Source organism: Gavia stellata, chromosome 16 (assembly GCF_030936135.1).
Source record: "Gavia stellata isolate bGavSte3 chromosome 16, bGavSte3.hap2, whole genome shotgun sequence".
NCBI classification, from domain to species: domain Eukaryota; kingdom Metazoa; phylum Chordata; class Aves; order Gaviiformes; family Gaviidae; genus Gavia; species Gavia stellata.
Window position 1 is genome coordinate 6,064,094 of NC_082609.1, and position 60,948 is coordinate 6,125,041.

The 60,948-nt window shown below is 41.4% G+C and overlaps 1 protein-coding gene across 1 annotated transcript; it reads left to right on the top strand.

Annotated features, from left to right (window-relative positions):
* The first annotated feature begins 21,339 nt into the window (after positions 1 to 21,339).
* CNOT6 (CCR4-NOT transcription complex subunit 6) lies at positions 21,340 to 54,679 on the top strand. Its single transcript, XM_059825296.1, has 12 exons — positions 21,340 to 21,372; positions 34,762 to 34,875; positions 37,462 to 37,648; positions 42,469 to 42,554; positions 43,547 to 43,651; positions 43,743 to 43,811; positions 45,262 to 45,419; positions 45,931 to 46,085; positions 47,019 to 47,173; positions 48,162 to 48,392; positions 49,717 to 49,919; positions 50,598 to 54,679. The coding sequence occupies exons 2-12, from the start codon at positions 34,764 to 34,766 to the stop codon at positions 50,808 to 50,810; spliced, it is 1,674 nt and encodes a 557-aa protein (XP_059681279.1). The 5' UTR covers positions 21,340 to 21,372; positions 34,762 to 34,763; the 3' UTR covers positions 50,811 to 54,679.
* The last annotated feature ends 6,269 nt before the right edge of the window (positions 54,680 to 60,948 follow it).

Consider the following 60,948-nt stretch of genomic DNA (forward strand, 5'->3'; position numbering starts at 1 on the left):
TGGACGTGTCCTGCACTGAGAACGTCAGCAGGGCAGCTTGCCTTCAGACCTCCCTTGCTGCCGCAACCTTTCTCTGAGTAACGACGGGATTTGCACGGGCAGCCTGGCTGCAGAAGCAACGCTCATCCCGGCAGGACGCATTTCTCCACCTGAATTTCAGCTATCAACTGTTTGCGGTGAATACACCAGAGCGACCCACCAGACCGTGACTCTTCTTGGACAACCTGTCTGGGAGACAACTAATACGTTTTAAGGAAGATGACGATTGTGATTGCTCTCCAAGCAGAAAGCTGCTGATGGAACAAAATACATGGGTGATATGAGCCAGTCTCTAGGCTCTACCCTGCATTAAATCTTTCAAGCCTGTCACCGACTGATTATTTTAGCAATAATGTCATTTTAAATACAAGAGGCCCTGAGATTTTAGCCCTGATGTGCAGTCAATGAGCAACCCCAGCACAGACCTGCCCCTGCGCTGCTGTCCTGTGGTTTCCCTTTCCTTTTCCATCTACCATCCAGCAACCTCTCTCTGCATTTTCACTCTGCCTTGCTGGCAGGAATATTAGTTCCTGACACCTGTGTGTGCTTCCAACATGAATAAGCCTGGAAACCCTGCAGACAGGCATGCTCTGCCTTCTCCCCTGAACTTCTACTCATAGGAGCAAGAGAGGTGAAAGAAAGAAAACTGAGACACCATCAGCAAGCGACAGATAAACCCTCAGATCATAAACTATTGGCTTTGTCCTTTTGGGAACGTATCTCCTTCAAAATCCATGGAAAATTGGCTAGAGATTGCAAGCTCCTTTGAAGAAACGTCATTGTTCTGGTTTCCTTTTGTACCCCACTGTCTTGAGTTATGCCTTCCTGCTTGTATTATCCAAATAAGCGGATATCCCATTTTTATTTAAAAGCTACAAAACCAAGCATCGCTTAGTATGCCATTGCGGTACGAGACTGCATTGTCTGAGGTACCACACAGCAGCGTCTCAGGGAACACCGACATACTGCTTTGAAGTGACTTTGCAAGCTTTAGTGGGGGATGTATCGCTGCTGGGTCCCCCGATCTATTTGGATAATTAGAACTCAGCTGTAGTGGGAATAAATTCAACGCCTCCGGCTCTTGCAACATTACAAGGACAATTGCCAGGCACGAGGTTTTGCTTTATAAAACATAGCTTTAGTCTCATAATCCCAGTCTGATATTTCACCCTCCAGCTATTTCCCACATTTTATGATTAAAGTAGGCTTTCAATTAACTTGTCTTACGGATCAGATGCCACCTGCAGATACAAATACAAACATAAAAAATGCAAGGTTGCTCAGAGGCTAGAGAAAAATCCCACACTTTATCGCTCGTTTAAATCCAGCCAGCTTGATAGAGAGTGGAGGCTGTCGCTGATGGCTCTGGAGGAGGTGATGTTTAATTTTCTGTGCATCCACCATTTAGCACATCTTCCATAAGCAGTGGCACTGCTGAATTCTATAGTACCATGGGACACAAAATGGGTCATCCTATAGACGAGTGACTTGTTTAATGGAAGAGGACTAAAGGCATGTATTTTAATAAATAACTTCAAATTTCTTTTAGGTTTCTCTTCTGCAGGATCTTAGCAAGCATTGACCTTGTGCTGTGCTCCCTTCCTGTACATGTTGGTGAGTGAGAGGGAGCCCTGCTCTCCTACACCTTCACACCATTGGGAAAGCAACCGTTAAAATCTAAAATGACTGGCTAATATTATCAGAATAAAATCACAAATTGCAGGAATTCCAGCTGATATGAAATGAAGCTGACTTATCTTGCTGCAGTTCCCACTGGGGGGACAGTGGGGTTTGCACAGCATGAGCTCTTCCTCTGGCAGATGCGGCCGAGGGCATTGCCAGCTGAGCTCCTTGGGGCCCTCAGTGGCCATGCAGAAGAATTGCATAAGTCTATGAGATAACTTGTCTATTCTTCTGGGATGGAGAGCAGGAAGGTTTGACAGGACTTCCAACATGCAGTGTAGTATTTTCTAGTGGAGTTCAATCAGTGGCTCACAATTTTTTAACGTTCTATAGACTATTAAGTGGTCTGGAAGACATAGTTGTAAATGTCCGTATTCTCTTTTGCAATCTACATAGGCAAAATTTATATCATTTGTATTTCCACTAGAAAAATTTTAGGGAATCACTAAGTTAAAAAGAGTTGAAACCCATCTGTCTGTGACTTAACAGCAGGTTGCCACCACAATGTAAAGGAGCACATGGATTTTAGCCCCTGTCTGCAGCTATGCCAAGGGTGTTCAAGGAACGTGTGGACGTGGCATTGTGGGACATGGTGTAATGGGCATGGTGGGGTTGGTTGATGGTTGAGATTGATGATCTTACAGGTTTTTTCCAACCGTAGTGATTCTGTGAAGTAACCTGCCATGAAAAGATGACTGCAGTCAAATGAGGGATCTGTGCGTGAGGGAGCATTAAGGTGAATCCCAATGGGATTCTTAGAGAAATACCCTATTTACCCCAGAACTACGTTCACATGCAAGGTTGCAAGCTATTTATAATATGGTTGAGCCTTTTTTCTTGTAACATTCTGGCAGAGACTGCAGGAGAGCATCAAGTAATTTGCCTTTAAGACAAAGGTGTGGACAATTTTCATGCTTTGGCTTTGCTTTCCAAGATTCCCAAGAAGCAGCAGAAAGAAACCGGGCGCTCAGGGGTGGCATGAAGGAGCAGCTCAGCCTTGCCGAGCCCCTCACCGCTCCGACCGGGCTGCTGGTGGTGCAGGAGCCAGCCGCCCTGGGATGTCTCCAGGGCTGCCGAGGGCCCTTCACCCACTGTGTCCGCAGGGACCTGGGTGAGGCTTTGCCTCATGCAGAAGTGGGTTTGCAGGTGACAGGGGCAGCCTGGCAGCCTCTGGTGGCACTGCTGGGTCCCTGCAGAGCTTTGCTTGGCTTAGTCCCGACTATAACCCAGCAGAATTTGGCCTTCTCAGCTCTCAAGGGTTTGTACAGAAGCAGGTTTGGTGCCTGCGCGTGCCTGCCCTCCCTTTGCGGGTAAGTCAGGGTCTCGCACGGCGCGGGGCAGGGAGGTGACGGCTGCCAGGTAATTTGGTTACTCGTCTTAGGCTCCCTTACGCTCGCCGCTGAGTGCACGTGTATGGTTTGCTTATAAACAGCGTACTCAGGCCCAGCAGTCACAATTAGGAACAAATCAGGATCCTGCTGTGCTAAGGAGTGTGTTCTTCTGGAGAGCTGTAAATTTATAAATTATGAGAGCCGGGAGGATGGATAACATACAACATAATGTTCTTAAAACGTCTAGCACTTGTGAGGTGTGTTTTTCCCAAATTAACACTAACTCTCCTTCTTTGGCTTTTTGCTAGACAACCACTAGCTAGTCAGTTAAGTGACACCGCAGCAAAAATAAAAATCAAAATGGGATCTGAGGGTAGGGAGTCCTGGTCTTCTGAGTGAAGCCAGGGCAGGGGATCAAGATACAAGAGTCGTCAGGAGAGAGGCAGGGGAAGGAGCTGCCACGTCGACGGGAAAGGGCTGTATAGCTTTCGGAGCAGGCACGGTGCAGGGCAGGAGGAGGTACAAGAGAAGGGTGACAGAAGAGGGAGGTGGTGGTTTACAAAAGCTCTGGCAGATGCGTAGGCATGTGCATGAATCAAAACACCTCCAAAGATTTATTAAGAACCAAAGGAAAGACTGTTGGCTGAAAAGTGGGCATTTATCCCCAAATGATCTTACCTTCAAATGAGACAGAAACAAAAGAACAAGTTAGGGATTACTATTAGGAAGTACAAATGCTTGTAATAGGGTCATAAAATCCACCCAGTTTCCCTACAAAGGCAGCTGTGATAACAGAGTTGCTTTTCCTTTCCATTTCTTACAAGCGAGTGAACGACTGTAGAAAATCAAGTGCTCTGTGTAATGCTCCGCTTCGTGGTTGGCAGAGCCGAGCTGAACTTTTTAAGGAGCGTAATGTCCTCTGCGGGGAAGCTCTGCAGTGCCTTGCTGCGAGTAGAGCCAAACCGCAGGGCAGGCCAGCCGCCTTCCTGCTGCTGCCGGTTATTGGAAATGAGAGTCCAATATCCTCAGGACGCTGCATGAAATATCACGCCAGGCATCTATCCTGTGCCGCTTCGCAAAAGTCATGGGCAACCTGATTTCTAAACGGCAAACAGTACAAATAGTTTTATACCATTTCTTTTTCAATTGCTTGTTCTCTGATTCAGTTTATCCGCTGTCTTCCAGAGATGAGCATCTGGGATACTTTCTCGTAGATGCTTGGAAGTGAGGAGTAGTCCCTTGGAGTTACTATAGCTATCTCAGGGAATGGTGCCAAAGAGAGACAGCACATTACAGTGCCCTTTCTAATATTGTTAAGTGCTCAAGGACCACCAGTAACAGAGTTATCACCATTCCAAGCAATTGAAATGATGCTCTAAGGGCAGCTATTGATTAGAGCGAAGAAACAGGTTTAAATGAGCAAAGGCAAAACCAGTGATGACTTTGAGCAGGCATTCAGCGTGGGTCTTTGTTCAAACTGGACCACTACCACGCCTGGGAGCACCCAACCCTCCTCCTATTTTTTGGGTGCAGTTACACCTACTGAAGCTCAGATATTTTTACCCCACAGCTGGTAGCTGGACTAGAGCATCTGGGCTGATGCAGAAACCTCCTGATGAATTTTGTGGTTTGGGTCACAAAGCAGGCAAAAATGACAATTTCTTAGTTCCCTGTAACATTTTCAAATCTACTTTCTATATATTACTAAGCTACATATGAGGCAACCGATCCGTTCTGACCGGGAAAGGCTGGGATTTGTGTGTTCAGCTGTTACTTGTGATGTAGGAAGGAAAACATCTGCATCAATTCAGTCACCGCCGTGAGCAACAGCGTAGATCAGACACTACGGAGCGGGCAGAACTTGTCTTAAAAATCTGAGGATTAGGTCATATCTTATACGACCTTTTTTATCTTTCAGTGCATTTAAAAATACGTCACAATCCTTTTAATCATTAGTCTTTCAGAAAAAGCAAATAAACAAAAGCAAGTCTTTTACATCTGCCTACACTGGTAATCAGTTAAAGGTAAAACCAGAAATGCCTTTTCTTTTTTTACAACTTGGTTATGTGGAACATCACTTTTCCCGTGCATAGCAGTACAGCAGTTGAAAAACAAAGGTATTTTATGGACAAGCTACAGGCCCTTCAAAATACTGTCAAACATTTCTCCTGCCAAATGAGAACAATTTTACACCACATAATACAGTGTAATACGCCCAACACACCCTATGACGCATCAAGTAGAACTGCGTCACTAACAAAGTTACTGGAACCGATGCTTAAAGAAGTAATTTATTTTAAAAATATGCTCTTTTACCCTGCATTATCTGCTTTTTTAATCTAACCTGAAGAGGTGGTCTGATAAGTCTCATTTGAATTCAGCCTGTCCAGCAGTAAGGAGGAGTTTCTTTTTTAGAAGCACTTGAATGTTTCCATTAAATCGCTTTTTTCTTTCCAAGATGCCTTTATAGCACTCCAACACCTAATTTTAAATACACCAGCAGTTTCAGTGAGATCAATGAAATTATTCACATTCATTGCATAAGCACTGAAATGCTTTGTAGGGCCAAGACGAGCAGCTACAAAGTAAGTATGAACCAGATGCTTTGATCTGAACCTACACATCCTCACACTTTGAGAAAGAAGGATTGAGGCTGCAGTCTGGTTTTCAGCGATAACTGACAGAATTCCTGAAACCTCCCATCAAAAAAGGGTATTTTTGCAGCTTGACTTTATTACTGCGGGGGTCTGGAGCAGATCTCCCCCCCGCATTCCTGCATGTTAATCGCCTCCGCTCCCCCTTGACGCCTGCAGCCTGGGCTGCTCCTCCTTCGCTTCCAACTCCTTCACGGTGCTGAGCCAGGAGGTTACTTCACCTGCTGCATTGTATTATGTTTTTCTTCATTCAGTTCTGCAGCGGTGAGATACAGTTTGCAGCAGGGCCAGTTGCGTTCCTTAGCAGCTGTACAAGCCTCCAGGGATGTACACTAGAAAAATGCACCAAATAAAATCCCCTGAATCATCCCTCCACAAGCATCACCTAAGCACCACAAACACTTAAATGAAAGCTATTTAATATGAGAAAAACACAGACATGGCCTGAACCTCTCTCTGGCTGAGAAGCTTTTTTCTAACAAAACAAGGCTTACAAGATCTGGCCTCTGTAGGGTAACTGGCAACAGAATCCTCTTGTAGAAAGGAAAACCTTTTCCTTCTGGCTGGACCGTACTAACCCCACAAATCTATAGTAAAAGCTCTAAATATATTTTCAGCTTGCCCTCATTCAGATCCACTTGGGAACACATAAGATTTACCATTCCCTTAGGTTAAACGTTTTTCAGCTGAAACCTGTGGACATCAAAGGTCAGTTGATGGATTGTTATCAGGTTTACTGGAGTTTTCCATGGGAATCTCCCAGCAGTGTACTGTATCTCTGCCGTATAGGGTGGAGTTGCTCTGATTACTAATGTTCTCCTTAGCCCCCATCTATATCTAATAGCAGGACACTGTATGTGAGATACCGGCTGCCTTGGCCGACAACCAGAGAACCAAACCCGTGACATCCCCAGCAAAAAGCCGGAGCCACGGGAGCCAGAGCTGATGTTCAGCTTTGCTAAGCTTGCAAAGCAGACAGCCTTTAACCTACTCACCCATCAGTAATGATATGAGCACCATGTTCTTTGCCAAAATGAAGTGAAGCATCCCTTTAGTCTCTAGGCAGGCACTGTTTCTCAGTTTGGCTAGAAAACAATGTCAAATGGCAGTCAAGGGACAGGGTGAAGTATTGCACCACATGAACCATCACCAAGGGGGTTCGAACGGCAGAGCTTCCCAAATCTGAGAAAAACATGTATGAGCTCAGTTGGGCTTTCAGACTGAAGTGCTTCTGTTCCTGAATGAGGCTCTGTGACTTGTCTCTGAGCAATTCTATTCTTTTTTTTTTAAAAGACACAGCTCTGAAAGAAAGTTAAAAATAATTTACACCACTACGCAAAACCAGAAAAATTGTCCCAGTCCCACCTTCATGCTAGTGCTTATTCACAACTCAGGTCCTTCTTTTGCAAGCCATAAAAGACACCTTACAAGGGAAGGAATTTATTTAGTAGACCTTGGTCCAGCCCCCAATGCCGTCAGCCCCAAGTACGAGAAGATGGAGGGGAGATTCAGGTTTTAGGTCCTTTTTACAGAGCTGGGCACCATCCTGCACATCCACGTTCCATCTACAATTAATAGCATGTTCCCTGTTGTACTGAAATTAAATAAGAAAGAGCTGACCAGCCTGTCGGGGACATGTCTAATAGCGTGAGCCATCTGCACTCCTACAACGGGTGGTTCCTCCCACGTCACCGCAGTGAAGGTTACTGGCAGGACACCCAGTCTACGTTAGGACTCGTTCCCAGACCTTCCTATCATGCTGTCCTGAAGGGAATTTTACTTACAAGCACTGATATTTCTGCAAGCACCACCCTTCGGAAGCAGCATGTTGCAATTACACGTCAGAATCTGGCTAAGTTTGACCGGTAACTTCATATCAGTCGCTACTTCTACATTCACTTACTTAAGAAGAAATAAGTCATCACTAGCAACCCCGCTTCTCCTCCACTTAAAATGCGTCTTTCACAGGGTAGTTTACTAGCTAGTCATTTTTTCTCTGTAAACTTTATAAAAAGTAACCTAGAAACATGCAACCTCATTGAGGAACCATTCCTGATGTTAACATTTACCCTGTGATTTGCCAGCTGAGTGGGACACAAAATGAATATCCACTCTTTTGGAAAAGTTGGGGTTTGGCTCAACTACTACTCTGGTAAACAGAAGGACTGCAGTGATAATTCATCTTCTAGATTACCCAGATGAGAATTAATGAGGTTTTACTGGTAAAAGTTTAATGAAAGAAAAGGTAATATTGCCACATGTTGTAATAAGCACCTGCCTGAGACAGGTTTGCACTGAAAAACATGACACAGTGACTTCAGTCTATTGAGAACCAATTTAAACTACACAGGACAAACCCCTGGAAGATTTGGAGGTCTGGCCAGTTCCTTGGAGAATTGTTACTTTTTCTACACTTAAGTTGTTTTACCTTTTCTACATTGAAGTTGGGAACAGGATCCCAGCCTGCTGCTGAAGAAGAAAAGTTCTGGCTTGTCAGAAGCAAGACATAAAACCTCAAACACAATTTAATTACAGTAGGCTTATAGTTCAATCCTGAAAAAAACCTAAACAGTTCAGAATAAGCAGAGCCAAGTTGGATCACGTATTCTTGTGACAGCATCCATTTCCTGTAGCATAAAATGCTGGCATTACTGCTCTTACAACTATATATAGATATACACAAATATAGTAGATTAGATGTATAATATTTTTTACATGACCAGCCACACCTGAAAATACATGCCATGTAGGAGGGTTAAGCCTCCCGGTACACGTCAGCTGTGTGCTCTGGTCCGGGTCTGATGAGGAAAGAACTCGGTCGTTATCCCAGTGGCCAAACTGCAGATGTTGTTGTCCAGATGTGGGCGCTTTTAAGGGCAGGCCGAAAGCAATTATAAACCCAGTCAAATGAGAAACCTGAGGTTTGATCGCTTTAATTTCATTTAAGAACATTTCATTGAAGCTCTGCTTTTCAGGCCACAGCAGACTGTCATAACACGTAAGTTAATTATGAAAGTCCAGTTATTAAATGAAAAAAACAAGTTTGCACCTTTATTGGAGCTGAAATATTTCTGAAGTGAGCAGTAAACAAAGGGTACTAAATAAATCATGGGATGAAGGTATTATTGACATACAAATGAACTGGGCTGAATGCTTCAAACCCACATCTGCATCTTTGTCCAGACCCATGCAGACGTTCTTACCAGGCCAATACAAAGCACCACCTTATCACGAAACTTACAGGAATATTTGTCAAAAATAGCTTACATTGCTCCTGCTGATGTACAGCTCGTAGGGAAGAAGGCTCTGTACATTTTATCTGCCAGCTGGAGGGCAGACTCAACCAAGCAGCCAGACCCTGTCTGTTTGAAGCGCTGCCCTGGCTATCGGCACACCTCTCGGGAGAATTTTGGGCTGGAAGAGACTGTTCCCTTCCAGCAGCACTGCTAGCTGATGCAACCAGTTTAATTCGACTTTCCCTTGCAGGTACACACAGTCTGTCTGAGCGCGTCGCTTTTCCCAGCCCTGGTGCTCTGCTTGCTCAGCGCTACCTGTATGCTTCCGCAGCAAAATTATCCCGCAGGGCATTATGGAGTCAAGCCAAGACAAGCTAACACGGCGAAGGAGCTCACGGAGGAAAAGTGTCTCTAGAAATGGCAGAGTAGAAGGGAGGGGCTTTAGCTTTCGTGGAAAAACTGAACAACTCGGAAGCAAGCCAGGTGCTCATCCTCTCTGGAAGCAATCTTCCTGCCCCTACCCCTTTTAATAAAATAAGATGAAGCTTTGCAAAGCCTAATTCTTTTTTTTTTTTTTTTAAAAAGTAATGAAATGAACATGTGCTACCACCTGCTGTCCGTTATTTGCAAGAGCAGCCTCCTCAGCACTGTCTGGCACCGGACAGTCTATCCACAGCTCGGGCAGCGTCGAGGCCTGATGTCCCTCCTGCCCCAGCACAGCAGCAGCAGCTTCAGCCTGTGCAGGGACAGGCTCAGGGGCCGGGAAACAGCCCCGCTAAAGAGAAAGAGTTTGAGATGTTGTTGACTTATGTTCAATAAAGAGCAGCACTGAGGACGGAATTGGGAGACGAGGTTAAAGGGAAGGTCTGGTGCCCAGGCTGGAGCAGTTTTATGCGAATGTCAGATCCATGGATGCACATGGAGGTACTGAGGTGGAGAAAGCAGCATGGGCAGCTCCACACACCCACCTCCTGGGCGCTCTCCTGGGGCCCGTCATCACTGACGGGCTGCTGCTGTTCTAAACAGCCGTTACGGCAAATAACAGCAAAAGTTTCACCAAATAAATACGGGTTTAAATAAAGAAATTTCTGTACAGGTCACTTCATCCACACATCCCCACCAGGTCATCGACTCTGAACCAGCAACGCAGATGTGAAGCAATAAATCACCTCAGGCTGGCAAGAATAATGACCCAGAGCTCGCAAATACAAAGAATGGATTTAATCTTTTTCTGCTTCTGTGGTGAGTAAAGAGAGTGTGCCCAGCACATTAGGCAGTAAAGGTGTGGGCTCTTCTTGTGTTAATGTATTACCCATAATTATTTGTAAAATAAAATGGAGATCAGTGGAGTCATCCTAGGTACTTACATTCCCTGCAGCCAAAGGGCTCCCAGGAATCATTATCCTCCCTAAGTCTTGATGAATAGGTAATTAAAGGAGAAAAAAGACCTGGTTCCAATTGCTGCAACCAGAACCACATATGTCCTGAACTTATAGTTACACATATAGTTCCTCTCTCTTACAGGAGAGAAAGAATGGAAAAAACTTCTGGACACATCGAAAATCCACCTTTATCCTTCTCAGCCTGTGCAGAGGCTTTTGTGTTTGCAAGGGCCCTGGGCATAAAAGTTACACATCTCAAGGTCTTTACATCTGCTTCTTTTGCAACATGTCACTGGTGCCACTGGTCCACAGCACCTCTTGTCCAACACCCTCAAAACATCTCTACAACTAATTCACCAAGCACCCTGTTTTACAGAGGTGAAATGAACTAATCCCTCACATACAATGCTACATAGCTGAGCAGCAAACTTCAAACACCATCTCAGCGCAGAACACGTTAGGGATTTGTCTTGAACAGTCGACGCGCTCACCTGTGCTGGCAGAGATCACACGCTGAACATTTATGAACAAGAAATTGGGAAGGATGTTGTTTTTCCAAGCACATGTACGAAAATAAAGTATGGCTAAATTTAATTAATAAATTAATCAGATATAATATTTTGATCAACTGCCACAGAAGGTTTGATTGCAGCGGAGATTCATCACTAACTTCCTTGGCCTTCCCAAGCCTGGTGCAGTTTGCTCTGAAAGCAAACCTCTGCAAGGTTAGTTTGGAAGTGATCATTTCTATAAGCACGTTTACCCCAGTTTTATCTGAAACCGTTTCTGTTCCGCCAACGTGCTGGAGCTGTAACTACCGAGGAACAAAAAGGCCAATCCAGCATCGGTGTAAAGTAGAAAGGCAAAAGGCATTCAGAGAAAAAGCAAAAAGGGGAATAAGTTAATGGCAATCCAGGCTTTACAAATATGTTTCAAGGGCTCTTCTCTTACTTTCCTTTTCTTCCATGAAAAGAAGAAAAAAACAATCTGTGGTGAAATAAAAATGAGCAAAGGAAGAAAATAACATGTGTGCTAAACCCATTTTTTTCGAAACCTCGATGGCATTTCTCTCCCGCAGCACTCCACATCTATTCGCAGGCCTGAGCCAGCGAGCGGATGCTGGGTTACTTCACTCTCATAGCATGAACTCGTACTCCTTGCTATTCTCAATCTGTCACATTCAACAATCACATGCGAAAATGACTCAGGCTGCCAGTTGTCTCCGTGTTGTGCTCGTTGAGCATTTGCCAGTTCCTCAGGAGTAGGCTTTACATTGAAAGCCACACTTTTGGAAACGTGATTTAGCCTGAGGCTGCTGCATTAGGCTCAAACATTTTGATTTTTATCCTACAACTTTTTGTCCTTTTTTTAATCTTGCAGCCCAGCATTTCTGGACAGAGAGGAAACAACGGCAGGTCAGATTGGTGGCTCGTTCAACCTGGCATGTCACCCCCACTGAAGGCATTTATTCCAAGTGCCTAATATTTTGGAAGGAGTGGAAAAACCCTTAATGCACTGCACCAGTCACCAGCTGTACACGTTGGACAAATTTTCTTCCCATCACCTGCAGTGATCACCTGAGAAGCAGGCAATGATTTTCATCTTTTTCTGAGCAAATGCCCTTTCGTGATGCAGCCTTTTAGCCAGCATGGCTATCGACACTGAGTCAACCCCCTCCCCTTTGCAGCAGCGAATACCCTGTGTTTGTTCAGCTCACCGAGGTCTCCCAGCGCTTGGAAACAAACCTCTTCCAGTTTCATATTCTCAGCTCCAATGCCTGCCTTCAAAGCCTTCAAAAAGAAATTACATCCCCAAGGATGTGTACTGTAGCCTCCACTGACTGTAGGGCCAGCCTATGGTGAGCAGCTCACAGATATGTACAATATATGTCCACGCTTATTTAGGTGAATCCTACCCCAGGGTGTCCCAGAGCAACGGACCTAGCTCTGCAGCAGGGAAGCGATCTAACGTATAGCTCCATGAGAAGCTACAGAGTTTTGGTATTTAATTATTTTGGCTGTGTTGGTGTTTCGCCCAATACCATGTTGTCCCGCTCTCTGCAAACCTGGTAACCTACGGAAAGTATTTTGTCAATTCAGATAGTATAGAAATATCCACACTTAACTACTAGCTAAATTTATTCAGTAATTTCGTATTTTTTTGTAACTACCAGTGGGAAAAAAAAAAGAATATTAGCGCCTATAACAGCCTCATGATTAAAGTGTACTTTGTAAATTCAGTGGAGGTTTTTCTCCCTGCTAGAGACTGTCCTTAACCAAAACTCTTCAGATAAATAATGATCTCCTATACGAAACATACAGCAATGAGGACATTTAACATCTTGGAAATGTGTAACAGGTAGCAAAAGGAAGACTATGTATAACTGTAATGGGAAATTGTATGAGGTAATTTACTGTTATATAAGTACAATTTGTGCCTAAGGTTTGATGCAAGACATAAGAAAATTATAGAGATTCATTCCAAAAGCTTCATGCAACCATTTTATCGTTATTCAGAGTAATTAAACTGAGTTACTCATCCACAAAAAGCAAACAATGAATCACTCATTCTGTGTCACAAATATCAAAAGTAAGGTCCTGGGAATGATAAATGAAGTTTGCAACATCTTCTAACAATGTCGCAAAGGGACTTGATATTCAAGAAGCCTCCATAACTTCCCCCAATTACATAGATAGCTGTCTGAAAGCATACGGTTTGTGTAAAGACTGCATATACCATATGCACGTATCACTTCACTTGCCACTGAAACAGTTGTGTCATGGGTGGAATGTGGCAACTCTACCCACACAGAGTAATGTGATACAACAGATGAAGATAGTGGAAAGCCGTGAAACTGCATGGAGAAATTTAAATAGATTGAGTCCATCACTACTTCAATGGGAATTAGATCAGGCCCCAAATGAGAATTTATGCATGACAGCTGGATTAACATATATATTTCCTCAAAGATAGTACCTTGATAAGCTGAAGAGTTCTACAGTGTCACACTGGAGCATTAGTTCGTTTTTTATTAAGAGAGAAACCATCATTTTGTAATTCATGGTGATCTCCTCCAGGACATAGGTCTCCTTAGTTATCTCTTTTAAGTCCTGATCTTACTTAATTTGCAAGGTATGAGACTGCAGCAGGGACAGCTTAGTGTACATTTGAGTTATAGTCCCCATATATTCTGGTTCATGAGTAGGAAACCGTGCAAGCGTAAGAGACCCAATTAAGTTAAAAGTTCAGCAGTCTTCCATTTCAGTGAACTATCAGACGTCAAATTATTATAGTATTATTGCATTTTCTTACATGAGAAAAACTGCACACCCTCTTCTTTTTAAAACCATGCCCAAGCAGCAGTACCCTGCCTGTCTGATCCGCGGTGTGAAATCCTGGCACTCCTGAAGGCTGGAGCTTCCTAGCAGTCGTATGAAACTAAATCAGACATGCAGTGCCACGGCAGGGGGAAGCTTTACAGTGCAGGAGCACAGATGGGATCAGCTTGCGAGTAAATATGTTTCTGTTGCTAGAGAAAAGCGTAGAAAGCAACAATGAATAGCGATGAAAAATAAGATGCTGACAAAAGGAGGGGAAAAAACCGCCAAAATGGGTACAAAGAGAAGAGGATGTGGTAGAAAGGACCAGAAAGCTGGACGGGTAGTTTGAGCAGCTGACTTTCCACTAATGAGAGTCCTTCCATCTTACACTGATAATGCCATTATTTGGCATTTAACCTCTCAGTTGTGACTCCATAACTGGGCATTCAAGTATTTCATAGCAATTTTCACTATTCACTTACACACATAAAAGCTCTTGCCATGAAAGGCAAACCCTTGCTCTCCTTTTGCAGTGCTTGAATGCAACCAGGAGCTCTGCCTGTGTAATGAATGCGTGCAGGTCATACCTTTTACTTTCTCTTTCATATCATTAACTTAGTTTTAATACGAAAAGATGGTAACCGAGAGTTGGAGAGGTGATTCTAGAAACAAAAATCTGTAAGAATCAGCCTGTACCTAAAAAATGACAATGAGGAAAACAACATCATGGTTCATAATTCCAGCTTCTTAACAGTGTTCAGATTTTAATATTTGATTAGGACAAGTAAGAATTATGGTATTCTTAGATCTGTTACTTCACTGCTACAGTATAGCACAAATGTGCACTCTGGAAAATATTAATGACTAAATGCTTCATAGACCCGTAAGCTTGAGGTAGAGAACAAGATTCAATACACATCTTAAACTGTTACAATGCTGATGACAAATCAAATATCTAAATAATTAAAACAGTCATCTAAACATGGTGTACAAGCATCTCAGGTGGTGGCAAAACTGTAACTGGCAAAAAGGAATTAGAAATTCTTCTCTCACTGTGGAAGTCTTCACACTAAATGCAGATATTTCTAGAAAGCAAGCTTTTGATGGTATTTAACTTCTTTTTAAGTACTTAGACCATTTTTGTGTAACAATGCCTATTAAAGTAATGCTAAGGCTGCAAAGGCCCTTACCTACAAATTGTGCCATCCCAGGATTAAAATTCCTTAATTCAACTCTGTTGTGGATATGCATAAGGGGAGTTTTCAATTATCTTTTTATATACAAGTCTTCTGGAAACCACTGAACTCCATTCCATGCAGAGGAAAGCAGGAATATTAATTGCCTCAGTGCTTTTTGTGTGGGGCTTTCACTATAGTTTTAATGCTCAATAAACATCAAAGATTTATCTTTTCTATCCAACTGTGACAAAAGATGCTCTTACATTCACTCAGTAGATGGAGAACAGGCCATAAAACTGAAGGCTGAAATCGTTAAGCATGCAGTGGTTTTAGATGTACAATATGAGTGCTCCAAGTCCTCATTTTTCAGAGTACCTGTCATTTTAGGAATGTCCCGTGTTCAGAGCAGTGATCCCACTGATCTCAATAGCCATGGATGCTTTCCTGCAGTTCAGATCCCTGTCTCTCTACCTGAATATATTGAAAATGTAGACCATAATTAAGCTCCGCCCTCCTATTTGGGATCCCTCTCCTCCTCGCAGTTTCTCCCTTCTTTCCTCCTCATTACCTCTCCTGCTTTGCCATAACTCTGGTCTCCTCCCCTGCTTAATTTCCTGCCTCCAGTTACATTGGTTTTTTCACATTTCCTGGGCACAGAAAGTGGGGGAGCGGAGAGCACTGAGCCTTGCCTTGTTCACCTCTTCTGTAACCCGACACAAGAGCTTTCACAAGCCACGACAGCTCCGTACCTGCTCTCTCTCAGGATGGGGTGATGTCTCTTCAGCTCACCCACCATGTATGAGCCATGCAGGATGAAGGATATATCACAGAATCATAGAATGGTTTGGGTTGGAAGGGACCTTAAAGATCATCTAGTTCCAACCCCCCTGCCATAGGCAGGGACACCTTCCACTAGACCAAATTGCTCAGAGCCCCGTCCAACCTGGCCTTGAACACTTCCAGGGTTAGGGCATCCACAACTTCTCTGGGCAACCTGTTCCAGTGCCTCACCACCCTCATGGTGAAGAATTTCTTCCTTATATCTAATCTAAATCTACCCTATTTTACTACAAAGAATTTAGAAGTCAAACAAGCCTCTACTGTACAACCATATATAGATATTTCAAAAGGGCATAGGTTCACCAAATTTGGCCATTTAAACAAAGCAAAAAGTACCATAGCTCAGCCACAAAGACAACTCTACCACAAGTTTCACATCCCTCTGTCAGTGCATGGAGGCAACAGGACCTCAGAACAGCTGTAAGTGTTGGTCAGATGGACCAAGTAGCACTCCCCGAGTCCTCCCAAGCACACTCCCCAGCGCCTGCCTTGGATGCGTGCGTGAAGAGGGGAGATGACAGGGGTGCTATGAGTTTTTAAACTACTCACAGCAAATATTTCTGGCTTTGGGTACAAGGTCAGAATGGTTGTAGGACATTCACCTATGTTTTGTGGGACACGTGGTTGTCTGTCACAAGCAAGGTTTGGCCCAGCTGAAGCCTTATTCCACAGCACCAAAAAGGTATTTTTGTTTTAGGGCTAATGAATGAAAACTTAAGCTCACAGTATGATAAATTTAACATTGTGTTTAAAAAAAGGGACTAATTTCTGCTCTAATCTGATTGTCGCTAACAGCAGTACTGTCCCGAACTCAGGACAACGGCACTCCATGTGACATGGCAGCTCCCAAGACGCATGGAAACTCTCATGGGCAGGCAAAAGATTAATGGGAAGGGTTCTCTTTTGATTGATGAATCTGTGACCTTGAGCAACAAGAGCACTTGCACGAAGTATATCTGACATGCGAGACAGACAAAATGAAAGAGGTTCATATTACACTCTCAGATCTCATTAAGCACCCAGACCAGAAACACCGATACTGGCACTGGCCATCTGCTCCAGTGTTTGCCTGGTTACAGGTCTGATAACACTTACAGAGAGCAAAAGTTAATCATATGTACAGATGAGCAACAGCACTTCTGCACAGGAAATTCAGTGGAGCATAACAGTTTCTAAAAAAAACCCCACATACCTGTTTTTACTTCATTCTGTTGTTTCAAACCACACAGGCAAGCTGGCGGTTCAAAGAAAATTGTTGTCATAAAAGGCCGTAACTTTAGACTCTTCAAGTATTGTTGGGTTTTTATAAATAACCTGTAAAGTTATCAGAAAGTTAATTAACTTGAGATCTGCCAAATTGCTGGGATCTCCTGTTAGTTTATATAATGGGTAATAATACAGAATTATTTTTTAATTGTTTTTAAATTCTTTCCTCTAATGCTCTTATCTCAGTTATTTGAGAATTAGGGGTATTTTCTGCCATTTGCTCTCCATTTGCAGCAGTGAAGGTCCTCGCCAGTAGACCTTTCCAAGTCTACTGTAATATTACCCCAGCATCCATCCCCGAGGAATGAAGTTTCCCTGCAAGCGTTTTTCGAGAGGCTTATGATCAGCTGAATTTTCTTTGCTGAGCAGCAATTCCTGGAAAATCCTGCAACACATTCAAAGAGTTTCCTACTGCTTTTGGAGAATTAGCTCCGGGCAAAATGATACAGTCTATTGAGGCCATATCTGACCTAGAAAGTATTAACTGAAGAATGTGCGGGACAGCTGGTTATCGGAAAGAAAAGACACGCAGCACAGGAGAATGACATGTAGAGCTACTCGAGTTAGTTCTGAATGACTGTCAGCTCTCCAGAGCCAGCCAAGCCTGGGAAGCAGATACGGCGCTTCTGCCAGAGCCCGTGCCGCATCCCATAACGGAGCTAGCTCAGCTATCTCTAGCACAGGGCTGCACCATGCGGCGAGGAGATAGTTTATCATCTGAGAGCATTTCAGATGCGTGATATGATAAGGCTGAACAGAAATCTGAAGTATAGCAGGATTATTTCCAACAAAGTGCCAAAGGGCTCAGCCTTTCAACGGAGGACGTTCTGCGATCGGGTTTGGTACGCAGCGTGCCAGAGTCATCTTTTTCAAGGCGCTGCTCTTGATGGCCGTTGGTGGTGTTCCTCAGAAGCATGACCAGGGACCATCCTCCTTTAAATTACGTTAAAAGAGAATGCCTTTTTGCACAACAGTGTGAGTGCCGTTTATTTCCAGCTACATATCCAGTTATACCTAAAGAAAAGAAGCTTCAATTCTTTTTTCGCTTTCGCAGTTCAGACATAGGGTTGTGTATCTGGGATAATGTGTTTTCCTCTACTATTCCTGTCAATGAGGTGGTGCATACCAAGCGCCTGTTTGTTGCCGCATCACCAATGCTTGAACATTTTAACTGCATGAAAATCAGAGGAAATCCTCCACTTGGAAGTCATTATTTATGATTTTGGCCAGTACTACACCACGGATGGGACTTCCCCACCATCACTTCACCTAGCATCTCTCATCGTACTGTAAAGTCTTGTTGCGCAGGGGCAGTAGTAACAATACTTAACAGGAACATCCTTGATTTTTCCAAGTATCTTGGTACGCATCCATTAATTGGTTCAAGGGAGAAAATGAGGTGAGCCGTAACCCGAGTTTCACCAAGGTGCTGATGGCAATTCTGGTGGCCATTTCACGGTAAACGTGCAAATGTCACAGCAAAGGATCTGGGGCACTATCTTGATATTAAAGACACGGGCATATAAAAGATATCTTCTTTCCCAAAAAGTGTTCGGCACACCACCCACATTTTGTCTGAGCACATCTACAGCAAGTTTGAGTTCCTGATTCGGACTTTTGCAGAAGAATTTAAAGTTCTTTTTCAAACAAGGGGCTATTTTAATCAGGCTTCCGGGACTCCTACCAACAACCGTTTCCTTGCGATATACCGTCTACACCGGTTTCGTGTTTTACAGCTGACAGGTTACTCGCACCCGCTTTCCTGCCTCCCCCTTCCCTCTTCGCCCACGCCCCCCCCCCCGATTCCCACGGAGGTACCCCGAAACACCCCTCCAAACGCCCCCCCCCTTCCTCACCCCCGCGCCCCCCACCCCGTCCCCAGCTCCGCCGCAGCCCCCCCGCCCCTCCGTCCCCCCAGACCCGCGGGTACCCCCCAGCTCGCCCCGGCCTCCTGCCCCCCCCGCCCGGCGTTGCCCTCCGCGACCGCGGAGCGTGCGCGGAGTGCGGGCGGCCTGGGCAGGCGGGGCGGAGGGAGAGGAGGAGGAGGGAGAAGGAGGAGGAGGAGGAGGAGGAGGAGGAGGAGGGCCGGCCCGGCCCGCCCGCAGCCGCCGCCGCCGCCAGCGCCGCCATGATGCTTGTTTGCTTTCAATGAGTGTGAGGAGGAGGCGGGGGGGAGCTGCTCTCCCGTCCGGCCCGCGGCAGGAAACAAAGAGCCAGGCAGGCGGCGGAGCGAGGGCGGCGGGGGGACGGGGATGCTGCAGCCACAGGTAGGGCCGGCCCCCGCCGCGGGGGGCGTCCGCGGCGCCTCGCCTGGAGGGGGGGCTCTCGCCCGGGGGGGCAGGACTGCGCGGGGGGGTGGTACTGCTGTGGGGGAGGGGAGCGGCGTTATTACGGGGGGGGGAGAGCCTCCCTCAGAGTTTGGCGGGGGGGGCTCCCCCCGCGCTGTGTCGTTTGGGGGTGTCATGGGGGGGACGAGGCCCCTCTGGGCGTGAGGGGGCTCCGAGGGTGGGCGGGCGGCGCTGGAGGAAGCGCTGGGCCCCGGGCGGTTGTTGCTGCGGGGACGCCCGGGGGGAGGCTCCGCGCCCCGGGAGGCGGGTGGGAAACGTCTGGGATCAAAGCGGGGAGCGGCGGGGAAGGGGGGGTCCGCCGCCGGGAACTTGCCCGGCCACGCACCCGCGGCCGGAGGCCAGTAAACACCCAGCCGGCTGCGGGAGGGAGCCGGGCCGGGCGGCGCCTCGCAGGGAGCCCGGGTTTATTTGCATCGCGAAGGCAATTAAGAGAAATTAGTATAATGGCATCTGGAAGCCTTAAGTTTTTTTGTTGTTGTTGTTGTTTTTTTTCCCCTCGCTGTGCAATTGAGTTTAAAATAATTAAACAAAGGCAGAGGGAAATGACATCAATCTGGTAATTGCCCGTCCACCCTCAGCGCACGGCTTCCCCGTGTCTCTGCCTCCCCGGAGGCCAATGCGCCTCGCTGAGAGCACACCGAGGACCGGCAGCGCTGCCTGTCAGCGGAGCGCCTCTCCTGCTCCGGAAGGAGCTGCCGGCAGCTGCCCGCCCTGCCGGCAGCGGGAGCCGAGGCCTCGCTGAGCGCCGGGGCCCGGAGCGGCCCTTGCTCGTTCCGGCGGAGGGAAACGGCGAGGCAGGAGCGGGGAGTGATTGCCAGCCCCGGCGGCCAATGGGGGAGCGCGGGAGGCGGGCCGAGCGCTGGCACGTGAGGCCGCGGGACAGACGCATGCAGGGATAAACAGAGGGGAATTGGGGCGGGCGGCCCCGGGGCGGGGGGGCTGTGCGGGGGGGTGATGGCACCCGGGGCGGGGGGGGAGCAGAGCAACTCGGCGTCTTCAGACGTCCGAACAGCAATTACTCTTTAATCGAGCTGATTAGGAGGGGTTTTTCTCGTTGCGTTTGCTCGACGCGGACAGGTGCGGAGGGGCTGAGCGCCGGCGCTGGGTGCAGAGCTCCGGCATGGCGTGCACCCTTCGGGGGTGGGGGAGCGGGGCGGCAGCTCCTGCGCTCCGTCATCTGCCACCGTGCTGGCAGGGCAGCTCTTCTTTGTCCTTCCGTAGGGAATTTTAAGCCTGGGATCAGGCAAGGCTGTGGAAGAGTATGTATCTATACACCTGTCTCTGTCTTGATGTACGTGTGTGTTGTGAACAGGTATTTTATCAGCAGTTTTTCCACAAACACTAAAAATTCATACAAAACCTACTTCGCTTTGTGTAATACAAGAAATATATTCAGAACAAATACAGTAAAACAGCACTTGTGGTGTTTGGGTTTTTTTTTTTTAATACAGATACCTGTATTTCCACAAATGCAAAAATTGTATTACTGAAAATATAACTTAACAGATGGGTATTTGCTTTGTAACTGGAGTTGCAGATCTCCTGGTTTTTCGTTTGATTCCTGGGGTTTATTTTCTTAATCTAGATTTCGCCACAGTGGGTAACTAATTCAAAATTCAGGGGATTAAGAAATACCTGTGGCATTTGTCTGGCTTAAATACAAAGATGTGCAAGTGTTGATTGGTAATTGTATTGTATCTTGCATTTTTTTTCATTCTAGAGCAGGTCTCGTAATTGGGAATTTATCAACATTTCCACTGGGGTAATTTTACAGGATTATCCGCCCTCTGTTCTTCCTGCTGGTTCATCTGGACTCTGTGGAGTTTGCTGCTAGCAATGAAGCCTTCTGTGGGGGTTTATTCATGCTATTACTGAAATGGAGTCCTTCGCATTTGGATTAACTCTTTATTCACTTTTCACCTGAATCGCTTGGATCAGTCCATTTATAAAAAGGATACTACCATGCATCTCTTTTCTGTTTGCATTTTGAAGTTGAACTCTGAATACAGTCTTGATGTGTTCAGGCTGTTTGCTTGAATTTTAGAGGAAGAACTGAAATATAAAGATAGATGAGACTGTAATATTGCATGGGCAGGTAAATAAATACTTTTGACATTTTATATATGAAGACTTGAAAACATGTTACAAAAGGTCACAAACTGAATAAGCATGGTACTGTTCAAGGTAAAAATCATTAAGATCAGGCTGTACTAGATACTAGGAAGACATTCTTCTAAGCAGTCCAATGCTTATGGTGGAAAACTCTGTCTTTAAAATGGGGTCGAATGCTCCCAAGATTGAGCAAACTAAAAATTCTTTCCCACAGATGAACAAAAGCATCTTATTTTTTTAAAGCATGGCAGTGTAAATAAAAATGGTCCTGTTAATCTGTCACCAAAAAGCTAAGTATTTTTGTTTGTAGCAGTGTGTCTTATCATTCGGATTACCACCGTGCCTAGGAGGCCGGGTGGTGAACCAGAATTCCTCCTTCCAGTTGTGCAGCCCCTGCTACAACAGGCAGTCCCTGCTGCAGAGGCCCTGGTTCTGTTTCCTAACAGACTGTTGAGTTTTAAATGAGTTCCTAGTTTTGTCATGTAATTTTGGCTGTACACATGTATATGTGCAGTCTGTATCATTACACTCCTGGCCCAAATGGCGTTGCGTTAGGCGAAGATCATACACAGACGGTATCTTTGTGAATGAAGATGCCTTTCAGTCTTCAGAATTGAAAGGATATACAAGAATTGTCACTTATTTCAATAGCGTTTTTTTGTTAGGAGAAATATGTAGTATTCAAAGGTTACAATTGTGTACGATGAGCTTGAAAAAACTACCACTGACCTTAAAACCCCGTAAGAATAATCTCAACAGACTTTACTTCTAGATTTTAGTCCTAGTTACATGAGACAGAGGTTGACCCTTGCCCTGTTGCATACAATGTATCTGGGTTTTTTTTAATCCGTATGCTGAGATTTTACAGTACTTCGAGTGTCAAAATACTGACATTACTGAATCCAGTCTAAATTTAGACTTTTTCATGGTGTAATTTTGAAAGCTTTATATATAAATTGCTCAAACTGAGTCACTGCAGGGTTTCATCTGTTTTGTATTCCTTCTTCAGTGTTGGTGCTTCACACTTGAAAGTGTGATTATTGTACAGTATCCTGCAAGATTATTAGCATTGTATTAAGTGACACAATTTATGTTCCTACATTGAAATGGGGTTGTAGAAGTCCACTCAACAGGGAAGCTTGGCATAAGCTTGGGGACCTGCACTCACTATTTCTACATTGAGCGATTTCTGCACTTGAAGTCTTGAAGAGTTTACAATTGCTTAGGCAGGTCCCATAGAAAAAGCTGTTAAAATGCTTAACATGTACTTTTGAGCTACTAATTACACTTCCAAGATGGTGCTTATTAAAAAAAAAATTGGCAACAACTCAATTTTTTCTTTTGTAAGACTGCAACATAAATCCTTTTGTTAATGCCTCAGAGGGCTTTTTTTAAGTGAAGGAATCAAGGAAGGAGTAGGAGCAGAAAATATATACATAGTTGTTTACTTTAGAACTAAAATACTTGCTGTTAGTATTCCCATTTATGCTCTAATGGAGCTCTGCAGGGAGGGATTTTTTTTTTTTTTTTTTTTTTTTTTTTGACTGGGAAAGCCATTAGGTGTGTAATGGAAGCTGCCATCTAGACATTGTGATCACAGCCTGGATATTTTGATGGCTCTCTTGTGTGTTTTAGTTCATGTTCCTGATACGGAACCTTTACTCTGCAAGTGAAGTGGCTTCCTACCTTAAGACTGTCTTAAAGTTTCTATACCGTTTTATAATTCCAGTAGCTCCAAGGCCTCCTTCAGCTCTTTGAGCTTCCCCCTTTCCTTAGCAATGCAGCAGTTTCAGACTGAAGACTGGGGGTTTCTAGAACATGCTGAAGCAATCTGAGTGATCGCTCATGTCATTAGGGTACAGCATCTTGCCATAGTTAGGAGACCATGAAGTATACCATAGTTTAGTGTACTGCATATCACAAGTCATCCGTGTAGCTTTACTGCTTGAGCTATTTCCGAGTATATTGATGAGTGAGGCGTGGATCCTGCAAGTTGATCTGGCTTAAATGGTGCTCCACAGAAGTATCTCTCTGCATAGATCAGTTTGCAGAGTCAGGGATTAGAAAAAAACTTGAAGCACTGGCTGCGCTTCAGAGACAGATCCTTTCATGTGCTTTTTGGAACAAAAAACACATTGAACCCACACCTGCAAAGACAGGAAGCCTTGAAACTAAACTAAAACACCACAAGGTTTGAGACTGATGTCTGTCACCTGTCAGAACAAGGAGATGGCATTGTAAAGGCTAAATGATAAAAAGTATTAAGATGTTTTATGCCAAATTCTGACCATTAGCACTTTTTAATATTCTTTTAAAGAAGCTTTAACAGTTGTCCACCCAACAGAAGAGCTTTGCCTGACAAAGCAGAGGTCCTGTGAACTAAGATAGAGGCGTTTCAGTGCTCCCTTAATCACAATTCATCTGTAAACAGAGTACTTTTAGGAACAAGCGATCCGTGTGAAGAATAATTAAAACTAGGAAGGAATCCTTGCTTTGCTAAGGAACATCACGAAAGATCCACCTCTGGAGATTTGAGAGCTGATCGTACAGTAATTGTCAGTCATGGCATAGATGCTTTCTGTGTAGGGAGCGATGGGCTAGATCACCCCATGGTTTCTTCTGGTATAGTATGTCAGGGCTTTTCTGCAGTGGCAGAACTTGGAAAGCTGCTACTTTGGTTGCTCATTAACTCCACATAATCTATGTCAGTTCAACCGTTGTTGGAGTAATGCAGAAAACCAACCAGTGACTTGGCTGGAGTGATGCTACTTTCTTTTTATTTTTTTTTAAACCACCAACAGTAAACCCCACTTTCTGAGCTGGGTATCATTGTTGATTTTCAGCATTGTCTCACAAAGAGCTGCATCAGCACAACAGAGGGAGGTGATGAAGTGGAACATGGGGACAGGAAAGAAATCTCAATTGGGTTTGCTGCACAAGAGCATGGTTGTGGAACAGCATTCTCAGGCTTGTTGGTTTAATTTGAAGTAAAAACAATATGAATAGTCTGGTTGCTTCTGTCAGGATGTGGCTAGATGGGCAGAGCATGAACTGTGTGAACAAGTTTGGAAATATCCTGAACTTCAGTTGGTTTAGCAACTCTAATATTAACGAGCATTTAAATATCTAGAAATTGTTTTTTAGGAAGGCAAAGGTTTTTGGAATTAGATACTGACATCTCTTGTCGAGCTCTCATTCAGATCTATAGCAGGAATGCTGAAAACGAGCTCATGTCCAAACTTTGTTTAATATAGCTAGGTTATCTCTTACTCCTAAGTTCTATTGCAAGGCTAAGAAAGAGAATAATGTTTTGTGCGGTGACTTCATCATGTTTTCACCCACAAAACAACAGAAATGTGGTAAGCATTCTGCAGATGCATAAAGGAAAAACGTGGTAAGGAACGTGCCAGTATTTAGAATAGCTTACTGAGTCGGACCAAGATAAGAAATTGTGCAGTAGTTACTCTAAACAAGAACTAATGTTCCATGAATCATGAAGAGTCATAACTAAATTGTCAGATATGATTGTCTGGACACAACCAGCGGAGTGAGAGTTGGTATTGCATTAATGTTTTGGAGTGTAAGACCATTCTCATTACCTTTCTGAAGACTTTTGTAGGTGAAGCTTTTAAGCCTTGGTCTTACCGCCTGTCTGCATTTTTAAAACTTGAAGCTAAATGTTTTACAGCAGAACTCTTCCTTTTAAAGTTGATCTTTTAGGTTGTACCTTATTTGTACGGTATATAATTATGTAATGCAAGTAAATTCTTAAAGTAATTAGTGAACCTGACTGATGTTTTAATGTATTAGCATTTCAGAATACACTAAAATAGAAGATGCAAAAATCTGAATATTTTATAGTACTCATTAGCTAGCCAAAGTGTTTCTAGGGATACCAGTTAAAGGTCAGTCTTTGCTTTGCAATTTGGTTTTGCATGAATGTTTGTTTTGTACACAGGCATAATTACATACAATTGCTGATAATTAAGAACTGTTTAATGATCTGGATTGTATCTGTGCTACACTGAGAACATTTGGACGTAGTATTTCTAATCATTAGATGTTGTTCAGCGTAAGGGGTGGGAATTTGAGTTCTTTATCATGAGTCAGATAAAATAGATCTACCTCGTGGGTCTGTCTAGAAGATGGAGCAGTCAAGGACCTCTGTGCGGAATCATGCCTTTTGTATTCTGGCCACTTTAGAGTTCTCTTTTGAACCCAAACTGGTCTTTATAGCAACTGAACATGGAAGTGAAAATTGCTTCCTTGCACTAGTGAAACTATGGTAAATAAGTTTTTCATGCCTTCCAAGGTTTAGGGCGTTACATGTACACCATTAAAATATTGGGCTGCAGGTTGTTCATCTGATAAGAAATTGTGATTGCGAGTGGAGGGGTGGCATGTTGGGCAGGAGGAGAAGTAGAGGTTTGGAAAATGGCAACCTCCCTACCCCTGCCACACACCTTGTAACCAGCCCGTGTGCATTTCTATAAACAAGTAGTTAAGAAGGACAAAGAAATCTTAATTAAATTTGAAATACCTGCAGGTCAAAACTTAATAATATGGTCATCTTAAAAGTATGAATTGACTGATTTTGGGACTTAAAATTTAAAGGCTGATCTAGTCGGTGCTATAGAGCTCTATAATCTAATCAAGTCTTCCTGATTTAAAAACAGCAAATATATCCTTCGACATTTATGGCCCAGTTGATCTGAACCAGGATGCTTTGCTTTCCTTAAGTTTCAGGAGGGTTATATCTCATTTTAGTCAGCTTCGGCTAGATTAAGGGTTTTGCAGAATTTTTACAGCTTTATAGATTTTTTGGGAACAATATTCAAGCATTTGTCAACTTCTGAGTTTTCTGTAGTAGAACTTATATATGCAAAAATCAAATAACTCATCTGATCAGTCATATTCCAGATATACTCACATGAACTAATGTGTATTGACTTAATCGGTACCTTGTATTTATTATTACATAGTTGTAATGCATGTTCACATCCCACTGCGTTGTCTAAGTCTGAAAAAGAGGAAGGGTAACTTGTGGTTTTGTATTGGCAGTCATGTAAAATTCTAGTTTTAGAAGTCCTCAAAATATGATGAAGAAGCATTACTTCCCTGATGAAGCCATTAAATCTTAGTATGCTAACAGCCACTAAAATGTGATCCTACCAAGTGAAAAAGCACTTGGAATGAATCAATTGTCTTAGTGTTGACTCAACGGCATTTTTATTTTTTTAATTTAGATCATTCCAACATTAAGCTATAAATTGGGTTAAAGGGATCTTGGCACTTTCCCACACATTATAGTTGAGTCTCCTGGGGATGGGGAGTGTTTCAGGAGTCGTTCTTGTGCTGCTCCCCAGTGCTGCTCCAGTTCTGCCTGTGCATGCAGCTGTTACGTGCCATCCCTCCCCATGCTAGGTAAAAGGATATTTTTAATTCACAGCATGTATTCTGAAAAATTCAGATGTTACCCTTTAGCTAATTTCCCAAATGGATTTTTCCTAGTCTTATTTTTTCAATACTATATACTGACTGTAAAAAAAATAAATTACTTGAACAGCCTTTCTTAAATGAAATGCCAAGAGTGTTTGCACTAGTCAACAAATAATAGCTGTTTACACAACAGAAGTGATATTTACCTAAAAGTAGCATGCTAGTAGGAAAAAAATATAATCTGTGTTTTCTTGCAACACTGATGTTTTCTTTGTGCGTATTTCAATAGAGCAATCTTGTTCACTCCTACAAAGTTAAATGTAAGGTTGTATTTCAATAGAAAGGCAAGTCCTCAAATTTCTGTTTATTCAGCATCAAAATATTTGTAATTTTAGTTCTAATGTGCTTTAGTATGGATTCCTCTAATTTGAGGAAGCTTTAATTCTTTAATTTTTTTTTTTTTCTTTTAGGTGGTGGCTTACACCTGCATTTGTGAACTTTGGTTTATCTACTTGCACAGTTGTCTGTTGTAGCAAAATATAACCAGAAGCTATATTTCATAGCAGGATGCAAGTATTCTTCCATATTATGGAGTATACCTGCTAATAGTTGGGAAATCCAAAACTCTATGTGTATGTTAAGATTTATTTTTTAAAAAAACAAAGTTTCAATTTAGTATGTTCTGAATAAGACATTGATAGAAGACTGACATGAAATTTAGAAGGCTTTGTTGGAACAGTATCAGGCATACAAAAAACCCCCCATTTAATTCTCTAGTTTGTTTTATGTCTCGGGGTGGGTGGTGGTCCCAAATAATTTTAAGAGTTTAGCTGAAGTACATTAAATTTACTTCACACGATACTTGAGGTTTGGCTGGGATGCGTTGGGTGCTTGCTTGCTTCCTTTCCTCATCGTGGTATCTTGCTTATGAATATTTTTTCCATCAAGTTTCAGTATTAAGATCACTGTCTAGTTTGTTGCCCATGCATGGTACAGACTAAGGATAAATACAGTCATTGATTCAACTCATCAATTCAAGTGTGTAAATTCTGTAGGGACTGACCTTTATCATAAGCCTGTTGAAGCTTCTGTTGCTTTTCTGTGAGAAGATGGATGTTGCACCTTGTCATCCCGGCCAGGGACAGTGTCTCTTTATGCAGGGTTGTTGCTTCATTTGCCTGTACTTTAAGGTGAAATGTAATAAGGTTCCCATAGAAATTGGTAACTTGCTGAGTAAAGTGCCGCCAATGACAGGAAGGTGAAAGCAATAAGCTTGACTCATTTTGGAAAAGCACTTGTTTAAACAATGGGTAGTGGGTCTTAGAGTGGGAGTGAGCAAATCTTAAGTTTTATGGTAAAAACTGAAATACAACACTATGAAATTACCTTAAAGAATTTTTTCCAAAGCATAGTAGTTAGCTTTTAGATGTACTTCTGTTCCCTTTGAAGAGGGTCACTCTTTGGAGTTTAAAGCAGTAATTTATGTTCATTCTAATAAAGCTCAACAGTAGAGATTAACCCTTTAAATACAGGTTAACATTTCTGATTAGCCTATATATTGCTAGAACTGCTACAGCTTTAAGTTATCTAAAAAGCAGTGTACTTTGCCTTCAGTTAGGATTTCAGACTTTGTTCAGTGTTACTATTTAACTGATGCATGGGTGAGGGTAGTTGGAAGCAAGATTTTGCTTCCTGCACAGTGAGAAGAGATTTCGGGTAGGTGTGGCCAGAAAGACGTTGTTGTCCTGATTTCAGTCCCGTAAACAGCCGTGCTGCAAATCCACACGTACGTTACTGATATACGGGAATAATAATACAGGAAGCTAGGCTCCCTCAAAATAATTTTTTTTCCTCCTCCCCCTTAACTTTTGGGCAGTTTAATTCTCTTCACCAGCTCTTTTTGTTATCAGACAAAAGTCAGTGCTGACGCAAGAGCGAAGTGGAAATACAGGGTCCTGGGGAGGAAGGAACGGCAGCAGGACCAGCTTAGTTCTGCTTCATGCATTGTAAAACCACAGGGCAAATGGCTGGTGTGGGGGGGTGAGGAGGATCCTCAATTAACTTGGAATTCAAGACATATCAGTCAATTTAAGAAACACTTATATTTATGGGGAAAGTCATTGGAACCCATTTTTGAATGAAACTTTGGATTGCATGGAAGGGAGTTTCAAGGTTAAAGGCACAAGGCTACAAATGAATGGTCTGAGATGAGCTTCCAGTATTAGGATTTGGAGAAAGAAAGAAAAGTCTCCCGTATGTGCTATAATTTTTTTATTAAATCTTTGAGCAACTTAATGGTTTATAATTAATAGGAATTACTGTAAATTGCATTCTATCCTATTTTTCAGCAGTGCAAAAGTAATTTATTTGGTAGGTAATACTGTACTGCATTGATAAAGAGCAAATTACTTGAATTATCTTCTTACTTCTGACTTCGTTAGATCTAGATTTGTATAGGTTATTTGCTGTTTTTAATTAAAGTAACAAGAAGTTCAAGTAATTCTGCAGTTGATCAGGTGTGGTGCTACTTTGTTTACTTCCCCCTCTTGGCTGTCTTCTGATCTACATCAGCTTATTAGTGATAAGGAATATCAAGTAAAGGGGGGGGGGGGGGAAGTCAAAAGAAGTCATCAACATGTGTCAACAAGTTTCAGAAGCAGAGTTGTAATGCCTCAGCATAGGGATCTTGAGGTATTTCTAAAGGTACTCGCATATTTGTAAAAGGGATTTGTAGCTGCTGCCTAGTAAGTATTGAAATAGTTATTTCAGAATAGTTGATTAGATCTGATAAAGACATGCCTGAACATTAGCCTGTGCTGCTCTCACTTGTTCCTTGTTTTCTATGGAGTTTTAGAATTCAAGTTTTCTTTGCCTAATTTAAATTTTGATGTGGAAGAAGCTGACATTTCTAGGAGAGTTTTTGTAGCAATCTTTGATATATACATGTAGAGTAAAGCTAATACTGTAAAGGATTGATGGTACTTGGCCTACAGGAGTTGTCTAATACATTTAGTTTTGAACTAGAGTTAGTTTATCTGTGGTATTATAGAAGGCATTTCAGGAAGTGAAGAACTGCTGTAGTCTTTTCTGTTGGTGGTTTTCAAAAAAAAACCTTACCGCTTACTCTCAAAAAAAATGCTCACCTACCTATTTTGATTAAATCTTTCTCCCCACCATCTTCCAATTTCATAAAAATGGCAGAAGGGAAGGGCAGGAAAAGGATCACCATCTTTCCTGCCCTGTCATTCAAAGCAGTTTCCCCAGACTACCATCTCTCCATATTAGAGGCATTATTTATTGGTAGTTTATGTAGTCATCAGGAGCATTAGCTACTTCATAGTCCAGCTTCCACCTTACACACACCTGTAGCTTAGGAGACTTACCATTTCACAAGTCGTCTTGGGCAATGGTCTGAACTCTCTTCATTCTTCTACAGCTAGTAGTGCAGCTAAACAGCTTGGCCTTCAAGCAACTCCTTTTCTAGGCCACCAGCTCCTCCTGACACCATACCCTCAACAGCACTGGTGCTGCAGCTGTAAGTGCTCCTCAGGAGCGGAGCAGCAGCTGTCCCGTGGCACAGCACACCCACTCGCGTGGCTGCCGGTAACCACGCCGTCTCTTGTCCGGGACAGTTCCTTAGAACAACGCCTAGCCTGGCTGTTTGTCCCCTGACTGCACCCATTGCTTTAATCGGGAGAGACCAGCAGCAATAGGTACAGGTGCACCTCAGCCTGTGACCAGTTGGCTTTGTGTCCAGTCGTCTGTTCCTGAATCAAGCCAGAGGCAGTGCTCCGTCATCCACTTGTTGTATTGGCCAACTTTGTCAGCCCTTCTTCTAACAGGTTGCCCTCCCTTGACTTTACAACCTTCAGGTTATTTTATTCTCTTTCTGATTACAGAATCACTAGGGTTGGAAAAGACCTGTAAGATCAAGTCCAACCATTACAAAAAAAAAACCAGCCCAAAAAAAACACCACACAACACACAACACCCACACACAAAAACCACCACACAAAAAACCACCCACAGCACCATGCCCATCAAGCCACGTCCCACAATGCCACGTCCACACACTCCTTGAACACCTCCAGTGATGGTGACTCCACCACCTCCCTGGGCAGCCTCTGCCAGTGCTTCACCACTCTCTCAGTAAAGAAATTTTTCCTAATACCCAGTCTGTATCTCCCCTGGCGCAACTTGAGGCCATTTTCTCTTGTCCTATCACTTGTCACTTGGGAGAAGAGACCAACACCCACCTCCCCACAACCCCCTTTCAGGCAGTTGTAGAGAGCGATGAGGTCTCCCCTCACCTCCTCTTCTCCAGACGGAACAACCCCAGTTCCCTCAGCCGCTCCCCATCAGACTTGTGCTCCAGACCCCTCACCAGCTCCGTCGCCCTTCTCTGGACACGCTCCAGCACCTCAATGTCTTTCTTGTAGTGAGGGGCCCAAAATTTGATTGTCATCATCCTTGCTCTGCATCTTTCCCTGAAGGGTCTTGTCTGCCGCTGCTTCCCTTGCCCTGTCCTACTGCCTTTCTTTCAGTACCTCAGTGCAAACGAGGGCTTTAAACTGTGCCTACACCGAAGACTTGGGATCTAATTCCTTGTGTCAGACCCTTTGCACTGTTGACCTCATCGGCCTTGTTTGGCTCAGTTTCTTTGAGGTAAGGGGTGTTAATTCTGTGTTGGGACTGAGTGACCGTGGGTGGGAATGGGCAGCCACGCTCCTTTTGAACTCTCAAGCTCTCCTGGTTTTACAGCTATTTAAATAACAATTTTAATAACCTGGTACAAGATAATAAACAATTTCATTTGCATTCAAACATGTTTAAATGTCCTCTTCATTAAATTTATATAGTCTGGGGGATGTTCTGGGCATCCATGTCCTATCTTTGTTTATAAAGATTTTCTCCGTTATGAAGTAACTCGCTGCATGTGGTAACAGCCTAATGATCAGTGGGGCTTTCCACCAGCTGTGTTGGTGCAACTGAAAATTACAGGTGGTGGAAGCTCTTTTGAAATGATCGTCATGATAGTTTAAAGCTGTGGTTATCAATGGCCCTAAGGTTGTTCAACACCATTTTACGGGTCTCGCTAAAAATTGCTTTGGTATGACTAAACTGTATCACTTAATCTGACGTTTACCTCAGCTTCTACATTTAACTGTAGCAGCTCAGCAGGCTCTAAATTTGGGTTTGGGGAGGTGAGACAGTGATTTGTAAAAGAGACTGATTTTCTTGAACTCCTCTGTGCTATGAAGTTGTGAAATGCAATTCAAGGTATTGTGCTCCTGTTTTATGATGGCCTATGAAATGTGACCCAAATTTAGCCTTGCTGTCAGATTCTGAGAAATCTTGAGTTCTACGTGATGGATGAAGATGTGCTAACACTTGGTGTGACAGCATCCTTGGTGATCTGGTGTGGCCGTGTCAGCGATGCTGTCCGTCATCAGCAGCTCCTTCAGCCAGGACTCTCAAGAGCATTTGCTGCTTTTTTTGCTCCTGGTACTCCTAAAGAGCAGGGAATCGTCCACTGTGACATGCAGCAATGAGAAAGGGAAAACCATCAAGAGCAGGAACTTTAATGACAAGGGGAGTAGCGCCGTGGATGGACCGGTAGCACGGGGTCACCAGCATCCCGTGTTAAAACCTCAAATCCTGTTAAAACCTCAAATCCTTAAATATCTAATTGTTTTTGCACACATTAAAAAAACCCACTGGAAAAGTATGTCATCCTCTTCTGGTAGTGAGGAGCGATACGCTGCTGGTACCAGCAAGGCTGTTAATTAGTGCATGTGATTGAGCGTGCTCTGGGGAACGTTCGTGTTTCTGTACTGAATGAGATTTCTGTCTCTACTATACCTGCTTCGCTTCTTGAAAAATTGGAACATATTTATTAATTCAGAGAGCTGCAGGAAGAAAAAGCATCAAATGACCGAGGAAGGTAAATGCTTCCTGACAAACTGGAGCGTTCCTACGTGGCATTGGTCTTTGTGAATTATATGTAATTCTATATAGCAATTTCAGAAAAGATGCTCTATACGTTACTTTGCCATATATTATTGCACTATTTGCATAGTTAGGGAGAAATTATGCTTTTACCTTTCTGGTGGTTATAATCCAGTCTTATCTCCTGTAATTAGCTTAGTTTGAAGAAGAAAGTGTTACACTTGGTGATGCCAGTACCCTGGGTACTCAAGTGTCTTCATTCTTTAAGGAGCTCCACCCAGCTGCTATTTATAATCTCATCCTTTTACCCACAATTCACTTTTTAAAGGGGAATTTCTTTTCACTGCAGAAATCTGTTTTGGACCAGTAGTGGGAGTGGGAAGGGGAAGGAGGAGTGTGAATTAGTAAAAGAGCTGTTGTATTAAAGTAAGCGTGTGGTGCCTAAAAGCTTTGTTTTAATTAAGATGCATATTTAGCTGGAAGTTTGGGGCGGGGGGGTTCTGTTTATTTAGCATGCGGAGTAAACATTTTCTAGTAAGTTCAATAAACAGATAATAAGTCTGGTTGATAGTCTAATTTATTAACAGTAATTCCTTGTTTATTCCCTGTATAATTACAACACTTTCCTGATGTATTCACTTTGTCTAAGGAGATGAAAAAATTAGAAAGCCTTAAAAGACCTGGTAGATAGGTGTGCTCATGATTTTGACCAGTACAGCTTCTCTTTATTGAGTGTTTTTGGGTAGTATTATATTATTGCTGTAATGTATTTTGTTTAATAATTGTATAGTATTGCTTGTAATGTGTTTTGTAAATGTGATTTGAGCCAGCATTGTCTCATCTCTCTATTTCATGTAAATAATTTTATAGCTTGTTGCTTGTGCCTTTCTGTATGTATTTTGGATGTGGCAGCTTAAGATAGTGAAATCTTGTAACTTGAAAACATGGCGCTAATTTGTAAATTAATATAGTACGGATTTATTTATTTAAAGTATATGTCAGCTGCTTTTTTCTCTTAAACGACTAAAACCTACGTGTATTTCTCCTGGGACAGAGGAGAGCTAGCTAATGGTACAGGGAGGGTTATGGCTCAGGGCTTTAGTATGGAGCCAGGAATGCCTGAAACAGTACAGGTATGTTGATGTACAGGAAAGCTGGAAGGAGGTGGGATTTTTTTGAGAGAAAGGAGGTTTTTTGGAGAGGAATTCTTGCCGCTTCTTTCTCATGGTCCATGATTGGGTATGGTGAAAAGAGATAAGAGATTAAAAACTGTTTCTGGTAAAGTTGTCAGGAATGATGTGAAAGAGAGTGAGAGAAATGGAGTTAAACTTTAGCGTTAAACACCTGGCTGAAGAAAATGATAGAAATGTCTACCTCGGGTACGATATTTTCAGACTGAAAAGAGTCGGATAAGGGTTGGAGTAAAAGCTAACGTTTTGCAGACTTAAAGAGTTGAGGATCTTTTTGAAACCTTAATTCTTTTTTTGGATGCTGAATTGTGTGAAGAGTTGAGAATTGCAGTAAAGCTGGAACTGATAGATCGTCAGTCGTTATTAGGAAATGTTTTCTTTATAGTTTGTACAAGGGAGAACCCGGTGTTGGTGATCATCCTTGAAGTTTCGTTGTTGAAGAACTAAGAGCCTGCAGTAGGATGGATTGATTCTGAAGGACACAGTGACATACCCATGAAAAGTGGCAGGACACAATGTTTAAGTTGGTTTACAGAGTTTGTTAAATTATTGGGTGGGGGGTTAGGCTGTCGTCTGCCATTCTAGGAGCATCAGGAATCCGTGTTCTTCTATTTTATAGCAATCTTTCCCACTCAGTGAAATTTGTAAATGGGCACAGGTTATTGTTATCTGAAGTTTTGAAAAGTATTGGGAGCGAATGTTGGATACGTAATTTAACTGAAACGGAAATTACCTTTTAAAGAATTCTCAGTATACAATATCTTAATTAGTTATTTGTCTTTTTGTCTCAACAGGAATGCCCAAGGAAAAGTACGATCCACCTGATCCACGGAGGATGTACACAATTATGTCCTCAGAGGAAGCAGCCAACGGAAAGAAGTCACACTGGGCAGAGTTGGAAATAAGTGGTAAGAAACTGAGGAACGGTCCTGAGTTATGAACTCATTGCAAGTTAAGAGTAGCCTACATAGTATGGGCTTGGACAAGAAGTCTGGAGCGGAGTTACCTACCTAAGTGAGCCAGCACACCAACATAGCGGCTGCCAGCCTTTGGGTATGCCAAGGGAAGAGGATGGGTTGGGATAATGTAGGGAGCTTTAGGAGAGGTAAGTTGAGGCGGGTGAGGAGTCATAATGTGTTGGAAAGTTGGGAAGATGAGGATAGGGATTTGAGCTCTTTGTGTTTTAAGAAGATGGGGTGGGTGAGAGCGTGCATTTAAGATCTAATTTGTCAAAGAGAAGAGAGTGAAGTTGGGGATATATAGACATATGCTGTTACTTTAATGTAACAATAATGTTGTATTAGTCCATGACAGTATAGTTTCTACTGAAGCAGAAGTTTTCAGTTTAAAAGCAGTTGTAAATCTTTGCTCTGTTCTTGAGTGGTTTTTTTGTTTTTTTTTAAAGATTAAAAAGATGCTTCAAGAACTGTGCTAGCTTTGAGATACTGTTTGACTTTTGGATCTTTTCTTGAATATAACATAATGCTCAGAATTCATAAACATGAAATCCAACTGGTGTGGGACACCAGTCTCTCTTGATTTGTAGAGTAAATTCTGATTTTTGCTACATAAAGTGTGTTTACAAGGACATTCAAGCAACTATTTTAAGAATTTCAAAATTATTTTGTGATGTTGTAAATTTAGGCTGAAATTTTCCTTAAATATGGAGGTTCTTCAAGAGACTGCAAAAACTGCCGTGTGATATTTCTAAATGACTGTCCATTAGAGAAATTTATGGAAGGAGGAATACAAGTAGAGTTCTTTTGAATTACGAAGTGTCTTTCCATCCAGATGATTGAATCTGTGTCTTCCTTCAAGTGCCATGTGCCTTAACATGTGAATAGCATTCCTTACCTGAAGGTTACAAATGCAGAAACCTAGTTAAATGCTGCTTCAGGAATATATATATATATCAGCATTAGGCTTTGATATCCACTTGGACATCTGCTCCCTCAGCCTAAGGAAATGCATTAAGTGATGGCTCTTTCCTTTCATGCTTGGTCATCTCACTATAGACTGATTCCAGCCAGGAGAGGTGCAGGTAGTGAAGAGGATGGATCAGTGATGTTGATTGGAAATCCTTTCAGCTACAAGGGTTTCTTTGATCACAGTCACCTGTTTGCATTGGGGGGTTGTGTGTGTGAATAGGTGTTAATTCAATTTTAAAAATGCAAAGAACTATTAATTTGTATTTAAAACGTTTCAAAAGATTTCTTAATGAGTATGACAGTAGCATGAATCCTTTAAGAACTGTATGCATTTGCCTTGCAAAATAAAATGTAACAATGGTTTTGTTTTATTAACCTTCACACTGTCTTTTCCTTGCAAAATACTTGGTCATCTAATACAGAAAGCCACAAATGTTTTAACTGCTTTCATTTAAATCACTGAGCTTTTTCATGGCAGGCTTTTTTATGCCGCTCACTTTCTTACAGCTCACTGGAAATGATACCTGTATTAAACCTTTTGTTACCAGGGACTGAGTCCCACATACACGTGTATCAGTGTAGCTTTCCCCAGGCACTAAATATGACTTCTTTTATTTTGAGGAAAATAATTTAAGGAAAGGAATTACAATGTGTGTATGTTGATACAATATTAACCAGACCATTCTTAATATTGGTGAGTTACGGTGGGGTTTTTAAAGGCTGTCACGAATAACTTTCTGCCTTGGGAGAAACTGCTGTTGGTACTCTTCTAATGCTTTTGGTACAGCGAGATGAGTTCTGTAAGTGAAAAAGGACCCACTCCTTGGGGGGGAGAAAAAAAATCTTGGAGAGAAGAAATGTTTTGAGACCTTCTGATGACATCTCACATGTCTTGCATGCGGCAATGTAAAAATCTTGATTCTGTCACACAAATCCATGTTTCCACCCTTCAGTTTATACAAAAATCATACCGTTTTTTTAAATATCTGGCAATAGTTTATGCAGCTTTTAGTTGAATGCCAGATGGAAATCCATGTTCTCAACGAAGCATTTTAGTCACCCTAAATATAGTACTTCTATCTGTTCTTGGCTGGATTAATGCCACAGAGTATAGATTTTTGGTTTGAAAGACGTTGCACAGAAATAAGGGGCAAATCGAAGCAGCATCTTTCATCCCAAATATAACCTGTTACTGAAAAAATTCTGTTTCTTACAGCTATGTTAATTATTGAGTTCATGGTCAGTTGGTAAATATGTCTTGTTTTGTATGGAACTTGAGAAAGACAGATGTTTAAACCTTAAGTATAGATTGGAGAAAAACAATCTAAGCATTCCTGGCAACACCTTACATTCTGTTATGCATTGCTGAATTTTTTTGATCTATAGAATCAGCAATTAATGGAATTTTCCTTGAATAATATAATAATAAAAAACACAACAAAACCCCCAAACAAAACTCCCCCTCAAGCCTCCCCCCACTGTCCCATACAACTTACAAAATGTGTAATTGTTGCTAAACCTAGCTATTTTAAATGTTCTATTTTCTTTTGTGCTTTCCTTCCACAGGGAAAGTGAGAAGCTTAAGTTCGTCATTGTGGACACTGACCCATTTGACAGCTTTGCATCTCAGTGACAACTCCTTATCCCGTATTCCTTCAGACATTGCCAAGCTTCACAATCTGGTATATCTGGACCTGTCCTCTAATAAAATTCGCAGTTTACCAGCAGAGCTCGGAAACATGGTGTCACTCAGGTATGTAAAGTTTAACAGGAGATAAAATTGTTCTCTTATTATTTTTGTAGCAGCAGTTTATATTTCAGCATAATTTTTATGTTCTAGTAAACAAAAAGCATAAATAAATTCCCCCTTCCTCACTTCTTTTTATGTGTCTCCCTGAATACTTGGTATGGTCTGTGCAGCTGTAGCGATGCTGGCTTCTGATGTATGACAGTACGGAATGAGCTTCGCAAGTGCTCAGTTTGATAGCAATCACCTATTTTATATTTTTCCAAGTCAGGTTTCCTCTCTTATGCATCTCTTTCCAGACTCTTTTACAAATCTTGATGTGGCGTTTTTGTCTAAGAAATACCGATGCACAAAAAAAATTGCTTTTAACTCATAGTAAGGTAGGAAAAAGATCAGAGTAAACATTCATAATCATGCTAACTACAATCTTTTCCTCTTTATTCATCTTTAATAGTTATTCTTAACAATAGTTCTTATTCTGTTTATTTTGTAACAACTGCAACTTGTCTAATATCTCCTTTCCACCTTTGCTATCACGTAACTGCAGTCCTGTGCAAACTGGGGAGGAGAAGAAAAATCTTCTAAATACGCCTTTCCCCCCCCCCTGCCCCCCCCCCAATTTTGCAGTGCCAAGATGTGCAAAGCTTGCATGGAATGATACCTCCTTTTGGAAGTGAAACATTAATAGTCATGCCTATTTAGATTATAATTAAGGCTGCAGCATTTCACTTCGTAAAAACACTGTTATGTAAATATAGAAATGATTTATATAAGAGTAAATATTTACAGGCAACATTCTTTTGCCCTTGACCCAAAGGAAGAGCCTTATCTTCAGTTTCTTAGACAGTGCCCAGTAATTGCCTTCATTGCTTTTAATTTTGAAGACATTTATGGACAGCTTTCTCAAATCCAGAAAACACTGAGTCTGAAAGTAATGAGAATGTTATTAGACATAAAGAAGAAGACAATAGAGAAGTGGACTGCCAGCACAGCTTTAATGAAACTGGAAGGAAAGCAAGTTTGCACATAGAAAATGCAGTGACTGATATTTCTTCTACTTTGGAAAAGTCCACTCTGCTGGGGAGGATTAAACTAGCTGATTAAATTGGTACTAAAAGCTCAAATTCCAAAGCAGTTAAAGTTCCAACCTTGGAGGCTGAGCAAAGGGACCTTGATTTTTAGAGCATAACTGGCAGTTCTGTTTTGTAGTGTGTTGTATAGTTGTTTTCAGCTGTGAAGCAGCCTGTTCTAAAGAAAGCTTTGCATTACTATTTCAATTAAAAGCAGTTATTAGTAACAGGTTTCTTCCCCCCTTTATCCACTCGTCAGGTATTGTGTGCTAGCAATCCTAAATTTACTGGAATATTCTCAAATTCATCTTTGTACTTAATTAGCATCCTTTCATTTCCATCAGTCGTCTTCCTTTTAAAATATTGCTGTAAACGTAATACTCATAACATGGAGTTAGCTTAGCACTGTGTAGTCATCAGTAGTGTCAAAAGATATTATGCCGCCTTCTCAACACTTTTCCCAATTTATTCTGGCTGATTCTATGAAGTGTCAGCTCTTCCAAGTCCTAAGTCTCTTCTGAGTAGAGAAGTCTAAATCTTGTGAATGTGAAATCATAGAATTTTTTACGTTGGAGAAGACCTTTAAGATCATCGAGTCCAACCATTAACCTAACACTGCCAAGTCCACCACTAAACCATGTCCTTAAGCGCCACATCCTCACGTCTTTTAAATATCTCCAGGGATGGTGACTCAACCACTTCCCCGAGCAGCCCGTTCCAATGCCTGACAACCCTTTCAGTGAAGAAATCTTTCCTAATATCCAATCTCAATCTCCCCTGGTGCAACTTGAGGCCATTTCCTCTTGTCCTGGTGCTTCTTCCTTGGGAGAAGAGACCAACGCCCACCTCTCTACAACCTCCTTTCAGGTAGTTGTAGAGAGCGATAAGGTCTCCCCTCAGCCTCGTTTTCTCCAGACTGAACAAACCCAGCTTCCTCAGCTGCTCCTCGTAACACTTGTGCTCCAGACCCCTCGCCAGCTTCGTCGCCCTTCTCTGGACACGCTCCAGCACCTCAATGTCCTTCTTGGAGTGAGGGGCCCAAAACTGAACACAGCATTCGAGGTGCGGCCTCACCAGAGCCGAGTACAGGGGCACGATCACCTCCCTGCTCCTGCTGGCCACACTGTTTCTGATACAGGCCAGGATGCCGTTGGCCTTCTTGGCCACCTGGGCACACTGCTGGCTCATCTTCAGCCGGCTGTGGACAAACACCCCCAGGTCCTTTTCCGCTGAGCAGCTTTCCAGCCACTCGTCCCCAAGCCTGTAGCGTTGCATGGGGTTGTTGTGACCCAAGTGCAGGACCCGGCACTTGGCCTTGTTGAACCTCATACAGTTGGCCTCGGCCCATCGATCCAGCCTGTCCAGATCCCTCTGCAGAGCCTTCCTACCCTCGAGCAGATCAACACTCCCACACGACTTGGTGTCATCTGCAAACTTGCTGAGGGAGCACTCAATCCCCTTGTCCAGATAGTTGATAAAGATATTGAACAGAACTGGCCCCAATACTGAGCCCTGGGGAACAGCATTTGCGTGTAGCTAAGGTCTAGGATCACACTAGTTTTCTATTTGTGACCTAAACATAACACTTGAATCCAGATCTCTAGACGTGAAAAGCTAGTGCGTTAATCCACCTTGCACTCTCTGTCCTGAGTAATTGCAGCTGATCCATGACTTCTTTTCACTGGGGTGAAAGTGGGGAAAAACCTGTAAGTGCATCCTACGTGATAGCGCTCTGTAGGTCTCAGCTATGCTGGAGTTTTATGTTTCAGGCTGGCTCTTACTGCAGACTCTTCCCATAGCTTTTGGGAAGTTGTTCAAACTAACGGTAATTCAACACTGGGCATTGCTAATATCCTGAGCCACAGAAATCATTTGTGCCCTCACACTTGAGAGTTGTTAACAGGTCTTCCAGCTCCCACATCTGGAGCTCTGGGTTTGGTCTGTATGGCAAAGCTCACCTAAGGCGCCTTGCATCTCCCTTTTTACTGCAGGTACTTGAAGAAAGAGGTGTCAGAGAGAGCAGTAAGATTTCTGATCTTCGTGGAAAGAGGAGAAAAAATAAACACTCTAAGATGTTACCTTGGAAAGCTCAGCTGTAAAACAGATTCTCTTGATATGCTTGAAAGAACTAGTGGGATTTGTTGTGATCCCCTTTGCTGTGTAGAGGGGGCGGGTTCCGCGGAGGCAAGGATCATTAAAGAAAATAATTCTTTCAACCAAGAGAGAAAGTGTAATGATACCTACTACTGTGCTGTTCTTCCAGCTCAGTGTTTTTCCTCTAGAAGAATTTAGTATATTTTTTTTGTAATTCATACATAACTTTTTTTTTAGACTTCAGCAGTGCTTTGAAAAACTCTTAGAGGAAAAGTAGCTTCCTAAAGAATAAACTAGTAGCTTTGTAATGTCATATAGAATATCACCCCTAAAAATAATAGTGATTTTCATCTCAAATGTCTATGGAACTGCTGAGAACTAGTGGAGATGTTGATTTTTTTTTTTAATTATTTTTTTTTCCTTAACCCCCCCATCCTCTTTTCTACCTGCCACGTGCCTTATTCATACTTAGAAACCCTAGAATGACACAGTGGGCTTCTGAGTCTCTCCCTAAAATATGTGCTTTTTTCTATGGGGTTTTGTATTGAAAAAACCAAGACAACAAAACCCCAGCTGGCTAGGTGTGCTGTAGTCTGGCAATCAGTTGAGCATTGACTTGGCATTTCTAGATAACCCACTGAAGTAAAAAGAAATTCCACTCCTGTATCATCTTCTGCTATTACGCACCCCGGAGTCTCTCAAACAAGCCACTTGATTTTTACCAAGGTTTCTAAATATGCAGTGAAATGAATTTCTCAGGAAGTCCTTGTTAGGGAAGGACCAGGCAGAGTGTACTTCTGAAACGCAAGGCTAGAAGAGTTCTGTCTCTTTGCTTCAAATGCTGTCTTGTAGAACTCTAAAAGAGCTAAGGTAACTCTTGGCACCCAGGTTTCCTTTCTTCTTTTTTTTTTTTCTTTTTCTTTTTCCCTTTTTTGTTGCTGCAAAATACTTTCAAGTCTCTAGGCACCAAGTTGTAAACACTCTAAAGTAGCAACCTTATATTGAATATAGTGAGGAAAGTCTTCACTGCTTAGATGGGAATGCATTTAAGAAAGTGAAAAGCTCCAAACAAGTCCATTTTCTCTGCCCAGTTCGTTGGGATATCAGAATTCAGGACATGAATTCTGTTCCTGTCTGCATACTGTTTTTGTAAGTTAAAAAGTACGTATTTTGTCTTAACACCGAAATTATGAAAACAAACAACAGAAGATTACTATTGTAAATTACTATTACATGGTAATATCACAGCTCTAATCATACTGTCAGGGTCCTGGATTTTTTGCTTATTTGTTTTCTGGGATCTGATTTCCCTTTATTTGGCCTTTAATCATAGCCAAACCGTTTCGTGGTCTGGTTTGTCAGAGCAGTTACCGCTTCATCACTTGTAGTTATTTAAGTATTTAATTATTGCTAATGCTGACTTTTTAAGATGAACTCGCCAAACAGCTACTTTCCTCTGTACTGCAATGTAATATTTATTTTGTCTATGTGTGTGTTTGAGTACGGCAGGATTTCCCTAACTATTGCTGTTTAGTCTTTGAATTTTCAATATTATGGTTTGCTAATATGTTGTTTCTCTTCTAGTCAAACTTCTTGTACTGTACTGCTGAAGACAAACGTTGGTCTGTTTTCAGCCCTATATGATTCTTGCTCTGTCTACAGGGAACTACATTTAAATAACAACCTGTTACGAGTTTTACCTTTTGAGCTGGGAAAACTGTTCCAGTTACAGACTTTGGGTCTGAAAGGTATTGCTACTTTTTCTTGATATCCATGCTTGGTTAACGATACCGCTTCTGAGATGTAATGGCTGTAGACTGCTAGTTCATAAAATGTTACTGAATAGCAATCCCAGATGTAGCTACTTACTCCATGTTTATAGATACTGTTATTTAGGGATTATTTAAAATAAGAAAAAGAATGAGTTTGGCGAAGCACTCCACATGTAAAGAGGGTTGCTTCTTTTTCTGCAGAGAGGAAGCTTTCTGTTGCTTGCATAGGGGTTGGACACAGTGCTGCTTTAACTAAGAAACAGTCTGCAGTTAACTGTAGGTATTCAACTCCAACCAAAAAGGGAACGTGCTTTATACTGCTATAGGGTATTGCGCTGTTTACACAAGCAGCAGTTTAACTCTTTTTCCAAATTTTCTTTCTCTGAACTGTGTGGATTCTAGCTATAAAATTCCTGACCTTGGGGGAACATAATTACATCACAAGATCAGAAGCACTGAGTGATAACAATACCTCTAAACAACGTAAAGCCTCAAAAGTCTGGTTTTATCCCCCTTAAAACTGGATAATTGCAATGTGCGTTGTCCGTGCAAACTTCTACAATCTGCTTACGTGTTTGGCAGATGGTAGGCTCTCTACTCAGGTATGACTGGCAAATGAACTGATGGTGGATGTTTCACTGGCATCGAGCAAAGCAAGCAGAGGTGGTGGCTCCTGTGTTTGGCCTCACCAGCTCTGCCTGCATGTTTTACCACACCAGTTCTTCACTACTGTTGGATCCTTGGGGTGGTCAATCAGAAGACAGACACAGGACGGAACATGGTTAACTTCACTAGAGCTATTCACACATCTAGTGTTTGGTGGGATTGAAGACCTGAGATTTGAAACTTCTGCGTAGTTCGTGGTAGAGGCAGTATTGTTTCTCAGCAATGCCAGCTTTAAATGCTGATATGTAAGTTCATAATGGTTCTGTTTATTTTATTCAATGTTTCTGTAAATGTGTTTGCAGGAAATCCACTTACACAGGATATTCTGAACCTTTATCAGGAACCAGATGGGACGCGAAGGCTACTGAACTATTTGCTTGATAATTTGGCAGGTACTGCAAAAAGAAGTAAGTGATCATTCTTAAAACATTTATTTCTGCTGTGTAAAATAAATGTGATTATCACTTGTTGTATCTCTACTCTAAAACATTCCTATAGTTTCAACAGAACAACCGCCTCCAAGATCTTGGATTATGTTGCAAGAACCAGACCGTACAAGACCAACAGGTACTGTAACACTTCTCTTCCCCCCGCTCCCCCCGCCCTGTTGTAAAAGCTGTGCATCTTTGTTGAAAAATTTTTGATGCTTAAATTAACTAATCATCTGTGCAGTGCTGACCAGCCAGCTGAAGTAGTTCTATCTCAATTGGAACATCTGTTTCAGATTTACCCATCTTTTACTATAAAGTAATTTCATTTTAATTAACATCCTCCTCACAGGAATTGAAACTGTTGTCCACAATTAGTTAAATAGTTGAATTATAACAGGCTTAATTGAACATTTGTTGAAGAATAAAAAAAATGGAAGAACATGAGCATAATTTAAAAGAAAAAAATCCTACATTTTTTTTGAAGTAACCAATGTATTATCTTTGACTCAGCACTTTTATTGCCATTGGGATTCAGGTCATGTTTAACTGTTTACTGATTTTTTTTCTTCATGAATTGTCTAAAATAGAGCCTTTTCTATTTACCTGCACACCAAAAATCTTAGTGTATTTCTCAATTGTTGCAGTGTCCTCTTTTTCAGGACTGATGTACATTACTTTCCCCTCTTGATTTTAAGGCGGTTGCTTCAAAGATCATGATGTTAATGCAGCTTGTCTTTTGCTGTCCCCTGTTTGTTTTCAAAATGCTGGGCTTTGACCCCCAATCAGCCTGAGATCGTAGCCTCAGTTTGCTAAATCTTCAACAACTGTCTCGTTTCTTTTTCCTGAGTTGTACTCCATGTTTGAGAGGAGCTCCCAATAAGCTTCCAAGTATCTCACTATTGTACTGCAAACCCCTTAGTGCTTTTTAAAAACAAACAAAAAATCCCCAGCAAACCCCAAAAATCCATGCTGCTGGATTACCTGTCAAGTTGCCCCAAACTGTCTCATTATCACTCCTGTTCCAAATGAATGCAGAGAGTAGATGTTTCTTGTCTTTACACCTGAACTGTAAGCTTTTTGAGGTGGAAACATTTGGGGTTTTATTCTGCCTATAGTTTTTCATTGTGCGAAGGGATCCTTACCCTCCCTATGGATCTGTTACAGTTCATGGTGGTAATAATTAAGGTAGATTAAATAATCTATTTGAAGAGTTTGCAAACCTTTGTATAGCCAGCAAATGTAAGTGTTCACATGCGCTTACCTTATTTTAATCTTGTCACAGTAGAGCACCACTTGGCAAACAAATGTACTTTATGCTATTTACTGCATTAACCATATAAGGAGGGGGTTTGGGTTTTGTTTTCTAATTAAATGCTAGAAGACAGCTGCCATAAGTCCAAACTTAATTTATCTTCTTAGGACTAACATTTTTTTTTAGTATAGCTGTGTTTTGATTGAAGCAAATGAAGCATAAATTGATAAATTTGCAGAAGACAAAAAGTGAAGAACATAATTGTATATATATTTTTTCTTTTTTTTTCTTTTGTTAAATATATCGGTATGTAAGTAAAATTATTGTTCTGCAGCCTTGTTTTCTGTCATGTGTTACAACGTACTCTGTGATAAATATGCTACCCGGCAGCTGTATGGCTATTGTCCATCTTGGGCATTGAACTGGGAATACAGAAAAAAAGCCATTATGCAGGAAATCCTGAGCTGCAATGCTGACATCATAAGTCTTCAGGTAAAAGACACACTGTTATTTCTTTTCTTTTTCTATTCCCATGTGCTGGTTTCTCTGTATTAAATGTATTTACAGTAAATGGTCTGTTTTCAAAACCTTCTGAAAACAAAAGAAAAAAGAAGTGGTGTTTAGAACATTATTTGTTGCTTGACATCAAAAGAATGCTTTTCAGCCCACACAGTTGGAATGTGAACCAGCAGCTGCTGATCAAAGAAATGTACGTGGGGGGTGTCTTTGTGCCTGTGTGTGTATGTGGGGCTATAATTGACACATTTTCAAATAAAAGGCTTGAGATAATCATAACTCTGGGGATTACAGAATTTCATTTATATTTTCTTAAAATAGGGATATTGCTCTCAAATTTGCATTCTCTGATGTACTTAATTCTTAAAATTTTTTTCCCTTAAGTCTAATTTGAAAGTGATTTACACTTCTGAAGAGTCTAAATATTATCAGTCTTCTGTATTTGGCAAATAGTGCATTCACACTGTTCTGTCTTACCACTTCATAGGAGGTTGAAACGGAACAGTACTACAGTTTTTTCCTGGTAGAATTGAAAGAACGTGGCTACAATGGATTCTTCAGTCCAAAATCTAGAGCTAGGACAATGTCAGAACAGGAAAGAAAACATGTTGATGGTTGTGCAATATTTTTCAAAACAGAAAAGTAAGTGATGTGTTTTGCAAAGCCTTCTATTGTGTCTTGCTCTCTTCCACATAATTTCTCAGGTCAGTTATAGCTCGAACAGTTTGGCGTTAGTTGGCCGCCTTGTAGCTGTTCAGTGGTTTTTATAGAGCATTCCTATCGTTAGAAAGAGTGGTCTGTACGAGAGAAATCATTGTGTGCGTAACTAGCAATAGAAAATTTTACCTTAAAGTTTTGTTAAAGTTGAAATTTCATTCTGTTAGAGCAGTGCAGGTTAGGAGTTCACTAAATTACACTTCAGTTGTTGAGTGTGTGTATCCCAACCATTAGGTGTTAATAATGAAAAATGAAGCAAATGTCTTATTTTCTTGCTTTTTTTTTTTGAGTAAAGGAATTGATGATAATCCCCAAAACTGCTGAAATAAGACCTTAGATGACATTGACTTTTTGATACGTTAGCCTTTTGATAAAGCAAAGGCACTTAATATCACTGCTCGCTTAAATAATGGCTTTTCTCAGAACTGCAGCACTTTGAGTATGAGGGTAATAACTTCATTTCCTCCTCCCGTTTCCATTCCTTTGTGTCCAAAAGTAAACGTAGGTGCCAGGTTTGATACCTTTTGGCTTAGAAAAATTATTTAGTCCCTCTTATTAAACCTGCATCTTTGAACTAGAAACTGGTGCAGAATTAGAAACAAGCACTCCTTTTCTGTAGTTTCTCAGTCTCTCTGGAAATAAAATCTTTTAATTGAAACTAAGGTAGTATAAAATTTATAAAAATTGCTAGGAAAACTGTATAATTTGATTTCAGTTTAGGATTTTACAAAATTACGTGATTGATGTTAAAATCTCAGCCACAAATGTGTTTGAGCTTTAATTAAAAGGAGAATTACCTATAACATTTCCTTTCGTATCTGACTGCTGAAAAAAATATGTATGATGTTTCTCTTTCAGATTTACTTTGGTTCAAAAACATACTGTTGAGTTCAATCAACTAGCTATGGCAAACTCGGAAGGTTCAGAAGCTATGCTGAACAGAGTTATGACAAAAGATAACATTGGAGTTGCTGTATTGTTAGAACTGCGAAAGGAATTGATAGAAATGTCATGTAAGTCCTACTTAGTTTAATTTTTTAAGTGAAAAAAATTACTTCTGTTATAGTAAATCAGAGGAACTAGGTTCTACAGATGAATATAACTTTGCCCATTGTACGCTCAGGCAAATTTATTTCCAAAGAGGATTTGTGGGAAAAGTCATATTGCTTAAATGATGAAGATTTTATGTGTTTTTTTCCCCACTTAATACCTTTTTGGTTAAAAAAAGAAAGACTTCAGTTTGAGTGTTTTGGTTTTGGTTGTGTGGTTTTTTTTTTTTTTCCTTCCCTCCTTGAAGTTATGTACAGGTATCAAAGAATCAGTTGGTGTTACTCGTGTGTTTCTGGATCATGTATCCACATCATTTCAGCTTGTTATTTGCTTCACTGTCATGCTTATACAACCTGTTTGTTCTGCCCTGTCATTCTTAATTTAGGAGATGTAAATTAGCTTTATAAGTATCACAGTGGGTACCTACTCAACCTGTGTTATATTTATCCAAATTACATTTTATTAATTCAGATTCTAAAAAACAAGCCTTTTATGAAGCACTTCTAGCAAGAGAGGTAACTTACAATGTGAATAACTTAAAATTCAGAGCTCATTGCCTAATAAGATATGAACAGTGCCTGTTTACTATCACAACCTGAGGAAAATTGTTGTAACTTTTAGAATGACACTATTTGCCTGTAAATAGAATTGTCTCTTATTTATGTTAATTCACAGTATTCTTAGATACATAAGCATTACCTGTAACAACATAGTCTGTTAATCGTCTTGAATGTGAAACACAATTATTCCTAATGCTTTATATCAATTAAAACACTTAGTAGATGTAAGAGGACTTGTACAACCCTCTTAAATTAAATGGTATTAACCCTTTTCAAGTTATACTGGTATTTTATTTTATTTTTTACTCCCTTGAAACGTCTTGTTTAAAATTCAATAGTAGTGTTTTCTGTTGCTGACCATGTAAGGTAAATAATTGATTTTAAATTGTAGCTGGAAAACCACATCTTGGGATGGAAAAGCAGCTAGTTCTTGTAGCTAATGCACATATGCATTGGGACCCAGATTATTCTGATGTGAAGCTGGTTCAGACTATGATGTTCCTGTCCGAGGTAAAGAACATTATTGATAAAGCTTCTCGTAGTCTCAAACCTGGTGTTTCGGGAGAACTTGGAACCATTCCACTTGTACTGTGTGCAGATCTCAATTCTCTACCAGACTCTGGTAAGAGTTCTATTTCTTCTTTTTTTTTTTTTTTAGACTATTTCAAGTGTGTAACAATTTAAAAAAGTGAGGCCTTAAAATTTAAAGGAGTTTTCAACTTAGAGAATATGTTTTTTGATATCATAAGCTCTAAAGATACTAAGAAAATAGAAGAGAGAAAAGATAGAACTGTTTCTTTTGTGAGTGACCTTATTGCCTATGCAGTAGTATAGCTATGTCTGGTCTTTCAGAAGCATTTTCATTGTTATCTTACAATACAGGAATGGAAAGGAAGAAAATATCTTCCAAAAATAACTGGAAACATGAGTATGTTGCTGTTAATTGGGTTTTCTGGAAATTAAGTGTGAGAAGATAGGTTCTTCTCTTTAAAGTTGCCACCATACAATCATTTTCTGCAGCTCAAATGTTTTAGGACTTCTAAAATTCCCTTTCTGGTAGGGGATATATTGATTCTTCAACCCTCTTTACTAGCATACAATGTTTTTTTTGACTTGGTGGCAACTTTATAAGTGCAAGAAAAGAACAGATGCAGTGAACACCTTCTTGGCTTTCTGAGGTACCCCGCTGAAGTGCTGAACTCAAGAGTCATCCTTCCTTCTTACTGCTAGTTGTTCAATATAATAATCTCCATTCTGATCCCCCTTCCTTCTGGCCTCTGCTTGGCAACTCTTAACATCTGTTAGGGTTGATAGGAGCAGTTATTGTTCAGCAGTACTGGAAATCTGATTCTCTTTGATCCCAGGAAGACGAGTGTCGCTAATGGCTATTGCAATAGCCAGTTCATGTGTCTGATTGTGTCTTCAGAAAAACTAATTGCTTCTTTTACCTGCCAGAACCTTAACCCAGCTATTCTGAAATTAAGAAGCACAATCATAGTTTTCCAAGACAGAAATTTTGTCAATTGCCTTTGCAGCCTCTTTAAAGTTAACTTTATTTGAAGTAGTGGTAAAAAGTTGGCTTTTTTGCAACATTTTAGCCAAAGTTCATTGAAAGCCAGGGCTTGAGCATAGAGACAAGGAGAGGAGGAAGCTGCCTACCTAGCATCTATAGAATTTTACTTCCACTTTTTTCACCTTCCCCTGCAGTCTGTTCCTTATTAACTATCTTGTTTTTTCTAATCAAAGCATGTCTCTTCATTCTGACAACTTTTGCTCTTTACATACATATACATCGTTTTTCAATATTTTAAAAGAACTACTGCTGACTGTGTTGTATATGCGCTTATATAAAACGTAGTTGCATGTATGACTCAAAGTACCTACACACTCTTTATTTGCTGAATGCGTGTTAATACCTTCTTGTGTGTATGTGTCTCTCCTAACAGGTGTTGTTGAGTACTTGAGCACTGGTGGAGTGGAAACAAACCACAAAGATTTTAAGGAACTGAGATACAATGAAAGTCTTACTAACTTCAGCTGTAATGGAAAAAATGGAACAACAAATGGAAGAATTACACATGGTTTCAAGTTGAAGAGTGCCTATGAGAATGGTCTAATGCCTTACACAAATTACACATTTGACTTCAAGGTAAGGACTTGCTGATATTTTGGAAAAGCTTTCCATTTTGAAGTTTAACGCTGTACAAAATTGTTTAACAAAAAAGTTAATCTATTTGGGTAGGTAACAGTAAATTCACCAAGTTTATATTTAAAACATAGCGAACTAGAGTGCCTGGCACTTCAGTCTCCTAGAAAGCAAATTTTCCTTTTTCTTGTTAGTAACTTGTAATAGATTTGCAAGAGTTGGGATGCTGTTAACCTTCCCTGTAAATAGGAAGATTTTGTATTTTAATACTCCAAGCTAAACGAGATAGTACAACAGGGGCACTTAAGCTGTCAACTGCAAGGAAATAATCCATGTTGCTACTGGAAAACTTGCAGCGCTCTGTTGCCCAGGGGAAACAAAGCTCTTTTCCTCTTCAAAATCAGATAAATGTGTTTTGAAGCTATGTAGGAGGTTGGAAATTACAACCCCAAACAGCATAGCAGAAGTGATACAGGGTGGACTTTTCTTTTGTTTTCCTAATCTATACTGAGCAATGCATGGGAAGTAGGAAGTAGAAGTCTCCTAAGTCGATGATGTGCTATAGAGAGGGAATGGTAGCGTGTCACGTACTCGTAATACTGAGCTCACCTTTTGTTCGGAACAATACCTTGAGTCAAGAATATACACTAATAGTCGATTTTATTTCTTTTCTTGTTTCAGGGTATTATTGACTACATCTTCTACTCTAAACCTCAGCTAAACATACTTGGCATTCTTGGACCTTTGGATCATCATTGGTTAATAGAGAACAATATAAGTGGTTGTCCACATCCACTCATCCCTTCTGACCACTTCTCACTTTTTGCACAACTGGAGCTTTTGCTGCCTTTCCTGCCTCCTGTAAATGGAATCCATCTCCCTGGCAGGAGGTAGTCAAGTACATTTTAGAGGGCAACCTCAATCTAACTTGTACAATTGTAAAATCTGAATATAGAGGAGTGAGGTATGGCCAACAGGGATTTTTTTTTTTTCTTAATAATCTTAATCTTAAATCTAATTATTTGCTAAAGACATAGTAAAAGCCAGGTGCTATCAACAGACACAATTCTGAGCCCAATATACTTTGTATACTGTTCGACAGCGATTGGTGCATTTGCACCTTTCTTTAATACGTTACAATTAACCTTCCTGTTTCTTTTATCCAACATGACATTTTCATGCCTTGAAATAGGGAATTGTTATACAGTATATTCTCTTTGCACAGTTATCTGTAGCACTACTTTTTGAGGCCAGTAGGAACATCCATAGAACATTCTTCCGTACTTCACTCCCTCCTTTTTCAGACTTGTTTGTAAAAATATAGAATTTGAATTTAGCCTTTATTGATTGTATATGAACAACAGAAAACCTGATTTATGAGATTTTGTACTTTAAAAAAAGAAAAATCAGATTTGGAAAATGATTGTATTGTAAACTAAGGCTAAATTTTTATCTGTTTTCATGTGTTATAAAGGCCAGCTTGTAAAAGAGGTTGTCACAGGTTTTCTCTGCTAATGATTTGCACTGTTAGGGTTTCGTTAGCCCTTTTGTACTACTTTTTATGTTCAATTGAGAACGTTGCTTTTAAAATCCAAACCTATAAAATCTTAATATCTTAGAGATAACTAAATACATTCTATTTCTGAGTTAAAAAAAAAAGAGAAAAGCATAGAGTTCTCCTAGAACAGATAAGCTAAGCAGTGAATATAAGTAGACCTGTATGGATTGAAAGTTATTGCTGATGTGTATACACTCAGATATTTTTCTCATCTCTAACTTTTGAAGTACAATTTAGGGATACTTGTGTACAGCTTCTTCATTTCTGTTTTAAATACTTGTCCTATCTCCACTGTGCCTGCTTAAATTTGTTCTCAACTAGCACTGCCTGTGCATGCAGAGAGATCCTGTGCATCCTCTTTTATTTTTTTAAATAATGTTAACACTTGTGAAAATTTTATGAAGATACTTTTGTATAAGCTGTGGCATCTTTTTTTCCTTTGTGAAGCATTGAATATCACACTTTTTGAACATGTTCAGGTTATGGGTACACAGTTTCTAGCTTCTAATACCCATGCACTGCTTCTTTCAGTGTCATTGCACAGTGCTGTTTTTCCCACTAAGAATTCCTATCATGTGAATTCTCTTTCGTTTAAGTGTGTTCCTCAGTTTCAGAAAGTATAATTCCTTGAAGAAAAAAAACCCAACCCTACATTTTCTATTGATGAAGCAGTGTAAAATAAATGCATTTTCACTACAGGTCCCAAAGACAATTCTTCAGATCATTTTTTTTTTTTTTTAAAGTGACCAAGTCTTATTTTAAAGTGTCAAGCAAGACTAAAGTTATAGTGTACCCTCAGTGCCATTTGTGTCATGAAGCCAAGTATGTAACAGCTTACAAATTTAACTTGTCTATTTGTATCCTGAAAGGGAGAATTTATCATCTCCTTAGACTGATACAACGTGAATAATCAATGTAAAAAAGAAAAAAAAAAAATCGAGATAGAGAGCTTGGTCTTAAACAGCTTTTGTTTCAGCTGCGGGCAGGGAAGCAAAAGGACACTGAGCATTAAGAGAAAACTTTCTAAATATTGTGAATTTTTATATATAAGAGAGTGGATTGGTAATAATGATTCAAAATTTTATTGAAAAGTAGTCGGCACGTAAGTGTGCTCAAACCGTTCTGTTTTAAGCTGAAAGTAAAAATTGCAAACAGTTCGGATATGTAAAATGTACATTTTAAAATTTCAATAGGAGAAATTTTGATCTTGAATCCTTGTCTGGGACCTGATCTCTTGGGGTTATTTTGTTTTGGTTTTAGTTGTGAAAACACCAAACATGTCCAGTTTATAATCAGTACATTGAAATGCTGGTAGTATTGCTGTAGTAGACTTAATGCGTAGTGTTATTTTTTTTCTGTTTGTTTTTTTGGGTTTTTTTGTAAAGTGTGAATAAAAGGTGTTTTACTCATGTTTCCTTAATGATGTCTTGGTAATGTACATCATGACAATTTCCAGTGACGATGAGCCAATTTAGCTTGTCAAACTGAGCAAACTATTTTTCTTTTCTGATTTATCTGGATTGTGTAATGAGTCCAGAAAGCTTTACAGAAGGGGAAGGGAAGCACTTACTCATTTTGTATTTCTTAGAGGGGGATAATTTACTTTAATAGATGCTGGAGCTTGAGTGCACTTGTTAGATTCTAAAGGTTTGAGCTTTATCCAATATGTGTTCTCCTGTATTGCTTAGTCTTAAAAAAGATTTGAATTTGTGACAGCATGTTAAAATTTGGCCCCTTGTGCTTTTGGAGGCACAACTGTTCCTGCTTAGTCACCTTACAGTCTAAGGGTCCACTTAAATAACCGTTTCCTCCAGCTTTTATACTAGTCCATCAGGTCCCAATCGAAAACCTACTGAATACATTGAAGACACTCCTTTGACTTCACTGGGTTTTAACTGGACTGCAGCTATGACTCGGGGGCTGAAGGAAGGAGAAATACTTTAATTATAGGGAACGACCGGGTGGCACCAAAACAGAGCTGAGTTAAACTTTGTCAAACAATCTTTCAAAGAAAGTATATTCCTGTGTCAAACAAATCTGACTCAAAAGTCTCAATTTCCAGCGATAACATAGAGTAAGGCAATAAACCACGTCTTCACAAAATCAAAATGTTTGCTTCCTAGTTTTTAACATAAAATGGTTATTTGCAATATTTTTATTCGAGGTGGTTTTGGGTGTTGCCATAACGTACCTTCAGTGTTCTTGTTGTAAAAGCACATATAGCAAAAGTCACAGAACATCTTTGGGGTTGAAAGAATTTATTTAGGTTAGACCAGGCTTTTTTCCCACTTAAAGTACCGTCAGCCATATCTTGTCTGGTTTTATTTACATTTACCAAGAATTCTGGATGTCAAAGTGTAAATTGAAATACACCTTTAACTAAAAGAATTGATTAGAGTACAAGACTAATACCACAAGTTACTGCTTTTAACATAACACAAGTAGGGGGGAAAAAGAGCATTTAAGTCTGTGCGTGTTGTAATTATTTTGTCCTTTTAGCAGCTTTAAAAACCAAATAGGTAAATTCGGCTATTATTTGACAAAACTGACTTTAAGAACATTGTATGTATGCATCTTTGATGCAACTTTAGCAAATCTCTCAATGTTTTATTTTTTTTAGAGCAGACATAGAAAATAGCTTATGGTTTGCTTTTTCAACCACACAAAACCTGTATGGAAGACAAAATAATTACACCACCATTGGCGGGGGGGGAACCTAATTACACTGTATAACTTAAAAACATTCAGTTAACCGCTTAAGTAGCAAGCCTTTTTCATCCAGCCGGACACAGTATTTTTTAGTATGTTAACTGCTATTCTTTTCTTTTGGTTGCATAAATTTGTAATACTTAAGTGTCTTGGTATGTTTAAGTAGTGTCTAAAATAGAGTATCTTAGTCTTTATTCACAGTACTTCTGTATGATGTGTAATGCACTGGACTAACTCTTGTTTACCATTCATGTAACAAAAACCAGCACATTATCTGCACTAAGCTCAAAGAATGTTGCATTTGTCTCTAGGCAGCTCTTCAATAAGATAAATGGGAAACTGAATATGGTCTGATGGTAAACAAGGGCTTTTACTGTTCTCTTCAGTGGAACTTTCTTCTTGGTCAAATTTTAACTAGTTAGTATTATATTTATATACAGGGTCTTCTTTTTCTTTACCAATGTATTTTCCTACTCATAGCTGACCAATAAATCCAATATCTGTTTCAAACCTTCTTGAAGTCTAATTCATATTTTAACTTAATGCCTAAAGCTTTTCCGGAAGAGTTGCACGTACAGCCAAAGTGAGTGAAGTGTGTTAAGGGTAAAAAGGAAGTATGTAAGAAACTTGATAATCCCAGCAAGACTTTTCTGTACTTCTGGAACTTTCTAGATCTGCAGACCAGAAAGCTGCTTGAATCAGTTGGGTTTGGATTGCAAAGTGAAGACCTGGTTAATAATGCCTCCAGAGTCTGTGGAAGACCTGTGTCCAAACCTTCTCAGACCTCAACCCCATGTCGTCATAGCTGGCCATCTTCTGACCTTCCCAAGTGAACCAGTAAGGTCAGTTGTGCCATGTAGGTCCACAGGCTTTGTCTGGGTCCTGTAGACCCCGCTCCTTCCTTCCTTCTTCTTCCCTCCCCACCCCAGAAAGCCCAAAGGAGACTTGGGGTCTGGCAGTGGGAAGGGATTCAAAGATTCAATTAATTTACCGTAGAAGCGGAGCAGTGAAGATTTCTTGCATCTTTTTTTCAGGAATGAGATTCAGCTAACTCTTGTCCTTGGTTCATTTTAATATCACATTCTTTCTGCTTTTATTTTTTTTTCCTTCCGCATCAGTGCGTATGTGTAACAGTGCACGCACTGTTTTATATAATGTTCCCATCGCTAGCAGCAGAAGACATAAAACATCTGAGCACACTTGCTGTGTAACGCACCGAAGCACACGACAGCTCACTGGCGTCTCTGCCTCTCTCCAGCACTCACGCTCAGTACCTTGGCACTGCTTTCCTTTGAAATAAATTATCTAGTTAAGTGTTTCTGTGAATACCACATGCCCCGGAGCGTTCAGCTTGTTTGTAGTTTTAAAATTTGCTGTCTTGAAGCGGCTGTAAGTCCCCAACAGAGTGATGAGTCTGTTCCAGCCGTCAGCAATGATTTCTCTTTGGTTCTGTCTCCTGGGCGAGATTTTCATTCCCACCATCGCATTTGCAGCTTGCCACTAGATGGTGCGTGTGGCGCAGGCTTGGTGTGCGCGCAGGTAGGGTGAGCGTGTTTGAGGGAAATACTCGCTCAAATTATTCTTCAGAATGATTGTAGAGTTATTCTCAAGAGTATTTGTGGGAATTCAGGCCCAGGAAGGAACCTTTTCCAGTGGGAGCAGTTGGTCTGGTAACATCCACACCAATTAAATACTGGCTTTATAAATCCAGCTGTCATGATGGGAATAAAAACGACCTACTTGGTCCTGAACAGTGAAATCATTCTAGGGCCTTCGCTTGCTGCATTTAATCTACTTAATGTTACGTTTTAAGATGAGTACAGTTGTGACATGGTTCCAAACTGGAGTTTTTGAGCTCTTAAATAATACCTGCTAACCTGGCATGTAAGTATTGGGAGAGCTATCTGTAGGGAAACTGTGCCAAAATTAAGGGAGAGCCTGGTGTCCTTTCGAGAGAGCGTATACGGAAAACAGCATCTCTCGCTCAAAGACAAAGGATTGAGATGAGCTTGTGTCCAGTGGTCCTAAGCCAGGTAGGAGAAAATTTGTCTTTCCTTAACTTGCGGTAAAATAACTACAGTTATTTTAATATCATTGAATACAAAATCACTCTGGCCAGACTCCTAGTTACTGTTCCTTCATATCCCATGTCTGCTGGCTCTTCAGTGATACTACAAAGTTGGGTTTGTGCCTTAGAGGGTGGGAATTTCCCAAATCGGCGCAGGTGACTGCGTGGCATTTTTTTCTACTGACACAGGTAGAGCAGAGGATCCTTAAAGCGTCTGGAATTGAGTCCGAAGAGAGAGAGGGAAGGAGGAGAAACTGAAACAAAGGTAAGCGGGAAGGACGAGAATATGCAAGGTACATTGGGCGACCTTTTTGGAGAAGCCGTACTTCATTAAAGGTGAGTGTTCTGGTTACTTATATGCTCTTCATCTTCCCTTCTAACGCAGAGACGTTAATTGTTCGCTCTCTAAATGTTCGCTTACTCTGTTTGCATGGAAAGCAGTAAAGCTAATTAAGCTATGGGGACCTTTGGTGCATTTGAATATTTTCTTATTCCAAAATAAGCCTGGTATTCTCACGGATTATCAATTTTTAAAAGTAGGAAGGTGTGTTTTAGTTAAATCTTCCTGGTGTGCCAGTGGACAGTATTCATTTCTTTTAAAAATGCTAGATGTTTATTGTAAAAAACCATACATTACAGAAAATAAAAACATATATACAGTTCTGCTGGGTTTTAATGACCACAAAGATTTAAGCTTCAGCTAACTGTTCATAGCAGACTTTTTTTTCCCAGTTACTTAGTTTAGTTTTTCTAGATTTTTTCTAGGCTTTTTTATAGTTTTTTCTAGTTCAAAGGTGCAGACTGCTGCCTTTGGGTGCCAATAGTGAATTAACAACAGTTTCCCCACTGTGGCTAATGGTATTGACAGCTCTTCAGAGACTGGATTTACTGATTTTACTTCCCTTCTTCCTTTTCAAAAAATAGCATACCACTTCAGTCTGCTTTTTGGCCAAGAGAGCTAAGACCTGCTTTATCTAAAGACCTGAACCAAGCTGTGTGTTGGTTTTGCTGACCCTGGCAGCAAGACATCACCAAGGTGCAGATTAGATGGGGGAAAGCCTAGAGATGCACAAGGATTTCTTGTCCCCTCCCACCTTTCCCAGATAAAGCAGTGGGAGAGGAGAGCGTTAGGAATTGCATACAAGTTCCTCTCGTGAGCAGCGAGGGGTGAAGGGAAGCATCCTGCCTGCCATCGTGTCTGACACCGTGGTGTCCCCCGGGACAGGGCTGTTGCTTCTAACACGTCAGTCACTTGACGTGGCTACACCTTTTTTTCTCATTTGGTTGTTCTCTGCAGTTTTCTGGGCTCCGTGGGGACAAGAGCCAGGCTCCAGTGGCACCCCAGAGTGCTTCACCAGTCAGTGTGGTTGCGTGGCGTTGGGATGCTGCGAATCCAGTTCTTGTTAGTTGGACTTGTGCGCTCACGCAAGTTGTGGGGCATACGCTGCCATCCGTGGAAGAGCTGCTGCTGAAATCTCAGAAGTATGAATTACACGTTACCACGCGAAGGAAGCGAGCGGAGATACTTAATATCTGTCTCGGTTCACACCTCTGAAGATTGAGCTTCCTTTGTCTCGGCGTGGTCGTGAGTTTTCCAGTAAATAAGAGCGACTATATTCAGTAAAAAGTCTATGTGCATTGCCCAGAGAGAAAGGAGCAAGCCAAACATGTTTATCTTTCAAACTGCATTTTGATTTTCAGATTCTCCATTCATGAGTTTCTGTTTCCCTTTGCAGCGTTTTAAGACAATGCGTAAAACACCTGCAGGTTTATACTGCCTTAGCTGCTCTCAGAGAGGCTGTACCTCTGTATTAGCGTGGGCTATTCCCGCAAATGCTTGCACGTATTAAATATTTCTGGTGTAAGTTTAGGTAGTAGACTACAGGAAGGGCTGGGATTACTCTTGGTAACGTTTCCTCCCTTAGGTGGAATCCTTCATCCAGGGACCAGTGAGGGAGGGGGGAGATGAACAAAAGGTAGAAATTTGGGTCTTGGCCCATGACGGCCAACAGGAAATTTTCCATTAACTCCGCTGCACTTTCATGGGGAAAAGAGATATTCCAGCAGCACAAAAAATGAAGTTACCACATGTGTGTGTAGAACAGACTGTCTTCCCTTAGATCTGTCCTAACCCACCCAACCACCGCAGGCGGGGAGGGCGAGTGTCTGACCTGCAGCACCAAACATGGGAATTCGCATTCCACTGAGCTGGGTTTACGCTGCTGGGTCCAGTCCTCAGCCTTTGGTATGGCTGTACAATTTAATTAGGCTTTCACATTTGACGGTGTGGAAACCGTGGTTTCGTTTAGTTACATCACCTTCAGTAGACAGCCAGCCTTTTCATGACATTTGTCTTTGTATTACTCATGCCCTGTAGGAACTATTGAAATGAATAAAGAGAAAGAACCCACCCAGTGCTGCAGCACGTGCTCCTCTTCTACCACTGCAATTCTTTGCTGGCTATGAAAAATCTGTTTCTATATCATTATTTTTTTCTTACAGGTTTGGCTGATCTTACAAATCCTCCTTCTTCCCCTAAGTAAGAATTATTCCTATTCTACAGAATGCAAAAATAGCTCCAAAAGCCAGTAGTTTGCTGAAGGTCCTGGGTGTCCGAACTGCGGAGCGGATGACGCCTGCGGTCCCCAGCTCAGGCCCCTCGGCCGTTTCTGCTCCCGCGTGTCCTGCAGACGAGCATCACCTCCCGTCAGCCGAAGCGTGGGGAGGGCGCATCACAAGGGTGCCTTCGCTCTGCATTCAGGTAGATCAAAGGGTGTGAGACGAGTACAGAGCGGTGGCCGCGTCCCGCCCGCAGTACCTCTCACAGCAGGTCGAGCAACGTGCCTTCAGCCTGTCGGGGGGGTGGTCCCCTCCTCTGGCCCCAGCGGGAGAAATGTGTGCGGTGCAGCACTTTGTTTTCATAGTGATTTGAAAAATACTCTAAGATTCTGAAATCAGGGGCTCCTTAAAGATGTCTGCAAAGGCCCTGACCCATAAAGATTCGTAAGTCTGTGTTGTCCGTTGAAGTACAACGGAGCTGAATTAACTTGGGAGCTAGTGCGGACCAGGATGTAAGTGCTTGTACCAGGACCAGTAAAATCTTATAGTCCAACTGTTTTATTATGATCCAAGTAAGAAACATTTCTCTAGGAAAAAAAAAGATACGTGTGACAAACTGCCCTTGATACTGTTAATGAGAAAGGAAAGAATTCCAATAAATCCTGATTAGAGAGTTCTGGCTGATAGCTGGGTCCTCGCGGCTCTGCCAAGTCTCGAGAGTCTGACAAAGTTGTGACAGATCGTATTAAGTGTTGCTATTCCTGGAAGAGCAGGCAGTAAGGAAAACGAAAAACACAATACAATTTTGCCAAACAGTTTGAACTTCATTTTGAAATGAAATCACTCAAATTGACCAAACAGCGTTGGATGCAACGGAATTTGGTGGGGAGGTTTGGGGAGGGTTTATTCTCTTGGCAATTTTGGCAGCAGTTGTTTTCATCCTTATTTTTGAATAACAAAATTTCAAAGGCAATGGGCATCCCACATTTCTGCCAAGCCTAATGGGATGATATTTAAATGCTGACATGTTTTCCTTTCTATCCGGTATCATTTGCAATGGACTGTAGGAAGAAGGTTTTGCCTTTGGGCACAGAATCCAAAGATTTCCACTGCTGGACTGAGATTACCAGGTAACTTTCTGTTGCCAGCATTAGGCTTAGTGAGACATTTCTCTCAGAACCCTTTTGTTGAAGACAGCGAAATTTAATCAAGTGAACGGATGAGCTTGGAGTGGGTTTTACTACCCTCGCTGTCACACACAGTGCTCCGTGCCTGCTGGCGTATTGCGCCAGGAGCATTTTTACGGTGTCAGAAAAATGTGCAAAGTCTATAGATTTTTGTCAGTGTCTTTCTAATGAAAAAGAAAATTTTGGAAAAGATTTTACTGGGTGCCCCAGCTGCCAGCTACTACCTCCACGGTAGCTACCTCCAGGCACTACCTCCATGGAGCAGCTGGTGTGTACTTGCCCCCCTGAAGAGTGAAGTCCGGGTTTCGCTGGGGTTTTTGCTGTGCTTACCTGCAGCAAGACTCAATTTCTTCTCCGGTCTTTAGTGGTAGAAACCGTTGCCCCCCGGCACTTCCCTACAATGTCACTAGTGTTGGCTTTGGGATTCAGCTATTACCCCTGCGTGGTTTTCTGGTTGATGCTATCATATAGTTAAATAATTAATTTGGTTAATTATGCTTGGAAAAGGGCTTCAGGGTGGAGACCCAACTGGCTCATCTGCAGCCGGTTTATTGTGCAGCTCATTCTCTTCTCAATAAATGATTTGATCAGAAGCAGAGAGGCAGCAGAGAAGTTAAAACTTCCATTTCCTATCTTGGAAATGACAAGGGGAGGCTTTTAGCACACACCGTAGCGTGGACCAGTCATCACTGTGGCTCTCGGGGAAGTCCTAGAGCAGGCGATGCTTTATTATTCTAAGGAAAGAGAAGAGACTTTGCAATAGATTCTGCTATTTGCTTGTTGCTATAAAAAGATTGGGAAGGGGATGTGTGGAGGAGTGTGTTTTTAAATCCAGCTGGTACCAGCTCAGCCCTTCAGGGAAGCACAATGCTTAATTTCTCTCATATTTCTTTGACCCAGTTAGCATTGCACAAATGTTCCTGATCACAGGACTGTCTAATCCTCTCTTGA

What these genes read in the sequence shown, in the direction of transcription:
- CNOT6 (XM_059825296.1), top strand. Translation starts at nt 34,764, where the DNA reads ATGCCCAAGGAAAAGTACGATCCACCTGATCCACGGAGGATGTACACA. An exon ending in ACAGACTTTGGGTCTGAAAG is followed by an intron (nt 42,555 to 43,546) that starts GTATTGCTACTT and finishes ATGTGTTTGCAG; the next exon opens with GAAATCCACTTACACAGGAT. An exon ending in GGAATTGATAGAAATGTCAT is followed by an intron (nt 47,174 to 48,161) that starts GTAAGTCCTACT and finishes TTTAAATTGTAG; the next exon opens with CTGGAAAACCACATCTTGGG.